The 62572-nt window shown below is 41.0% G+C and overlaps 2 protein-coding genes across 2 annotated transcripts; both read right to left on the bottom strand.

Moving 5' to 3' along the window:
* Positions 1 to 35279: 35279 nt before the first annotated feature.
* LOC137951160 (putative pentatricopeptide repeat-containing protein At3g23330) lies at positions 35280 to 35798 on the bottom strand. Its single transcript, XM_068797752.1, has one exon. The coding sequence runs from the start codon at positions 35796 to 35798 to the stop codon at positions 35280 to 35282; it is 519 nt and encodes a 172-aa protein (XP_068653853.1).
* A 3910-nt stretch (positions 35799 to 39708) lies between these two features.
* On the bottom strand, positions 39709 to 40930 carry LOC137952348 (uncharacterized). The gene has a single exon (XM_068799488.1). It carries the CDS (start codon positions 40888 to 40890, stop codon positions 39868 to 39870), a length of 1023 nt encoding a protein of 340 aa, XP_068655589.1. The 5' UTR covers positions 40891 to 40930; the 3' UTR covers positions 39709 to 39867.
* Between the last annotated feature and the right edge of the window lie 21642 nt (positions 40931 to 62572).

The raw sequence follows: 62572 nt of genomic DNA, 5'->3' as shown, positions 1-62572 counted from the left end.
TCCAGGGCATGAGCCTGGTTATCTGTCCTTTGCCTATTATCTTCCACTAACTGTCTCAAATCGTCAAGGGAAGAGGAATCCCCAAGGGTGGACCTGTCTGATACCAAGATGTTAGGTTCTTCCCTTTCCATGGATCGAGTCACCCTTCTTTCCTCTCTTCCCTCCATGGATGATCTTGACGTTGGAAGAGGACCCTTGTTTCTTGAGCGAGTAATGGTGGAACTCAATTTAGAATGAAGGAGCTTTGGAGGAAGTTCAACCTTGGACCTCAAAGGGAGAATCCGACCTTGACCTCTGAGGGAGAATCAAACCTGTAAAATATAATTTTCTCAATACTTGCCTCTCTTTTCCTTCACATCCCCCTAAATAGGGTTGAGGACGAAAATACAAAGATGACCCATTAGGTCAAGTGGTTCACGCCACATTACACTAAACCAACCCAAAGTAAACCAAACCAATTAAAGTAGACCAAACCGAATTGATATTTCATGAAAAGTAAATTGACATAATTTAATTCATATGCCTATGGATAACTCGTGATGCTATGGAGTCCATAACAATCATAGAGCAATGTCATATGACTTGAAGTGATTTTACTCTCACTTTTCTTATGCCAGTTGGGCCTCATGAACGAGAGTACCAACATGATGGGGAGTGTTGGAAGATGTGCCACATTATACAAAAAAATATTTTATACATCATTTGCAGCAAGCTGGGAGTTCATGCTGTTCTCTCACCCCCCAACTTGAGGGAAAGTATTGTAAAACCCTAAACCCTAAACCCTAAGTTCAGGGGTATTATTGTAATATAGTAGTTTCATTAATCTATAAATAGAGCTTCAGGGGGAGGGTTAGGAGATCAAGTCCATAACCTTTTCTTCCTCTAGTTTTCTCTCAATGAGTCCCTTTCCCTTTTTCTCCATGAGCTAAATCCATGGAGTCCTAAAAATCAATAGGCAACAAAAATAGGATGGAAGTATGAGTGTTGCATAGTCGCCTCCTTCGAGTTAAAGGTTGTTTTCTTTTAGTATTTCTTTAGTTTATCATCTTGTGTTTTTATCTTTTGAGCAATGCCGAGACCCACTACCTAAAAGTATAGGAGTGTGTCCAATATCTAGTTTGAGTTAAGTTTTTTGGTCTTCACCCAAGAGGTGATTTGTGTTTGATCTACCCTTAAAAAATGTGTAGTCTCTTTGTTAAGCCCTAAAGTTGGGCCAATTTTCCACTTTTAAAATTGAGCAAAGTGTGTTTTAGACTGTGACTATTTTGATTGGTGTATGGAACTATAGTACTACTAGATGTAATTTTCTTCTCCCAAGCTGGGTCTTTGTGTCCCTTTTATCCCCAACCTAAGGGGGAGAAGTAGAACAAGAAGTAAAAGAAAGACGTATTTTGTTCCACACATTGTGGTAATTTTTATGTGACAAAAATATTTAAGAAAATGGAGCACAAAAGATGAAGTTTTTGCATCTATGAAGAAATTTTTCAGGCTATAGAAAATTGAAAACCAAAATTCCTTTTCATTGCAAGTTGAAGTTTAAAACTCCAGTTTGAGGGGGAGTGTTGAAAAGTAGATCTGGAAGAGTCTTACTTGACTCTCACAATAAGAAATCTCACAAAGTCATAATTAATATGGTTGAATCTTACAGGAGTCTCACAGGAGGAGGTCTCACAGAAGAGTCTCAGTTAAAGATGTTTTAGTTATGTTAGTCTTCTATTTATGTTTAATCGTTAAATTATTCTAGGACTTATCTTTTAGTGTTTAAATTTAGATGTAATTGGGACAAAGGTAATTTAATTGTAATTGGATTCTGCTTGTTTCCACTATTATTAATAGAGGCTCATGTACTCAAATTACAACAAGTCATTGATTTTTTTTCTTTTCCAAAAATTCAACAAAGTCCTAAAAAATTATAAGTTGTGCCAGTCACTTAAATTTCATGATACGCTACTTATGCTTATTAACAAAAAGGCATGTTCCATTCAACCTCCTTTGCATCTGTTTGGATAACGGCCTAAAATGGCTAGTTTCACCAAGAAACTTATAAATAGGCATGCCAACTCCCTTAAAATTAATGACCCTTTATTGGTAATCCTATGCACTCAAAGAGAATTTTCAAGTGAAAACTTTCGAGTTTTAAGAAAAATATGTTTTCACTTAATTTCTTCAACTCAGTTGCATTCTATTGGTTTTGTTAGTTCATTCAAGCTCCAAAATCATTTCTAGTTTGTACCTAACATGCTGGAAGCTTGGGGACACTCTCGAAGTGGCTATCTCTCTATCCATTCACTTCTAGAAAGGGAAATAGCCTACTAGAGCTAGAATCTAGTTGCATTGAATCTCTTTGGGAGAGATATAGGACTGTGTAATGGGGTATTACACTTAACTTAAAGAGAATTAGAATATATTTATTTTAATTTGTGATAATAGAGCCTATAATGAAATTTAGCTGAGCAAGAGTTCTTAGGGTGTGACCACCACTAGGGGAATAATGAAAATAAAATATTTTGGCATCCTTGTGGTGTGTGAATAGTAGTTAAACTTTTTATTCATACTTTCACAATTATTAGTTAAATTTATAATTAATATACTCAATTCATATCCCACCTCCTTCAGAAGTCACCTAGGCCAACATTAGTTAGCTAAAGAATCTTTTTGTTACTTTAATTTGACCAAACTTTGAATCAGTGATAATTTAGGTTAAACAAATATATTTTTGATTATTCAAACCAAAATCCAAATCATTTGTTCACAAAAATGTTTTGTCACTAACTTGGCCTATCTATTTTTTGGGTCACTCTCAACCCAAATTATCCTTTGGGCAACATCTAGATATCTTTTTCTTTGAAAGTTTATTGAGATTGATCTGATTATATAATATAATTTTAGGACCCTTAACATCAAATTGATGTTAAAATAAATGGTTTCTTTAACTAAATAATATAATATCACTACTTTGGTAAACTATGTTTCAAGATAGATTTTAGGGCCAGCTATTAATTCACTTTCTTTTGCAAACTAAATTTCATCAAAATTAATTTTTGTCTGAACCAACTTTTTGTGTGGTTATTTGACCCAAAAAATTGGTCCAAAAATTTCTTTAGATTTATTGGAACAATATTCTTTTAGGTCAATTTGGTCTTATTAACTCAAAATAAAAAACATTAATCAAAACTTTGGTTCTTTCATTGAACCAAAAAAAAAAAATTGGGTCAATAAAAATCATTTTAGGTTTGAACTAACTTTTTAAGTTGGACCAAAATATTTTTGGTTAATTTGTTTCAAATGTCTCCCACTAAGCCCCCAAAATAAACTAAAGGGTTCACAGTTTAGTTAAGGCACAAGTATTTTGGATTACAAGCAACTGCTAGAACTGCTTTATCAGTTTGAATTGGATTTAATCTATCTGCACTAATATTTTTGGGTTGGACTAGCCTCAGTCTAATTAAAATAGTCGATTTGACTGGTTGGACGTTATCTAAAACTTTTAAAAAAGGGATCAATTATAAAATTAACCAACTAATAAATAATTTTATTAAAAAAATACCTATAAGATATCATGAAATTGATTCAAAGTATGTTTAATTAAATAAGCCTTCTAAACTTTTATTGACCGATTTGAACCAATATTGTTTTTGGGTTAGTTTCTCTTAATTTTATGATTAATTTATCTAGAACAAATTAATTAATAGTCTGGTATTTTCCTTAATGCAAACCCCCGAAAGTTTTTCTCAGAAATAGACCTATTTACGACCGAACGAGGTTTCTATGCTTCACCAAACTGAATCTATCTGAACCAATGGTTTGTGTCAGACCGACCTGGTTTTGAATGAAATCACATACCTAACTGGCTAGGGGTTTTATCTTCAACCTCCATCCAATAGAGAGAGAAATAAACCCTAGTTAGGGTTTGTCTTCATCACTGTGGCTAATAACGGTGCGCCCATCCTCTTGGGTTTCTGAAGGAAGGTATTCAGGCTTCAACAATAGAAACAATAACTAAGGAACTTACCCTTAGTGTTGAGTTCTTAGGGGTTTGGTAGTGGTGGAGGGTTGATTTTCAACACGTCATGGATTAGATCATAGAGTAAGAGAAGAATACATTTTTGCGAGAAAAGGAGACGAATAATGAGGTTATAGAGTTGTGTCCAAACCCTCCCCCTTAACTCTATTTATAACTGATATAAGTATAATATTATAATTATGCCCTTCATCCTAGTAAGAGTGAAGAAGAGACATGAAACATAAACTAATTACATCAATGACACGCTAATTACATCATATCTTCCAACTCCCCCCTCAATCTGGGTGGCAATGATTCTACCTTGAAACAAATAACGTAGATGTAGTAATAAGCTCCTCCATCATGGTGTCCCAAGGATCAATACAACACAGAGCACATAATGGTAAAGGATAGAAATGGGTGATAAGTCAAAACCAACCTCAAATGATTTCGAACAAATATAGTGAAAATAATCACTAAAGGGGGTAATGTCTATCATTAACAAGACGACAATAAAAAACCCAAGTGTACCAATAAAAAAATCTGAAAGGACATAAAAATACCCATATAAATAAAAGGACCAACCAAAGCAACCCTCCAAAAGGGTTGGCCAAAGGGTAAGTGAGAATCAAATAAAGGACGGTTGGAGAAAGGATGCCCAATAAAAGGGTAATGGGTAATGATGAAGATAAGATAAAGAAGTCAAGGTCAACATGTGTTTTATTTTCCTAAGTAACTCAAATCGGCCAATGCTGACAACAGTAAGCAAATAATGAACCCAAGGTAAGAAATCAAGGAGTTATTCTTCAATAATAATGTATCAATCCAAGAGACACAATAGCAACATCGGTAGGTACCAAATATGCAATAATATAGTAGTGGATAATTGGTAAATAATGAATGTTATTAAGAGTATTAAGGACACATGAAATAATCTGCAACAAGTCTATCCTTGAATGAGGATGTTGTGCACCAAGTTATAAATTGGAACCGAGTAATAAACTACCGATAATATAAGATAATAATGAAGCCGAAGTCAAGGATCCGAGTCAAGAGTGAGTGAGCCCGAGTTAAAAAACTGAGTTTCACCGAGTCGGTGTCAGAATGTTAGAAGGTGGGACCAGACCCACCATTCCCACATGAGGTGTCAGATTTGGTGATCTTCCTTGATTTATGTAATTGATTGATGTAATGTATCTTCCTTGATTAATGCAATTAGGGATCCTAATTGATCGAGGAGTTTCCCTAAATATATAATGAAAAAAAGTATAAATAAGGGTCTTGGTTGAAGGGTTTCAATCAAGTCTCTCTCCCCTTCTCCAAATTTGTCCAAGCTCTCTTAGCCTAAAGGCTCTCTCCCTTTTGTCTCTTTCTCCCTTCTTTACCCGAGTTCTCTCTCTTCTTCTCTTCTTTTCTTCTCCTCTTCATCTCTTCTTCTCTCCCTCTCTTAATTTGATCAAGGTTCTAATCATGGGGTCATAAATTCAACATGGTATGTGAACAATGAATTTAGGATTCCCACGTCAAGATGATGCTCTGAAATTTCTATAATCAAAGCTACTCATCCAAGGCTCCTTGTGAAGCAAAATTGGAGCTTGTTGAGATAAGTTTCTTGTTCATGTTATTATTATCTATTGATGGATTCTTGATCTTGTTTTGTTTATCTTTTGACGATGGTTTAGAGGTTATCCTCATCATCCTATGAGAATATTGAGATTCATATCTATCATTTTGAAAGTAGCTTGTAAATCCTTGACTTTTTTTTCAGTCCGTTTGCAAGTTTTTGGTTGAAATCAGTTATATTGAGATTTTTTTGCATGGGAAGCCATTTTCCATGCATGCAAGCTTTGTCTATCAAAAATTAATTCTCTCATACTTTTCATGATCCAATTTTGATATTTTTTGGTTTTAAGAAGTTTTGAGGAAAAAAGCATGATACTTCTTTCTCCCTCGATGCTCCTTTGTAGAGCTATTTTTTGAAGAACCAAGATTATTCTATTTTTTTATTCAAAACTACTGTTAAAGCCTCGAGTTTTCTTCCTCATTTCTCTCCCTACCATGTTGGAGATCATAGGAGAATTACATGCCCAAGGAATTCAAGGAAAAAAAAGGCAAGAAAGGCTATTTTTTTACTATTATGTTTGGCACCATTCGAGGAAGGAAACTTCCTCTTTTAGAATATCTTTTGGCTAACCACGAATTTTGTGAGCTTTTATGGTGTTTGGAAAGATTACAAGAATCTAATTTGATATCCTTGATTATTAAAATCAAGTAAATATTGATTGTTTTTTAAATGATGTCATACTACAAGGGAAAGTTTCCATATTTATATTTGGAAGTGGCTGATTTGTGAAAGATATTCAAAAGATCATGATTTGGTGGATAATTTGATTATCACATTTTTAAGAAAGATATGATTTTTTTACCGGACAAGAGTTTCCTTAATTCAGTGCATGATTAGTTACTAATTTCAATTATTGAGTTTCAATTGAAATTGGAAGATTGGACTCGGATTCTTCCTTGCGCCAAGTTGACACTTACCTGGGCTCTTTTTTTTATTTGGTTTGGTTAGACTTGTAAATTACTTTCTTCCTTCATCCTTTGCAAGTTTTACTTTCCTCCCATGACTGAAGAACATATTGGACATAAGAACGATGTTCTTAGGTGTTACAATGTGGGACCCACCATGAGGATGTAGGTCATCAAGAAGAGTTCTAGAGGATGTGGGACACCAAGAAGAGTCCTCTCCCAAAGCAAGCACGAGTTAAGGAAGCAAGAAGCACAAGCTGAATTGATTTAGAAGACGAAGATCAAGTGGGGCCCAAAAAGATCTCACGAGCTGGCACTCTTATCAAGGTGCATTGGGAGATCATGAGGGGCCCACAAGGATAAGGCTACGAGCTGGCTTATCCATTCCCCTCACTTGAATAATAAAGAACGCCTAGTTCTACTCAAGTTGGTCTTCTAGTTGTTTAGTTTAAATAGGCTTACTTATATTGAAGAGTTTGAGATGGAATGTAATTAGGATTGAATGAGAAGTTGTATAAGGACTCTACCTCCTCCTCTACTATAAAGAGAGGTCTTGTAAGTCAAAATTAATCAAGTCACACATTCAATCCCGAGTTGGTTCTCTCTCTCCCTCTCCTTACTTGGCGCAACCCATTCTTCTCATTTTATTTTTTTCTCTTCTCTACCGAGAGCTTTCCTCCCATTTTCTCATTTTTATTTATTCTTTCTCTTGTTCATGCTCATGGAAAAGGGATCATAAATTCAACATGGTATCAGAGCAACATATTTAGGATCCCTCGACAAAGGAATGCTCTAGAGAAGTGATCAACATCACTCAAAGAAGGCTCTTGTATAAAGGAAGAACACTAGCCAAGAGATAAGTGTTCAAAAATATTTTTTTATGCTACTGGTTCTTGTTTTTAGATGATGATTCAAGGATGAATATGTGAATGCTTTCATCTTATTATGTTATGAATATGCATGCCACTCTATCTAGAAGGAGTTATCAAAACAGTTTTATCAATTTGGAAATTCTGTTTACCAAGACCATTCCATACTCAGATTATTGATTTTTTTTTTCATGGGAAAAGATTTCCCTGATAATAGAAGATTTCTATTGAGCCTCTTATGAGTGGTTTCTGGAAAAAAATTATTTAGCATTAATGCTATATTTACATATACCGAGTTGATTGAAGAAGTGCTACTTGGTGATATTCTTTGAAGTTTTTTTTGAAGAAGAGCCTGTCATGGTTGATGAGAATATGAATATCAAATGTGATATACTGAAAATCACCACCATGCCCTTCACGGGGTATCAAATTTTATGAGTTGGTCCACCTCGGTTAGGAGGTTTCTCATAACCAAAGATCTACTTGGTCACCTCACTACCCGAGGACCACCTATTGATGAAGATGATATTTTTTATATGAAATGGCTGAAGAATGATACTTTGGTAATTGGTTGGCTGATAAATAGCATGGAAGAACATGTCTCTAGTAAGGTTATTCATCTTGACACTGCTAAACATATTTGGGAGACATGTACTAAACTATATTCATGTCCTGATACACTGCATAGACCCTATAGTGCTGGCAGATCAGATGATATTAAATTCACAGCCCACACTATAGACGAATGCTGTTATAGGGCATGCACTTACTGTGGTAGATATGGCCACTATATAGAAATGTGCTATAAGGCTAATGACAAGTCAAAATCAACAAGGATGCTCAAGCAGACCATCCCCCAACACCAGCTGCACAAAAAATTATTATTGATGAAGTGTATGAATTATTTCAAAAAATGAAGACCATGTTAGGGTCTTCTCCTAGCCCCTCTGCCACTACTGCTACCACTACTGCTTCAAGTATGCTATCTACCTCCTCTTCATCCTGGATAATTGATTCAGGAGCCCCCAAGCATCTTACAGGTAACAAAACTTTATTACATTCTTTATCTCTGAATCTTTCACAGAAGTTTGTTACCATAGCTGACGGTTCTCAAACCAAAGTCCAAGGAAAAGGTTCCATTTCTGTCACCCCATCACTTCCACTCAATGATATTCTTTTTGCTCCTTCCTTTCCTTTAAACTTGCTCTCTGTGAGTCAGCTTACAAAATATTTTAATTGCTCGGTTACCTTCTCACCTACTTCATGTGTTTTTCAGGATCTTATAACGAAGTAGGTGATTGTGGAGGCCATGAACAAGGGGGCTCTACTACTTGGACATGCCAAAGGTCAATATGGTGTCTACTACTGAGAATGAGACATGATTATGGCACAATCGGTTGGGACATCCTTCCATACAATCTCTTCATCATATGTTTCCATCTCTTAAGATAAGGTCAGAATTCAGTTGTGATGTGTGTCAGTTAAGTAAAACTCAGAGTACATACTCTCCTTGTCCAGAAGTAACATTCCTTTTTCATTGATTCATACTGATGTTTGGGGGCCTTTGTGTGTCTCTAATATTTCTCAAGCCAAATATTTTATCACTTTTATTGATGATTTCACTCGTACAACTTGGTTGTTTATTTTTAAGGAGAGTTCTGAGATACCATCTATTTTTAAATCTTTTTATGCGATGGTACTCACACAATTTGGTCAGAAGATAAAAATCCTCTGGTCTGATAATGCCAAAGAGTATATTTCAAAAGACCTTGACTCGTTTTGTCAAGAGAATGGCATTATCCATCAGACATCATGTGCCTACACTCCTTAAAAAAATGGTGTAGCCGAATGAAAAAAATCATCATATTCTTGAGGTAGCTCAAGGTCTATTATATGTCATGAAAGTTCCATATTTTTATTGGCCCCATGCTGTCCTACAACGTGTCTTCTTAAAAATCTACCGTCTACTGTTCTTGGGAATAAATCCCCCTACTCTAAACTATTACCTCATGATGATCAGTTTGCATTACCATTGAAAGTCTTCTGTTGTCAATGTTTTGTTCATAATACTTTACCTAGACACAACAAACTTGACCCTAAATCTATAAAGTATATCTTTTTTTTATACTCTCGCACACAAAAGGGTTATGTTTGTTATAGTCCCTTTTTGCAACGTTTATTTGTGTCCAGAGATGTAACATTCTTTGAAGACTCCTCATATTATTCTGATAGCGCTCCAACTGGTATGTCATCAGTACCAAGTTCTCCTCGACTGGTTGTGCCTCGTGATACAGAGATTGTTCAGACCCCAGAGACAATGGCCGATACCATACCTGCCGAGTTGTCAAATCCACCAGAGGTAAGTCCTTCATCACCAGTCATTTTTGGTCCTAAATTTGATACTCATCCTATTGCTATAAGAAAAGAACCTCATTCATGCACTCAACCTTCTACTTCTCATCCTATCTCCAATTTTGTGTCTCATCATTTCTTCTCACATTTATGTTTTCAGTTTCTTTCTTCTATTTCCTCCATATCTGTTCCACAGTCATATCAAGAGGCTCTCCAACATCCAGGTGGAAGGCAGCAATGGATGAAGAAATGAAGGCACTCAATCATAATCATACATGGTCACTCGTTCCTCTACCTATAGATAAAAAAACCGTTGGTTGCCAGTGGGTTTATACAGTAAAACATAATCCAGATGAGACTATTAAACAACTGAAGGCTCGATTGGTTGCAAAATAATACACTCAATGCTATGGCATTGATTATGATGAGACATTCTTTCCAGTGGAAAAAATTACCTCAGTACGTATATTATTATTCTTGGCAGCTAATTCATCATGGCCAACACATCGACTGGATGTAAAAAATGCATTTCTCAATGGTGATATCAAAGAAGAGATTTATATGCAACAACCACCTGGATATGTGGTTGAGGGGGAGTCCGTATGTCGTCTTAAAAAATCTCTATATGGACTGAAGCAATCCCCACGGGCATGGTTTGAGAAATTTAGTCAAGCGATAATAGGTTCCCTCGCCATAGATCGAGTCACCCGACGATCACTCCTACCTTCCAAGTTGACGTGCGACATTGAAGAAGATTTAGAGTTCCTTGATTGACCAATAGTTGGAGCACGGAGCTTACTAAGGAAAGAATATCTGAGCTTACAAAGGGCGCTCACCCTGAACCTCGTTAGGGAAAGGGAGAATCCGACCTTGCTACAACTAATTGGATTAATGCTTAATTCCATACAGACTACTGTTTTTCTTATAACAAGAAAGGGCCATAACGCTTACATTTTTCAAGACATACTCTTCCCAATCCATGATGTCTTGTCTCATCCCTAGCCATGACGTTTACACTTTCCAAACCACACACTTCCCAGCCATGACGTTTACACTTTCCAAACCCTGACGCTAACACTCCCTAGCCATGACGAGCCCCACACCTATCACTCAAAATGACATTAGACCCAACCCTTAACTTAATTTGAAAGTGACACCACTTAAGTCCTACATCTAGCAATGACTCTAGATGCTATGGAGTCTAGAACATCACTCTCCTCCTGGAGAAAGAACTTGTCCTCAAGCTCAAAGTTGAGGTAGAGAGCCTGAAATTCTGCCAATGGTTCCCATGAGGCTTCCACCGGATCCTTCTCCTCCCACTGGACTAAGATTTCAGTGAACTCCACCCGAAAATCAAACCCCATTAATTTATTGAGCCAGTGTTGTTGTGGTGAAGTGGTAAGGCATTGCTCCAACAAGTACTTCAGGCTGTAGTGGTCGGTTCGGATGAGGAAGTGGCGGCCCCACAGATATGGCCTCCAATGCTGAATGGCTTTGGCTAAGCCAATCAGTTCTCACTCATAGGCAGCTAATTTGTGATGATGGGTGGCTAGTTGTTTGCTGAAATAGGCAATGGGATGCCCCTGCTGCTGCAACACCGCGCCGATGCCGCCCCCGGACGCATCACATGCAATAATAAATAGATCTTCAAAATTAGAAAGATGGAGCACTGGGGCGGAGGCTAAGGCTTGCTTGAGTTGTTCAAAGGAGGAAGACACTGCCTCAGACCAAATGAAAGCATTCTTTTTCAGAAAACTTGTCAGTGGAGCTACTATTTGGCCATAATCTTGTATAAATTTTTGGTAGTATCTGGATAAGCCCAAGAAGCCTTTCAATGCAGTTGCTGAGTGGGGAGGGAGCCAGTCAATAATGGACTGAATTTTTGTACTGTCAACTGTTAGGGTCCTGGGTTAAGTACCTATGTCTTTCGCTCCTAACAGGCCGGTCTTTTGGGTAGTATTGGCCAGGTGCTTAACATTTGGTATCAGAGCGGTCCACCCTTGGGGATTCCTCTTCTCCTGATGATTTGAGATAGTTAGTGGAAGAGACTAGGCAGAGGACAGATAACCAGGCTCATGCCCTGGAAGAGGTGCGTCAAACAACCTCTGATTTGCGTGAGGCAATAAAATCTATGGATGCTGCCATCCAAGCTCTCCTCCGGCGACAAGAGGACCATGATACACGAGCCCAACCACCAGCTGCCTACTCTCCACTGGCCGACCACCATCCATTTCACCCACCACCTCCCCCACAACCACCAATGTGTCAACACCATCCCCATCTAGGGACTGCCGTTCAAGGACCAAACATTGTGCCCAGGTATTTAAAACTTGACCTTCCTACGTATGATGGGTCTAAGGACCCTTTGATTTGGTTAGCCAAGTGTGATAAGTTCTTTTATCATCAAAAAAATCTGCGGATGAGAAAGTGTATTTGGCCGCCTACCACATGCTCGATGAAGCGCTTCTATGGTACCACCAATTCCGAAATGACCATGTAATTCAGGATTGGGCAATTTTTAGACAGTCTTGCATGATGAGATTTGGTCCTCCAACTAGTAGCAATCCATTGGGAGAATTAATCAATTACAAACAAACTGGAACACTAGAGGTGTACCAAAAGACCTTCCAGGAAAGGTTAGCCCGAGCAAACCAGTTTGTTAGCCACACATAGTAAGTTCATATTTTTACTGCTGGTTTGACAGAAGCTCTACGTTTAGAAGTTGAATTACATGCTCCTACAGATTTAGACCACGCTATGAATTTAGTCAGGGCAATTGAGCACAAGCAGCGTGTTCTTAAGGAGTCACTGGTCAAAAACCAGCTTGGCCAGGGAGGCACAATGCCTCTGTGCCAAACCCTTCCTATAGACCTCCAAGATTTAGAGACAGTGCAGCCCCACTCCCAGACATCTCTAATTCGACTCCACTTGCTCCTTACTTCAAAAAAACTTACTAGACAGGAAATGGACCAGAGAAAGGCCAAGGGCCTCTGTTTTAAGTGTGATGAACAGTATGTCATTGGACACCAGTACCCGGATATTATCTCCTTATGCCAGGATATCCAGAAGGGGACAGCGACACCACATTGCAGGGTTCAAGACAATCTCATCCTCTAAAAAAACAGAATTTTTCTACCCCACACATCCCCTCTGATTTACAGCATTTTAGCCTCCTTCCATGACAGTACACATGAGGGCCGACAGAAAACATATTTTCGGATCAGTAGGGAATTTTATTGGAGGGGCATGAAGCGCAATATTGCTGATTATGTGGCGGCTTGTCTTACTTGTCAACGGAATAAAGCTGAAACATTAAGTCCAGTGGGGTTGTTCCAACCACTTCAGCTTCCGTCACAGGTCTGGTCTGATATTACTATGGACTTCATAGATGGACTTCCCTCTTCGTCGGGTAAATATGTTATCTTTGTAGTGGTGGATCGTTTCTCTAAATATGGGCATTTCATTTCTCTAGCGCATCCTTACACTGTAACTCAGGTCGCTCAACTTTTTATGGATAACATTGTTCGCTTACATGGGATGCCTAATTCAATTACCAGTGATAGGGATGCAATCTTTACAAGTACCTTATGGAAAGAACTCTTCAAGTTACAGGGCACAACGTTAACCTTTTCTTTAGCATACCATCTACAGACTGATGGTCAGACAGAGGTCGTCAACAGAACCATTGAAATGTATCTCCGCTATTTCGTCGGGGACTCACCTAAGAGGTGGGTTAAGTGGCTCACCTGGGCTTAGTTCTGTTACAACACCTCCTACCACAGCGCACTCGGCACAACCCCATTCAAGGTGGTATATGGTAGAGAACCTCCCCGTATTTTAGCCTATGAACTAGGGGCCTCTAAAGTCGCCACTTTGGACCAAGAATTAGCTGACAGAGACACATTCATCACTGAGGTACGCACTCATCTACAGGAAGCACAACATTCTATGAAAAAATATTATGACAAGAAGCACCGGGAAGTCTTCTTTTCTCCTGGAGATTATGTTTGGTTGCATCTCCAACACTATAGGCAGCTATTGTTGATAGCCTCCAACAAGCTCTCTCCAAAATATTATGGTCCCTTTCAGGTGATGGACCGCATTGGGACAGTGGCCTACCGATTGCAGCTTCCACCAGAGGCCAGAATTCACAACGTCTTTCATGTCTCACAATTAAAGGCCTTCCAAGGTGATTCGCCTTTGCTTCACACCCCGCTGCCCCCACTCCATGAGGGACGTGTACTTTCTACCCTGGCACAGGTATTAAAAACTCGCCGTATTCAGGGTGATTGGGAGATCTTAGTGCAATGGGGAGATGCTGACCCCAGTGACACAACATGGGAGCCATTAGCGGCGTTTCGCACCCTCTACCCATACTATGAGCTTGAGGACAAGCTCTTTCTCCAGGGGGGGGGGGGGGGGGGGGTGATGTTATGGACTCCATAGCATCACGAGTTATCCATAGGGATAGGGATTAAATTATGTCAATTTACTTTTCATGTAATTTCAATTCGGTTTGGGTTACTTTATTTGGTTTGGTTTACTTTGGGTTGGTTCAGTGTATTGTGGCGTGAACCACTTGACCTATGGGTCATCTTGTATTTTCGTCCTCAACCCTATTTAGGGTGATGTGAAGGAAAAGAGAGGCAAGTATTGAGAAAATTATATTTTACAGGTCTGATTCTCCCTCAGAGGTCAAGGTCGGATTCTCCCTTTGAGGTCCAAAGTTGAGCTTCCTCCAAAGCTCCTTCGTTCTAATTGAGTTCCACCATTACTCGTTCAAGAAACAAGAATTCTCTTCCAACGTCAAGATCATCCATGGAGGGAAGAGAGGAAAGAAGGGTGACTCGATCCATGTCAAAGGAAGAACCTAACATCTTGGTATCAGAGCTAGCACTGTGTCCCAACTTCGAATCCCGGCGCCCCCAAGGCAGATGCGGGCGGTCACGTGCCTGGACTGACCTAGCTCCGATTGCTTTGTTGTGGTAGCCTCCGCGGTCATTGGCTCGGGGAAGGGCGGGGTACTGTTAGGGTCCTGGGTTAAGTACCTATGTCTTTCGCTCCTAACAGGCCGGTCTTTTGGGTAGTATTGGCTAGGTGCTTAACATCAACCTTGACGCTAGAGGCTGAAATAACACGGCCCAAATAAGCAACCTCTGGGCTGCTGAAAAATCTTTTTGTGTGGTTGAGAAATAAGTGATGAGCACGCAATATGTGGAACACAGAATGCAAGTGCTGCAGGTGGCCTTCCCAGGTTGAGTTGTAGATCAAAATATCATCGAAGGAAACAAATACAAATTTTTGTAAAAGGGGCCGAAATTCCTCGTTCATGAGCACCTGAAAAGTGGAGGGGGCGTTGGAAAGCCCAAATGGCATGACCAGAAACTCGAAATGGCCATGAAGGGTATGGAAGGTGTTTTCTCCACATCTGTAGGGTGTATGCAGATCTGATGGTACCCGGAGCACAAATCCAGCTTGGTAAAGAAGTTGGTGCCATGTAGTTCATCCAAGAGCTCGTCCACCACTGGAATGGGGAATTTATCCTTGATGGTGTGGGCATTTAATTATCTTTAATCAACACAAAAATGCCAAGTATGGTCCTTTTTCTTCACTAAGAGTACTGTAGACGCAAAGGGAGACCTTCTGGATTGGATGAGGCCTTGCTTGAGCATTTGTTGGCATTGTCGTTCGATTTCATCTTTTTGTAAATGTGGGTAATTGTATGGCCTCACCACTACCGGCTTCCTTCCCATTTTCAGACGAATCCGATGGTCACAATTGCGGATAGGAGGGAGGGATTGAGGCTCCCTGAATAAATCCCAAAATTCTGCAATGAGAGAGTGTAAGTTACTGCGGTCGAAGTTAGTCACTTGAAGTTGCTGGAGTGTGCACAGTGAGGGTGCATGAGTCCCATGAAGGGTGATGTGGTGCTGATCCGAAGTGAAACTCATAGTTAATGAGATGAAATCCCACAATATTGGCCCCAACTGTTGGAGCCACTTAATTTCCAATACTAGATCAAACCCAGCGAATGGAATAACCAAGAAATCCGCTGCAAAGTGATGGCCCTCAATAACAAACTGCACTGCTGAACAGATGCCAACGCTGGTGAGCTTTTCCCCGTTAGCTACGGAGACCAATAGTCCAAAATTCTGCTGAATTGTCAATCCCAATTGATTTTCTGTTGTGTGACTTAGAAAATTGAGGGTGCTGCCCGAGTCAACTAAGGCAAGTAAAATGAAATGTTGAATGCCCATGCGGACTTGCATAGTGTTGTTGTTGTGTAAGCCAATCATTGCATGGATGGAAATGGCTGGTTCTTCCACCTCAAGGTCTTCCTCATCCTCTGGTTGGGGGGTCTCATCCGGATCTTCCACTTCTAACCAAAAGAGCCGCTTGCATAAGTGACCAGGCAAATATTTTTCATCATAGTTAAAACAAAGCCCTTGTGCCTTGCGCTGGTCCATTTCGGATTTGGAAAGGCGCTTAATGTATTGAGATGGGGGAGTGGACAGGGGAAGCTTTGAGCTCTGATTAGGATCTGGCCCTTGGCGCATAGGGGATTTGTGGCCGTAGGAAGTTCCAGTAGCTGATCAGCCTGGCCATGGTGGGTGACGCCCCATAGTGTCTTTCAGAATTCGTTGTTTGGCATCCAACGTGCGTGCCAAATTCATAGCATGGGCTAAAGAAGGGGGGTCATGCAATTCCACCTTGAGGCGAAGTGCCTCCCCTAGGCCAGTAGTGAACAAATGGACATATTGATTGGGACTGGCACGACCAAGGTGCTCCTAAAATTGTTTCTGGTAGGTCTCTATGAAACCCGTCTATTCAAAATTGACTAAATCACCCAGAGGATTGCTACGGGCAGGGCCCCCGAATCTTAACATACAAAAATTTCGAAAAAGGTCTCAATCATGCATCGGATATTCAGACTTAAATTGATGATACCACAGGTTGGCTTCATCGAGCATGTGGAATGCTGCGAATGGAACCCGGTCCTCTGGCTGGGTTTGTTGGTTCCAAAAAAATTGGTCACACCGGTGCAACCAAATCAAAGGGTCAGTGGACCCGTCATAAGGAGAAAAGTCCAACTTAGTGTACCTGGGCACTGTTGAATGGCCGTTGGCGTTAGGTCCCCCTGGAACATGGCGGGTCGGCGCAGAGGAGCCATTGGTGGTGGCGAGGAACGTGGCTGTTGGTGCTGGAAGCAGGAGGGGCAGAGGTCCTTGTTATAAACTCTTCCATTTGAAGAGTAAATTGCTGGAAGGAGTCCCGTAGCTCCATTAGTTCTGTGCGGACAGTGGCGACAGAGTGTTGTGTCTTCATTCTGAGTCCATCCATCTGATTTCTCACATCCGTAGAGGAAGAGGAAACGTCGACGGTGGTCCTGTGTGATACCATGATGTTAGGTTCCTTGTTATGCATGCAATAACATTATTATTTTAGTTATTTTCTTTAATTTACTTTATTTATTTCCGTTTTAGGCCATAGGGGTATTTTTAGAATATTTTATTTATAGGGGTATTTTTGTAATATTTTATCTTAAACCCTAACAGGGTGAACCCTATTTGAGGGGTATGAGTAATGAGAAAGGGAAACATTGAAGTATTAAGAATTAGGTTAAATCTAGCGTAAAGAGGCTTGAGATCACCTTCTTGATCTCGAGGTTAGAGTTTTCCTCAAAAACCCAAGTATTCTCTCATCCTCCATTGATCTTCGTCTTCCCCATGTCTTCCTATTATCCCTACAGTAATGCCTGGAAGACCCGTAACCCGTGGTAGATCCCAGATCCTCCCAAAGAATCCTTGTGTCAGATCCGGGGCCGTACCAACTGGTATCAGTGCAGGAACACAATGGGCTATTCATTTCCCCCAAAAGGATGGATTATTCTGGACGAGGTATAGGATTTAATGGAAAAGGTATGCAAAGATATGGGAGAAATACGTGCATCGTATGAATCTTCCATTGAAACTGCTGCAATTGAAGTTTCTACAATTAAGAGGGCTGCCACAGTCGACATTGGCTCTGACAGGTAGGAGAAGCAACCAATCAGAGACCTCTCTGTATCTCCGGCGGTGGCGACCTCCGAATTTTGGGATTCAGAAATTCCAAAAATGGAAGGGTATACAACACACCCTTCGTCGGACAATCCAGAATGGGGTTCGACATCAAATCCTTTGCCAAGGACACCGTACGTCTTTCCAAATAGAAGACACAGGGAAATCTAAGGCCGAACAGCAGGGAGGTAATAAAAATCTGAATAGGGGAAATTCCAAAATTTTCGACACTGGACGATTTGGGGGCGACCTCAATTTTGAAGACCCATCGGTGAAATTTCTGCCCTATTTGGGGCCGTGTGGATGGAAGACGACCATCGCCCGCCTTAATCAGTGGCCTGAGGGAAGGGTCAGCTGTCAACAAGGTTCCCACACTTACCGATGGCCTCTATGCTTGGGATCATCAGGAGGATACAACAGGGTTCCGATTTCTGAAGACCCGTCGGCGAAATCCGCCCTGTTCGAAGCCATGTGGACGGAAGATGACTGTCGCCCACCTTTGTCGATGCCCTGAGGGAAGAAGCAATTGTCGACAAGGTTTCCGCACTTACCGTCGGCCGCTATGTTCGGGATCGACAGGATTCCGATTTTCGAAGAACCGTCGGTGAAATTTCTGCCAAAGGAAGAAGATGGCGCCGATTCAAATTTTCCTAAGTTAGGAAAATTTAATCAGTGCATGAAGCTGAATCGCGTGCCGAACCGGGGTTCCTGAACCGAGTCAACCCAGGTTAACTCGGACCGACCCAAAAAAAATAAAAATAATGGGCGTCCAGAGGTGGGGTCATAGTCATCGCGAATGCTACTTCGGCACCGATGGAGACGTCGGCAAACAAACACTGCTTTAGAGCTTGAGGACAAGCTCGTCTTCCAAGGGGGTGTAATGTTATGCACGCAATAACATTATTTTTTTAGTTTTTTTCTTTAATTTACTTTATTTATTTCAATTTTAGGCCACAAGGGTATTTTTGGAATATTTTATTTATAGGGGTATTTTTGTAATATTTTATCTTAAACCTTAACAGGGTGAACCCTATTTAAGGGGTATGAGTAATGAGAAAGGGAAGCATTGAAGTATTAAGAATTAGGTTAAATCTCGCATAAAGAGGCTAGAGATCACCTTCTTGATCTCAAGGTTAGGGTTTTCCTAAAAAACCCACGTATTCTCTCATCCTCCATTGATCTTCGTCTTCCCCATGTCTGCCTATTATCCCTACAGTAATTCCTGGAAGACCCGTAACCCCCAAAGAATCCTTGTGTCAGATCTGGGACCTTAACAAAGTGACAATAGGCATAACCTTTTTAGCAGGAGTAAAGGCAGACACATCATATTCCGCTGCTCATCATAGAGCATAAAGTTGAAAATACCTGATCACTATGATCACACCATCCAAACCAGACCTCTGTGGATCTTCTTTCCTCAACACTACATCCTCTTCTGCTGAAACCAATTTTAGGTGGTGGTCGCTACTGTCAGACGCTAACCTTACAGTAAAATTTTGTTGTAGACAAGGTTCTAGATGCAACTCATCCCAATTACCATCACCCAATTCCTTTGCCTGAGACTGGCACTGAGATACATGATCGGTAGTAGCAAGGACACATGGAGGTTCTTCAGTATCGGATTCTGAGTCCATTTTACCATCTAAGTATATGTAGATCACAACACAATCACCAATCTGCGAAGTTGGGTGAGTCATTTTCCATTGCTGAACAATTACATCAACTAGCACCCTTAGAGCGGAGGAGTGTTACGGTCCCGGGTCATGGATCGCGTAACACGGCGTGAGATTTGTGAATCCAGCACTGGTACTGAGTTGCTGGATTCAGTAAGGAGGGTTAAAGATCCCTTCTTTGACTAATCTTCCACCTGTAATCAGTCTCCCTTGTTATGAACCCACTCTAGTGCTAAAGTTATAACTAGAATGAAAATAAGTCACGTGGAGAGATAATGGAAGAAGTACCTTTTCTTGCTCACGTAAATTAGAGTTTCAATCCTGATTTGGTTGTTGCTCATACTAGGATTGAAGTCCTAGCTTATGTGTAACCCTTGGCTCACCTTGGTAGATGTCGATGCTAGGTTTCAGTGATGCTTCCAAGCTAGGAAGGGATGCACCAGATCTTCACGTGGAAGAACCAAAAATCCTTCCTTTTTCCTCTCATCAAGAGGATTAGAACCCTTGCTGATTGTTGACGTTGAGAAGGAGGGAAGACCCTCTCTTTGGGCTCAGAAAAGGGGTAGGAAGCTCCTCTTCCTATTATGGATGATGAAGGATGAAGATGGGCGAATTTGGATGAAGATGAAGGGTGAAGGATAGGTAGGATTTTTGGAGTAAACCCTAAACTCGAGATCAAGAGGTGATCTCAGCCTGTTTACACTAGGTTATTCTAAAATCTCAAAGCTTACCTATTTCATTCATTCTTTCCTTTAAATAGATCACGTCAAGGAGTTTTTGGGTTAGGGTTACAGTAATTCCCCATAATGCCCCTACTTATAAAAGTAATATAAGAAATAAATCCTATTGAGGGAGTTGTTGTTGCCTCCTTCGTTGTGTGACTCAGTGTGCAATTGAGTCCACAAAATCTGCCTCCCCCTAGAGAAATAGCTTGTCCTCAAGATCAAAAGTTGGGTAGACTTGTTTGAGGGTGTCCACACGTACCCAATGTGCAGCGTCGCGGTCAGTGTCCATCCACTAAACGAGAATCTCCCAATGGTCATTGGTCAGTCGCGTGTGTAACACAGCAGTTGGGTTAAGAATAACCTCGCCATGATCAACCGGTGCTAGGAATTGAGTGGATATAGGCTGCACCCCAGAATGTGGGTTCAAAAGAGAGACATGAAACACATCATGCATTTTGGCCGTTTTCGGTAATTTGAGCTGATAGGCGACTGGTACCACTCGTTGAAGAATGGGAAATGGCCCAAAAAATCTGGGAGAGAGCTTATGACGTGGAGGTCCCACAAGAGATTGCTGATGGTAGGGTTGGAGCCATAGCCACACATACTCCCCAACCTCAAAAGAGACCTCATGGTGGCCTTTGTCGTAGACATCCTTCATTCGAGCTTGGGCGCATCATAGCCATTTTGTGATATTTTGTAGCAGCAGATCCCGGTCCATGAGTGCCTGATCAATTGCGTCCACGCAGGTAGACCCTGGGTTGTACGAGAGAAGGTGAGGTGGATCCCAGCCATATATAACCCGGAAAGGAGTAGATTGCAAGGAAGAGTGGAACAAAGTGTTGTAACAGTATTTGGCCCACGGAAGCCATTGAACCCATTGATGTGGACGATCACCCACCAAGCACCGTAGATACTTCTCGATAGTGGGGTTCACCACCTCTTTCTGCCCGTCTGTCTGTGGATGATGGGTGGAGGAGAACTTCAATTTAGTCCCTCCAAAAGGTGCTCGTGAAAACTGCTTCTCTGTCACTCACAATGGATTCTGGAATGCCATGTAAGCGGACTATCTGCTCCAGGAAAGTTTGAGCAACCCATGTTGCTGTATAAGGATGAGCTGGCGGTATAAAATGTCCGTACTTGGAGAATCTATCAACCACCATGAAAAGTATGGATTTTCCAGAGGATAGGGGTAGAACTTCCAAAAAATCCATCGAAATGTCGGCCCAAACTTGTGTAGGAAGGACTAGAGGCTGGAGAAGACCGACTGGACTCAAGTGATCGGCTTTGTTGAGCTGGCAGACCTGACAGTCACCCACATAAGTCGCAATAGAGGGTTTCATGGCTTGCCAGTAAAAATCAGCACGAATTCTGCGCAAGGTCTTCTGTATCCCCTCGTGTGTACTGTCATGGTAGGCTGAGAGAATAAGTGGAATCAATTTGGGCTCAGGTGGAAGGAAAAGTCATTGCTTTTAATAAATAAGTGAGTCCTGGATGGATCACTTCGAATTCATTGTCCCTCCCGAAATCTTATGATGCAGTTCCTGCAGTGCAGGGTGAGTGGCATGTGCATCTCTCACCAAGTCAAGGATGAGAAATCTCGGCTGGCTGATCGAATAGATCGACTGCTGATCCTCAAAACACCGTGATAAGGCGTCTGCCTCCTTATTTAATCTCCCCGCACGATATTCCACCGAGAAGTCAAACCCCAACAACTTACTGATCTAGTGTTGTTGTGGCGATGTCGTCAAACGTTGTTGTAGTAGGAATTTAAGGTTGTAGTGATCCGTGTGTATGAGAAAAGCCTGGCCCAAAAGATAAGGCCTCCAATGTTGGACCGCCTTGGCCAACCCAATCAATTCGCGCTCATAGGCTGCCAACTTTTGATGGCGGACTACCAACTGTCTATTAAAATATGCAATAGGATGACCCAACCGCTGTAAAATGGCCCCAATGCCCATGCCCGAAGCGTCGCACTCTACCTCGAACAATTCATCACAATTGGGAAGTTGTAATACTGGCACGGATGCGAGGGCAACTTTTAGTTCCGCAAAAGACTTGGTGCCTCCTAATTCCATATAAAGGAATTTTTCTTGACCAGACTGGTCTATGGGGCAACCACCGGCCCATAGTTCTGAATAAATTTGCGGTAGTGGCCCATAAGACCCAAAAAACCCCGTAATATAGAACAAGACTATGGCTTCGGCCACTCGTGAATAACTCGGATCTTCTCCGGATCCACCATAACTCCCTCATGTGAGATAATGTGTCCCAGATTGTTAAGTACCTAGCCAATACTACCCAAAAGACCAGCCTATTAGGAGCGGAAGGCATAGGTACTTAACCCCAGGACCATAACAGTACACCCTGCCCTCCCGAGCCGACGACCACGGCGGCCTTAACACAACAACGGGGACCGTGTCAGGTGCCCATACTCCCTTACGGAACCCTGTCAGGGGTGTACGGTCCACCTACACGCGCGGGGACTCGAAGTCGGGACGTAGCGCCTGCTCTGATACCAAATGTTAAGCACCTAGCCAATACTACCCTAAAGACCAGCCTGTTAGGAGCGGAAGACATAAGTACTTAACCCCACGACCATAACACAGATACCCCTCATGTGAAGCTGCAAAAGAATACTTGGAATGTTTCAAATAGAGCTGATGTGCTCGTAACAAGTCGAAAACAAGCCTCAATTGTGCCAAGTGTTCCTCAACCAACTTGCTATATATAAGAATATCATCGAAAAACACAAGAACAAGTTTTCGAAGATAGGGGCTAAATACCTCATTCATCAAAGCTTGAAAAGTGGAGGGTGCATTGGATAACCTGAACGGCATGACGACGAACTCACAGTGGCCATGGTGCGTGTGGAATGCCGTCTTCTCGATATTGGAGGGGTGCATCCAGACCTGATGGTATCCCAAACGGAGGTCAATTTTAGTGAATAATCGTGACCCATGTAACTCATCAAGGAGCTCATCCACTACTGGAATAGGAAACCTGTCTTTCACTGTCTACACGTTCAACTCCCGATAATCCAGGCAGAACCTCCATGTCCCATCATGTTTCTTAACAAGTAAGAAGGGTGAAGAGAACGGGGAGCGATTGGGACGAATAAGACCCTTTTTGGACATCTCTTGGCACTAACGCTCTATCTCATCCTTCTGAAGGTGTGGGTAACGGTACGATCGCACGACCACTACCTCAGATCCTGGTTTCAGATAGATCCTATGGTCACAGTGCCTCAGGAGAGGCAAACCCGAAGGCTCTTGGAAAAGGTCAGAGAACTTCTCAACCAGACCAACACTAGAACTATCATGTTGTTCCTGTGTCTGCAAAGTGTGCATGCGGTGGGCCTTGTCCACCTGACAGCCCTGTAAGAGCACCCGACTCCCTGCCAAATCAAAGTTCATGGTTAAAGCCGAAAAGTCCCACAGAATGGGCCCCAAAGTTTGTAACCATTTAATGCCTAATACCATATCAAATCCCGCCAGGGGAATAAAAAAAAATCAGTATTAAATGAAGTAGAGCCAATGGAAAACGTTATCGCCTTACTAATCCCATAGCTAGGGACCTTCTCGCCATTGGCCACTGAGACTGTGGTTGTCGGATGAGTGTGTATCTAGAGCTGGAGATGCTGTGCGGTTGTCAAACTCAAAAAATTGTGTGTACTCCTCGAGTAGACTAGTCCCACCAATTCTCGGTCGATGACATGAGCTCGGACTTGCATTGTGTTAGGAAATTTCTGCCCAGTAATAGCATGCAAGGATATCTCCGGTGGTTCCTCCTTGATAATATCCTCTGGTGCCTTTGGATCCTTTGAATCCTTCACCTCGAGCCAAAACAATCATTTACATTGGTGCCCCACCTGATATTGCTCATCGGAGTTATAACATAAAATTTTGGACCGCCTTTCTGCCATCTCAACGCTCATTAATTTTTTGATAAATTTTGGTAGGGGATTACCAGGGCGGGGATCGACTACCCGAGTCGTAGTCGGAGTGTGTCTGGAGGATGGTACTGCTAGAGATGCTCCTTGAGATGAAGTATAGTGGCGCCCTTGCCACGTGGAGGAAGTGTTCCTATCACCCGACCAACCCTGCTTACGTTGCTGCAATTGTTTCGTTGTTTCATTGCTCGAGCCATATTCATTGCATGAGCTAAATCCGTAGGCATAAGGAGTTCTACCACTTGCCGTAAATACTCATTGAGACCCGCTGTGAATAGGGAGACATGTTGATCAACCAATACCCTCTCACCAGCACGAGCCAACTTTTCCTGGGCCAAATCTAACTGTGCTTAGATTTTTAAATTCTCCCCAATTCATCCCTGGTCTCTCTTTTTCTACTTGAGTAACCCATAACATGGCTTCATCTGTCATATGGAAAGAGGCTAGCTGCACCTTATCCCATTCAGTAGTCCCTTGGTTCAAAATTTTTTTTGACATCTATGCAACCAAATTAAGGGATCAACTGAACCATTGAAAGAGAGAAACTCTAACTTGGTGTACCTTGGAACTGTGCCTCCATGCTGGGGTCCTTGGACAACATTGCGCCCAGGCCACTACTCCCCTCTTCTGTGATATGGTTGAGTAACCTCTCTCACCTCTGGACTTTGATGTCTCTCTGCCCTCAACTCAGTTAGCATGCTGATGACTCGGCTCATCTCTTCTTCCAAACCAAAAACCTTCCTCAACATTGGTTGTGCTGTTGCAACTATCTTCTATCTTTTGTATCCTGATTTGGATTTCTTCATTGCTGAGAGTATCCCCCATGTTACCCTGCTTTGATACCACGTTGTTACGGTCTTGGGTCATGGATCGAGTAACACAGTGTGGGATTTGAGAATCCAGCACTGGTACTGAGTTGCCGGATTCAGTAAGGAGGGTTAAAGATCTCTTCTTTGACTAATCTTCCACCCGTGATGATTCTCCCTTGTTATGAACCCACTCTAGTGCTAAAGTTATAGCTAGAATGGAAATAATTCACGTGGAGAGAAAATGGAAGAAGTACCTTTTCTTGCTCACGTAAATCAGGGTTTCAATCCTGATTTGGTTGTTGCTCGTGCTAGGATTGAAGTCCTAGCTTATGTGTAGCCATTGGCTCACCTTGGTAGACGTTGATGCTAGGGTCCAGTGATGTTTCCAAGCTAGGAAGGCATGCACCATATCTTCACGTTGAAGAACCAGAAAATCCTTCCTTTTTCTGCTCGTCAAGAGGGTTAGAACCCTTGCTGATTGTTGACGCTGAGAAGGAGGGAAGACCCTCTCTTTGGGCTCGGAAAAGGGGCGGGAAGCTCCTCTTCCTTTTATTGATGATGAAGAATGAAGATGGACGAATTTAGATGAGGATGGAGGGTGAAGGATAGGTAGGATTTTTGGAGTAAACCCTAAACTCGAGATCAAGAGGTGATCTCAGCCTGTTTACACTTGGTTATTCTAAAATCTCAAAGCTTACCTATTTCATTCATTCTTTCCTTTAAATAGATCACGTCAAGGAGTTTTAGGGTTAGGGTTAAATAATTTCCCATAATGCCCCTACATATAAAAGTAATTAGAAATAACTCCTACTTAAAAAAAATAAGAAATAAATCCTTCTTACAGTAATATAAGAAATAAATCCTATTGAGTGAGTAGTTGTTGCCTCCTTCATTGTGTGACTTGGTGCACTATTGACTCCACAACAAGGAGCGGCGTGGAGCCATTGATACAATCACCACCACCTGTTCATTGCTTAAAACATCTTAGACCCCATTAGATGCGAGCACAATGAACTGAACCATTGTTTTATGTAGTTTCTGAATCATTGCATGTGGGTCCAGCATGCTTCCAAGTGGCTTTTGTCTTAGTGCATGACCCTGAGCTTGCTGCTGAAAAGCCGCTTCCTAGAATGTTCTTGCAAAGTAGTCACCACTGCCTGTGTAGGTTTAAGAGAGCATGCCAAATTTAGTAGTTCAGCCTGATCCTTGGTCAAGATCGTATCCCGCACAATTGGTGCTTCTGCTGTAGAAACACCTAACCTGCTACTGCTGCCAAATTTATGCTCCTCAAAGAAATGATCTGATGCAGCTCTAATTGATGCCAAGAAATATTTCAAGGACTGAACAGCCCAGATTTCGGAGTCATCTGCTGCACCTCTCGCAGTTGCTACTTGAAGCCCTTCCTTGCTAGCATTCAGCCACCGGTGTCCATTAGCATGACCCTCAAGTCCTACCGGTTCTTTAGTTGTTGCTATAGCAAGAAATCCAGCACCCATTTCCACTTCCTAAAGCCAAGCTACCACAAGTCCTACCTCTGATGCAGCAGAACCTAGATAGGATAAAAGGGAGTCAGGAGAGGCCCTCTCTTGCCCCACATTCCAAGTTCCATCCAATATCTGGATATTTTGATAGTTGGAGTATAGTTGCTCCCTGCTGGACAACTCTATGCGCAAAACGTTATCAATAGGTCCTAGTGACAACATGCTCCATCCATGAAGCCCTCCAGATTTAGCCAGGTTGAACACATAACCAGCTCCAAGAGCCATGTTTGTCACGGGGCCCCTGTGTGCAACCCATCCGCCGAAACCCACCTCAACAATAGAAATATCCACCTTTGCTGCTGCCAAGATCTGGAAACCCAGTAATGTATGGAATGTGAAGTAGTGTGAGATGGGCACATATGCCATTGTGGGCTCATGCAGGGGATCCCAGTACCACTAGAAGTCTGCGATGACCTGATTGAGGAGAAATTCATTTTTAGCAATGACAAACGGGTTAAGCTGAGGGTTGAGCACACCTGCCACTAGTGTGCAATCCGAGGCAGCAACAACCTGTTGTATAGCGTCCCCCACGTCATTGGGTGGGCAGTAAGATCTCTCAGCTTCAATGGGAAGATCTCGCAGCTTCAATGTCACAAGTTCCAATGCAACTGCCAAGAGTGCCTCAAAAATTGCTGGAACCGGTGTTGAAAGACCAATGCCTCCAAGATGGCTATCATACAACAACAATCTTTCTGAAACAAAGCGAGTGGTATGGGAATTTGTACACGCTGAACCCCTGACCGAAGAAAGGCATGTAACGTACAAAGGTACCACATTAATAAGAGCATGAGAAGCAACATGCTGGCCAGCACGAAACCACTGAAATTGATGCTCTACTGCTGCTTTTACTGGTTGTGGAATCAAAATCCAAACTACCTAAGATGCTTATGAAAAATTCGGAAGAGCAAGGTCGACTGTGTCAAATATTTGATTACTACCCTACCAGATGCGAGAGAACCCACACCATGTGGTTGTTACGGTATAGGAATTTGAGTGAGCAACAGTCTTGAGCCTTACAATAGGGGTTCCCTTGATGCAGATAAACAACTTCTTCATAAACTTCATTTGCAATGTAATTCCATGAGTTTGTAGCAGCTTGTGAAGGATCTGAAATTAGATAGCCTTTATGATGAAAAGTATTTACTGCCCCATCCAATCCAGAACCAAAGTACCTCTCATCACATTGCAAACACAATGGGTGTTCATAGGCTGTACAACATGAATGCTGCTCAAGAACCCTGCACCTAGCTCTGGTCTTAATTCTTCTTAGCATTTCGACATACATCTTGCAAGCTACATCGATCACACAACTAGTTGCAACCTCCTTGAATTTTAGATCACTCACAAATGTTGACCAACAACAATCACGAGACTGCATATTGTTTTCCTTTGGCTGAACCTTATGGTTCCTACTCCCACACATTAAAATTGCCCCACCAGCAGCTGCTAATTCCATAATTTTGTTGACTATATCAATATGAACCATTTGGCACAATGAACTCATCTCCTGTTTCACAGCTTTGGACGGAGCGAGACAGAGATTCATCGAAGTGGTGTCTACCCCAATATCATTCCAGAATAGAGTAGGCACTTCAAGAATTAGTACACATAGGGCAGAGGAAGGGTGGCAACGCCATACCTTGAGGAATTTCGCTACTAGTTCCCCAGTTTGTGTATCTTGCTGCTTCATCTTGTGCAGCTCCTACGCTTGGGATCCATCAGTGTTTTTTGCTGCCACCAACTCGTCGGCCACAACAGGAACCAACAACTGGGTGAGACTGAATTCCGTTGGTCTCAGTACATAAATTTTATCCACGGAATGAACATTTCCGTTCTTGATCGGCATTTCATGAATCGAAAGCAACCAAACCCAATGCCGCAGTGGCCTTCCTGTCTGAGTTTCGTGGAGAAGAGCATGAGGAGTTTCACTGTTAGGGTCCTAGGCATTAAGTACCTATGTCTTACACTCCTAACAGACCAGTCTTTTGGATAGTATTGGCTAGGTGCTTAACATCCACCCTCAACCATCTTTGCCCCAAAATTAATTTTGTTCTGAAGCTCAGCCTCACTGGACGCAATTTCTTTTCTGAGTTTGTCGGAAAGGAGCCCAGCAGCAAAAGGAGCATCACCCCCACCAATGATTCCAAATCCAAACTTCAGTTTCTCAGGAATCTCATCTTCCACCACAGCCACCATTTCTAATTCAGAATTAAAATCTCTGGATTTTTGTTGTGGACTCAATAGCACACCGAGTCACACAACGAAAAAGACAACAACAACTCACTCAATAGGATTTAATTCTTATATTTCTTTGAGTAGGATTTATTTCTAATATTGTTTTAAGTAGGATTTATTTCTTATATTGTTTTAAGTAGGAGTTATTTCTAATTACTTTTTATATAAGGGCATTATGGGGAATTATTGTAACCCTAACCCTAAAACTCCCTATTTAAGGGATAGGTATGAATGAAATAGGTAAGCTTTGAGATTTTAGAATAACCTAGTCTAAATATGTTGGGATCACCTCTTGATCCCGAGTTTAGGGTTTACTCCAAAAATCCAATCTATCATTCACCCTCCATTGCCATCCATCTTCACCCAAATTCATACACCATCATCCCTATTAAGAAAAGGAGCTTCCTGCCCCTTTTCCGAGCCCAAAGAGGAGATCTATCCTCCTTCTTGGCAGTAGCAACAAGAGAGGCCCAATTCCTCCCTTACCAAGCAGCAAAGTGAGGATTTTTATCCTCAAATCTTGAGCAATTCCTGGTGCAACGTGGGACCTGATCATAGCATCAAAGAAGAGGTATTAATCTATCCCAAACTCGTGTTTCAAGTTATTTAAGAAAGAAGAATTGCATTCTTAGCTAGAGCAGCAACAAAGAGGGCCAAACCCTCTTTGCCGTGACCAAGAAAAAAGAGCACCTTGCTCTAGCAAGGTCAGCATTGTTGTGGGGTCTTCTACCTAGCACAACAACTCGGTAGGACCCTCAAAAGAGGATCTTTCCTCCTGGCCAAGCATTGGTTAAGGAGAAATACTCATACACAGACCCTTGACGTGAAGTGAGTAAATTCTGAGTGCTGGATTCACAAATCCCACGCCGTGTTACTCGATCCATGACTCGGGACCGTAACAATTTTTGGGCTTTCTTGTTCGCAAATATGGACACTCCCTGTCAATTTAACGAAGAGACCTTCCCAACACCATTGTCGCCAATAATGCTGACCTTATGAAGCTTTTGCCGCCGGGGAACCACAACAACATTGTTGACGCAGGAGGCATCTGGTCGAATTAAAATAGGCAAACCCACTTGGGCCCGTTTCGCCGAGATTTGAGGTCGAACACCGTCTACTTCTGAAACTATGACCTTCCTTTCTGAATCCCTATTCTGACGAGTTTCAGTTTCGGCCCCTCTCACAGACTTTTCACTGTAAGCCTGAAGTATCTCCTCTGCTTCGGAGTTTATTTTTGTGCGCATGGCACCATCTCATCCTGGATTGCCGCAGTTAACTTTGTGCAAAGTGCTGCCATTACCGGCATCATTGCTGCAATTTACTCTATGCGAACTGCTGCCATTACCAGCATCATTGTTGTGGCTATTTCATCTCGGAACGAAGAGTAGCTCATTGTGAACCTGGTCTAATACCAAATGTTATGGTCCTAGAATTCCACAATGCGATTCGAAGGGAAACTTGAAGAAGAGAACGAAGAGGAGAAGAATCGTAGGGGAAAACAAGGAGTGGAGATGGATTGACGACGATGGATAACCTGGCTCTAAGGGACTCCGTAACCTAGGGTTCCAGGGGAACGTCGACCTTGGTTTTTTTAGGAGAACACAGATCCTTTGTAATTTTCTGCTTATCCCTTTCATTCCATGTTGTCCCTTAAATAGGGATCATATCCACAAGTGAAAATTACAATTTTGCCCCTCGGTATTTAACTTGAAATTAAACTAAATGACTACATAACTGACTCAGTCAGAGTAATTAACTCAGCCATGGTGTCTCTGCCTGACTCGGCCCACTATTGGGACCATAACATAGTAGAGTCCAATTACAATAAAACTACCATTGTCCCAATTACACTCAAACTCTAACACTTAAAGATAAGTCCTAACATAATTAAATAACTCAAGATTGATAAAAGACAAACATAACTTAAACTAAAACTCTTCTTGGATGTGATAATAAGATAAAGATGCTTTTATGAGTCCTTCTTGATCTTCCAACTTATGTGATAAGGATGCCAGCTCGTGGTAATCATGGTGGGTACTACTTCTTATGGGTCTGGGTCCATCTTGTGGGCCTTCTTTGGTCGTGTGGCCCATCTTATAATACTCTTTGATATGTGGGCCTTCCTTTGGTCGTGTGGGCTTGGGCCCTATCTTCCAACACTCTCCCTCAAGATGGGGGTGAGAGAATATCATGAACTCCCAGCTTGGTGCAAATGACATATAGAATCTTTTTGTATAAAATGGCAATCCTCCCATCTTCTAACACTCCCCCTCACACTGGTGCTCTCTTCCATTAGGCCCTGTTGGCCAATTCAGGGGGGGTATAACATAGATGTAATAATAAGTTCCTCGGTCTTGGTTTCCCAATCGTGATATATTTTTACAGGGCCTATCATGGTTTCCCAACCGTGGTATTTTTTGACAGGGTATCTTCCATCATGGTTTCCCAACCGTGATATTTTTTTTGGTAGGGCCCATCGTGGTTTCCCAACCATTATATATTTTTACAGGGTAAAATAAATGATGATATGAGACCACCTCTTCTTCAATAATAATGTCCCCAGAGAGACATAATAGCAGCAACTGTATATAACATGACCAGCTTCCAATACATATAACACGAACAAAATAATAAACTTTGTAACAGAACCCATGAAATAATCAGATATAAAAAATTCTTCTTAGATGCACAAGCTTCATCTTTTGTGTTCCCCCTTTCTTGAATATTTTGGTCACATAAACTTATTTACAACATATGAAATAAAATACCTCTTTCTTCTACTTCTTCTACTTCTCCCCCTCAAGCTGGGTGGTAATGGCAGTGATCCCAGCTTGAACCAAATATCATAGATGTAGCAATAAACCAAAATAACAGAGACGTATAATAGGCCCTCAAACCAGGGACAAGTGAGATATTTTTCCTGATATGTCAACTCAAAAAGTGACTCAAAAAATAGGCATAAATTCGGATTTTTTAATACAACATAATACAAGCATGACCTTTAATTCTTCCAATGCGAATACATCTTTAAATATAGATCAGATTGACATGAAATTTCTTGGTATGAAACTATACTTAAATACCTTTCATCCAAGTATAACATTTATTCATAAAATATAATTATTAGAAGATAAATAATCTGATAGATTTCGTTCTCTTTCATCTGGCCGAACTAATTACTGTTTCTCCTGTTTTTCTAGAATGACCATTGACTCTTACAAGATAAATATCTCCTTATGAAAATATCATTCCAAGAATTGGTTGAATAGGTAAGAAAAAATATTTGCATATTTTTCTTTTGATATATAATTCTCCATATAAAATCTCTTTCTTGATAGCATAAAATACCTCGGAAGTTGAGGCTTTCTACTGCTGCTCGAACCTCTTTTTCAATCTGACCTTTGCTGCTTCAAATATCGATTTCTCTTTGTAGATAAATCAGATAAAAATGGGTTGAATAAGTAAAAGAATGGACTTACAACTATTTCTTTTGGTATATATTTCTCAATATAAAGTGTTGTTCTTGATAGCAAAAAATACCTCAGAATCTGAAGATTGCATCTACTAATTGAACCTTTTTGCAATCTGACCTTTTTCTCATTCAATTATCAATATCTCTCTGTAGATAACTCCGATTGGAACAAATCATTTTTCTTTAGAGAGTAGACTCAATTATATTTCCGTCAGTATATAAATTTCAATATGAAAAACTCCGTATAGAGGTAAAAAACGCAAAGAAAACTATAAGTGTAGGGATAGAAAAAAATAACTACGAACCTAGACCAAGGGTTTAGGGTTTAGAGAAAAGGATCACATTACCTCTATGGGTTGACCACGTCAACTCACAGAACCTGCTATGATACCATGTTGAATTTATGGAAAAGAGAAATACTTCATTGACATTATTAATTTGTCGTAATCAGAGTACATGAACCCCTATTTATAATAGAGGAAGGTAGTAAAATTCAATTACAATAAAGCTACCCATGTCCCAATTACACCCAAACTCTAACACTTAAAGATATGTCCTAGCATAATTAAATAACTCAATATTGATAAAAGATAAACATAACTTAAACTAAAACTCTTCTTGGACGTGACCATAAGATAAAGATGCTTTTCAGCATCCTTCTTGATCTTCCAACTTATGTGATAAGGATGATAGCTCGTAGTAATCATGGTGGGTCCTACTTCTTATGGGCCTAGGCCCATCTTGGGGCCTTCTTTGATCGTGTGGCCCATCTTATAATACTCTTAGATATCTAGGGCTTCCTTTGGTCATGGGGCTTGGGCCCTATCTTCCAACAAAATTCTTTGATTTGATTGAATTTTTGTGTTGTTTTCCAAGTTGGCAAGCATCACAAAGTTTTTTCCTTTTCAAAATTCTGATTTGGTACTCCCCTCACCAGATTTTTCCTTGCCAACTTGTTCAAGGAGTCTATTCCTATATGCCATAACCAAGAGTCATCTACATTTACACCCAAACAAATTGCACGTGTTATCTTTTTCGTTCAATTTGATCTCTTGCATTTCATCTACTTTGTTTGAATCCTCCTTTTATCCCGAATAAGGGGGGAACTCTTCTTGGGTGGATCCCTCTTGTTCTTGTTTAGTTCCCTTCTCTTTGGAAGTTGGTTCAATTTCTATATCTCTTTCTTCCTTACCTTCTTCCCCTTCCTCCATTTCTAATGGTAAGTGTTCTTTCAGTTTCTTAGTGACAATAAGAGGGGAGGGTGTTACGGTCCCGGATCTGACACAAGGATTCTTTGGGAGGATCAGGGATCTGTCACGGGTTACGGGTCTTCCATGCATTACTGTAGGGATAGTAGGAAGACATGGGGAAGATGAAGATCAATGGAGGATGAGAGACCACGTGGGTTTTCGAGGAAAACCCTAACCTCGAGATCAAGAAGGTGATCTGAAGCCTGTTTAAGCTAGATTTAACATAATTCTCAAAGCTTATCCTTCTCATTACTCTTACCACTTAAATAGGGTTCACCCTGTTAGGGTTTAATAAAATATTACAAAATTATCCCTATGAATAAAATATTCCAAAAATATCCCTATGAATACATAATTCCAAAAATACCCCTATGACCTAAAATTGAAATAAAATAAAGTAAATTAAATAAAATAACTAAAATAATAATGTTATTGCATGCATAACATTACAACCCCCCCTGGAAGAATGAGCTTTTCCTCAAGCTCGGAAGTAGGGTCTGTATGCTGACGTCTCCACATGTGCCCAAGTAGCATCTGCGATCGCTATGTTCGCCCGTTGGATGCCCAAAAATTGGAGCATGCCCTCTAGGTTTTTTTTTTTTTTTTTAGGTTGTAAGCAACTGCTGCCACACCTAAGAAAACCAAAACTGCCTCAAACTGTTAGGTTATCCCAAGCCATGGATCGAGTCACCCTTCTTTCCTCTCTTCCCTCCATGGATGCTCTTGACGCTGGAAGAGAATTCTTGTTTCTAGAACGTGGAATGATGGAAATCAAATAGAACGAAGGAGCTTTGAAGGAAGCTCAACCTGGACCTCAGAGGGAGAATCTGACCTAGACCTCTAAGGGAGAATCTAACATGTTTAATCTAATTTTCTCAATACTTACTTTCTTCATTCATCTCACGTCCCTATATAGGGAGTTAGGGAAAACATGCCAAAGGCCATAAGTTCAAAAAATTAAAAATAAACCCCTAATGTTCAACAAATTACCAATAAACCCTTAATGAGTCCATAACATTACTCTCTCCTCAAGAACGAGCTCAAATGTAGAATGGCATGTTCGTACAAAAGTAGAACAACCTAGCAGAGGAGCAATTTTTTTTTTTTTTTTGGCTTCTTTAACTCATCACCCTCTCAAAGCGCAGACAAATGTCATCGTCACCAGTGACAAAATTTTGAGGATAATTATACTGGGAAAACATGCTCAGTAACTTGTCAACTAAAGCATGTGCCCGTATTGCATGGGGGCTACATATGGATCTCCTAGATGCATCTGATCTTGCCTAGATAAGTAGAAGAGCTTCAGCAACATCTCAGACAGCAGCTATGCGTCGGATGCTGTGTTTCTATCCATACTCCTAAGCTTAACTTGAGGCTGCTGTTTTTGCAAGGCAGTACCAGTTCCCAGTTGTTCTGCAGTATACTTTGTCTGACCAGCAAGTCTTATCCATGATTGTATCCTTTGGCCACGTTGTTGGCATAGGAACAGCAAAGGGAGAAGAAACAACAATAACCTGTCTCACAGGTGCCTCAACTAAGGCCTTACCGGATGTAAAAATTTTTCCATTGAAAATTTATGCAATTGATCATTTATCATCACCCAGCTACTTCCAAGATCCTTTGTTACTCCAATCTTTGCCATTTTCTTCCTGACTTCCAAAGATTCTTTCCATAAACCAGCTTTTGAGTAGAGATTTGACAGAAGAACGTAAGAAGCATGAGCATCGGGCTCTAACTGCATCACTCTTTTTGCTAATTCCTGTCCTATACTTACATTTTTATACTTCCAACAAGCACTTAGTAACGTTCTCCATACTAAAACACCCACATTGTAAAGGCAGCCAACTCGCCCAAGAACATCAACCAAGCAGCAGTAAGTTTCAGAATCTGGCTCCATCTTATAGTTGTCGCACAGCAGATGAAGGTTGTTTTGTTAGAATCTGTCTTCGTTTTCGCCAACTCGTTGAATATTTGAATTGCGTTGTCTGCTCTTCCATGCTGCGCCAGTCCTTTAGCATACATGTCAACAACCGAGCTTCCAACATAGATATCTCCAAAAAAACCAGCTTTAATTATCAAAGAATGAAACTGCCTTCCAACATCTAAAGCTGCTAAGCCAAAACAAGCAGAAATACAAGAGGCAAAAAAGAATTGAGTTGGACCAAATCCAGCCACTGCCATTTCCCTACATCTTCTTAAAGTTTCAAATCCAAGCCCATTCTGCTCATAAGCTCCAATTATAGTACTCCAAGAGACTTCATTGCTCCTATACATGGTTGCAAAAGCTCTATCAGATGCATATAGTGCTCGACATTTAGAGTACATATTGGTCATTGCATTTTCCACATTAGTTTCCGAACCATGAACTGATGTGACGGCATGGCCATAGTTAGGGGTGGCTTCGAACTGAGTCGGTTCGCGAGCTGCTCGAGTTCGGCTCGGTTCCGGCTCGGTTCGATTAGTTTTATATCGAGCTCGAGCTCAGAAATAGGTTCGTTTATATTAACGAGCCGAACCCGAGCAGAGCCAGGTTCGGCTCGTCGGCTCGCGAACCGGCTCGTTTTAACGAGCGGCAATTCGGGAATCGGGGGAGTTCAAAATTTTTTTTTGGGACAGAGAGTCCCTTCCCTTCCGTCCTACCCCTCTGGAACCATACGTCTCTGCCATTTCCTCCCATTTCCATACCGTTTCAGCATGATTTTCTCGCAAAAATCACTGTCCGTCGGCGGGTATTCATGGGAAACGGGGGATTTTGGTCTTCAAATCCCTCGTTCTCCCTCTCCCTCTTCGATTCCTCAATCTCTGTCAAAGACTACGATTTTTTCATCTTCCTCTGCGATTTCTTCCTGTTCGATCTTCTTCCTCTTCGAGTTATTCATCCGAAGTTCTTCCTCGCCGACGAACGAAAGCCACTGTCCGACGGGAGGTAAGATTTTTATTTAATTTTTTTTTTTTTTGCGTCGCCGACCTAACCCTACAAAATCTCTAAATCTCGTTTCGTTTAAGCAGTAATTCTTCATTCTTTGAAAGTTTTTGGAGATATCCCCGAACGGCGAACACTCTCTATTTCTGTAAGTGTTGATTTTTTTTTTTTTCATTTTTATCTTCTGTATGTTTTCTTCCTCAGCAATTTCGAAGTTGATTTTTGTTTTCATTTTTATCTTCTGTACGTTTTCATATGAAATACCAGCCCCGATAAAAGAAATATCATATGAGCCAACCACAAAAAAAAATTATCCTATAAGCCAGAACTAATATGTTTACCATCCACTTCTAGTGTAACTAGTTGCATTTACTATGTCTAGGAAACAATTTCTCATCAGAAATCCAGTTGACCAGTTGTATATAATTCTTTGAATTACCACTAAATCACTCACACTGAATACTTTGGACAGGTTAAAAGTTGTGGCAGCAAGTAAATAAAAGTAAAATTCAATATGAAAACAAAAATCAGTTAACTCATAAAACTATCGCAATATACTTAAGTCTGTCCACTTCTGGCAGGGTAACAAGCAAGACTCACTTGTGCACTATTCATAAAACAAATGAGTAATCATGTTCTTGTAGAAAATAGTTATGGGGATCACAAATGAAACCTCATGAAAGATCATAACTACACTGCCTTCAACCACCTGAAAGTTAGATGAATAGATCTAAAAATGAAAGTTGCTTACACTCAAAACTTGATACTGATACTTAATTAGCAAATTCACAGTCACATCAGTCTTTGATGAAGAACAAAGAAACTGCATTTGGATGCTTACATCCATGCACACTAAGAATATTACAGGAAGATGATAAAGCTAAACACAACATTTCTTCCATCAATAAAGTATATTTTCTTAATATTGACCATATAACAAGCAACCCTTCGCTTTTCCAATAGAAGTTCGCTCCAGAGTAAGCATTGAAGTTTCAGCAATGTTAATAACCACTATCTTTGAAGGTTCAGAAGAAAAAACAAGACAGATAGTAATTGAAAGGGAGCCTCCCAAAGGAAAGACCTAACCTCTGTGCGACAAATAGGTTGCTGGAGATCCATTTGGAAAGGAAGTACCATTAGATAAAACTCCTTTTTTTTTCAGTACGTTTTTTTCCTCTGTGATTTCAGTGTTGATTTTTTTTTTTCATTTTTATCTTCTGTAAGTCTAGTTAGCTTTTGGTTGACAGGACTCTGGGGTTCGTTGTATATGTTCCAGATAAAGTTAAATACATCATTTTAATCATTTTTTTACCTTTTTTCCTCAATCAATAAGTTTATCTCGTATCGTTTTCTATCATGTGGTTTTTTTTAAGCACGAAGAGAATTTAGCAGACCATGTAGTTGATTATTATCTTATTACTCACAGGCCTAAACTTTGACCTTCCAATTTCCATCTATATTGCTATCAGCGGTATTGGTTTTAAATGCATAAAATTTTTGTTCTCTCTTAAGAATCTGTTTAAGCTGAAAAGGATCATTCATCCTTTGCTCGGCATTGCATTCTGTACAGTCGTCATTCATATGTTGTCCTACATTTGGTATCCTATACGATTTTCCTGTGGACAAAGTCTCAAAACCCTTCTTCTAGTCACAATATGTGGATTATCAACATTTTCAATGTACAATGCACATCTACTTTTGCTAGTTCACTACTTATATTGATCTCTGTTCATATAGATTGTGTCCATATTAATTATATTTTATCTGGTAGTGGACTTTTTTTATCCAAAATGCAATGATTAGTCTTTACCTTTTTTCTGCAGCTTCTATTGTGCCTTGGTTCTGGTTTTTTTTTTTTTTCAATAACTTGAGAGAATTAAAATTACGATAACATGCTCTTTGAATCAATTGTGTAGACAAAAATCATGTCCTAACTGAAAAATTGTAAAAAAAAAACCCTATCTGGTGTGATCAGAGCTTGTTCTGTCTTCATGTGTCTTTTTCTTATTCCTATGGAACTCTTCCTCTTCCTAAATATAATATTGTGGTCCATAAAACGACCACAACAATTAAATTGTTGTTCACCAAAACAAAACTTTTTTTATGCATATGGAACTCAACCCAATTATGTTATGTTAGACTAATAACAAGTCTAGTAAGTATGTATTCATCATACATATTAGATCAGAATATTTCAGAATACAGTACATAATTTTTATTTTTAGACCCAATATTTCGTTGAATTGATACGTTAGATACAGACCGATGTAAATTATCTCTCTTTTTTGCTATCGATTTTTATCCTTCCTCTTCAATTTCTTCATCCAAAGTTCTTCCTCGCTGACGAGACGAAAGTGACGGTCCGACGGGAGGTAAGATTTTTATTTAATGTTCTATTTAAGTTTTTCATCATGGTAATTTTAATATTTTTAACGACATTAACTAACTAGTAGTGGAAGAGTATTTTTTTTTATCTAACAATAACTAATTTTTTTTTTTTTTGTCATAGGGGGGAGATTTTGCTCATGCAAGGACGCATATTATTTTCTAGCATTAAGAGAAACAACTATAGTTTGTAATTTTATAATGGATTTATAGTTTTTATTTAGGTGATTGTAAATTGATAGTGATATTTCATTTAATTTTGTTGTGTTTGATTATTTTATAGAGTTTATTTATAATGTTATGCAATGTATGAAGTGTTTAAACTAGTTTATGGTGTGTATAAATAATTTCATGGAGTGTTTATGGAATGTATAGATAATTTGATAGAGTGTTTATGGAATGTATAGATAATTTGATGGAGTGTTTATGCATATATTATGCAGGTTGTATGTATATTGATTATGCCCAATTTTAAGTAGAGGTTATGCCGAATTTTATACTGGTATTATATACATAGATTATGGTTAATTTTAAGAAAAAGTTATGCCCAATCTTATATATGTATTATATATATAGGTTATGCTTAATTTTATGTAGAGGTCATGTCCAATTTTATGTAAAATGTATATAATTTATTTGATATATATTTTTTGAAAATTTTTAAATGTATATTGAGGCCCGAGTTCGGCTCGAAGCTCGGTTCGAGCTCGGTTAAAATTTTTGGGCTCGAGCTCGATAACAATTTTAAGCTCGAGACGAGGCTCGGCTCGAAGCTCGGCTCGAAATATTTAAATCGAACTCGACTCAAACATAGGCAAGTTCGGCCTCGGCTCGGCTCGATGCCACCCCTAGCCATAGTTCTTCTTAATTATAGCCTTCAAATGGTGATACACCGACTCCCATTTGTATGACTTCCTTGAATGAGGAGGCCCCGACAGGAAGGATCATAAACTTCTGCAGTGCAAGTTTGTTGCCAGCAGGAGATCCTCCATTGAGCACATTGAAAGCAGGTACGGGCAGCACTAAGGTCTTGTGCCCAGGCACATTGGCAATGTGCTGGTATAGAGGGAGATTCTTCACACTAGCTCCTATTTTTCAAATGGCAAGAGAAACTACGAGAATGGCAGTAGCACCAAGCTTTGGTTTGCAGCAATCCCATTCATTAACTGTTCTATCAAGTACTTGGACCATGAAGTTATCAATCTTAGTCTGCTCAGTTGGATCCTTTCCAATTAAGGCAGGCCCAATTATTGCATTGACATTCTCAACAATGTTAAGAACACCTTTGCCAAGATAGTCAGATCCCCCATCGTTTAGTTTTAGAGGTTCAGATATACCTGTAGAAGCACCATTTAGTACGACAGCCCTAGCAAAAGTCCCATTGCTGCAAATGATATCTACCTCAACTGTAGGATTTCCACAGCTATCGAAGACCTGTCTAGCCTTAACAGTTTTGATGGTCACCATGTCTCGTACAACCCAAGTTTCCCCGGAGTTCCGGTTGTGGCTGAATGCGAGAATCATGGCTTGCCCAACATTCTCATTTTGACCGGCCATTTCAGCAAATATGTGGAAGGCACCAGGATTATCCCCAAATTGGAAATCCAGGTGAACCAAATAAGGGCCCCCGAAGACCGAACGTTCGAAACGCAATGGGAAGAGCCTGTAATACACTCTTTGGACCTTGGGAAAAACATTCGAGATGAAATCCGCAACAATGTCTTTATCAGTTGCCTGTGGAAGCAGTTTCAATTTCAAATCCGCTGGGCGAAACCTTACTGCTGCCGCCAGGGCCACGATTTCAACTTCGAAATCGAAATCGCAGGGTTTGGGTTGTTGTCGGTTTGTAGAAGGAAAGCAATCACAGTGCGCCAACGGTGGTTGTTTGGAATTTTTATACCCCGAGCCAGCGTCTAGCCCGTCAAGCTGGAGACGTTGTGGACGGCGAATAGCATGGAGGAGTGGCCAAAATCGATAGTATTTCTGCATCTCGACGAACATGTGTCGTTGCCTTGCGATGGCAAAGTAGGGCTTCGGTTTGGAGGTCGCCTCGCCATCGGATTTCGGAAGTTCAGGGAGGTTTTCCGAGACAGGGAGCTCTCGGATATCCGGCGGCATCGGAGGGGGAAGACTTAGAGCGTCCAGAGAGGGAGGGGTGGCCTGCAAACCCTCTTCCATTTGTGTCGACAAGGGGTTTGCGGGGTATCCTTCCGATTTTGGACATGGTAGGTCCCCAATTTCGGATTTCGCCATCGCGGGAGAGACAGAGGGCTCTCTGAGGTCGTGCGCTGCGGATTTCTCTGATTTCTTTGCTGCGACACTAGAGACCTTAGCACAAATCGGAGCCATTTGTGCATCAAGTCGAAGAGCAGATTGACGAAGAAGCTCCTCGTGAGAAGATGAATCATCGCCGGTGGTCTGCGCTGGTGGATTGTAGCTTCCTGGCGGCGGCGCTCAAAGTCCACTGTCCTCCGGTCGCCGGAGGAGGAGCTGGATTGATGCATCCATGGCTGCCATGGTCGAACACAGGTCAGCAGTGGTCTGACGAACCTCTTCAATGGATTGATTTTGAGCCTCTATCATCTGACAATTTTCCTCAATCAGTTTACGCAAATCCTCTGGGGAAGAGGAATCCCCAAGTGTGGACCTGTCTGATACCAAGATGTTAGGTTCTTTTCGAGCCATGGATCGAGTCACCTTTCTTTCCTTTCTTCCCTCCATGGATGCTCTTGATGCTAGAAGAGAATTCTTGTTTGTGGAATTTGAGGGAGAATTTGACCTGTTTAATCTAATTTTTTCATACTTACTTTCTTCATTGATCTCATGTCCCTCCTATACAGGGAGTTGGGGAAAACATGTCAAAGGTTATAAGTTCAACAAATTACAAATAAACCCTTAATATTCAACAAATTATAAATAAACCCCTAATGAATAGAAATTATAAATAAACCCCTAATGAATAGAAATTATAAATAAACCCCTAATGAGTCCATAACACAAACATTTCAGATTCATTTTCCAATACGTTCTCTCTCTCCACCAACTATAGTCTAGGTTGTTGCAACGATTGAGCTTCAGATGTGGTACTCGGATGATTCAAGCTGTCTATATGCAAATGTTCGAGTTCTCAAGCGATATTTAGCAGAATTTGATAGGTGGACCACTGTTTGTGTCTGATATAACTTGCCATATCCCGCAAGCCTATCAAGGAGAATGTGGTCAACACCTTTGCATGGGAAAAAGATTTGTATCAGCATCAACGTGTCCAAGTTAATCTCTTGCAGCTGTGTTGTTTCAGCCCACTCACATTGCTGTGTGAAAGCATTGGCTCGATCAACCATTGTAACCTTTATAGAGTGCAGTATTCGGGCATAATCCTTCAAAGATTCTTCGGGCATAATCCTTCAAAGATTCTTCAAAATTCATTAGCAGATTATGAACCTCCTTTAGGAGTTTCAATGATAACACGTCTGATTTTAACCCAGGCTCAGAAAATGCTTTCCCAAGAGAATCTCCTTCACAAGCACCCAAGAGCATGACTGTCTTCCCAAAGTCAATTAGAGATTGTCCAATCTCTTTGTGTCTCTTTACCAGTCGAAAGGCTTGTTGTTGGGCCTCAGTGAAATGATCCTCAAGCTCAAATATATAGTGTGTCAGTTTGTCATATTGAGGATTGGACTCTTCAACAGGGGTTGCTTGTCCAAGAACTACAACACTAACCTTAGATTGAACATCCTTGAAAACCTATATTAAAACAGAGGGCTTCTGCTTAAAAATACCCAACACTATAGATCTAGCTCTTGCCAAGCCTTCACAAAGCCCATTGCGAAGAGCATTAGCATCATGTGGGTTGGTTCCAACCAAAGTCATATGTGAATGCCTCATTGTCATCAGTGGTAGTGCCACGTGCTCCATCCAAATGCCATACAAAGTGAGAGAGACATCAACCTGTTCTTCAGTTGGTAGAAGTAAGAAAAACTCATCTATAACTTGTTCAATGAAATCGTCCCCCTGCAGAAAGTGGACATATAAATAGCCCAGTGACCAAACAGCTAAGCCAAAACCAATGGAATGGCCAGAATGGTGGACTACTTGTGCATCTGGACTACCAAAACTGCAATACCAACCGTTTTCATGACACATAAGGCTTGCATGACAATGGAGAATGGATAAACAGTTGCAGGAATACCTGGAGGGAGCAATGGAGCAAGAACCGGTGGAGTAAGTGTGTGGCATGTTTTGAAAACTAATACATCAAGAACAACATTATGGGATCTGAATGGTGGTTGGCAGTTAGAGAGATCCTTCATTTCCCTCAGAAACTCAGTAACTGTTACGGTCCCGGGTCATGGATCGAGTAACACGGCGTGGGATTTGTGAATCCAGCACTGGTACTGAGTTGCTGGATTCGGTAAGGAGGGTTAAATATCCCTTCTTTGATTAATCTTCCACCCATGATCAATCTCCCTTGTTATGAACACACTCTAGTGCTAAAGTTATAGCTAGAATGGAAATAATTCACGTGGAGAGATAATGGAAGAAGTACCTTTTCTTTCTCACGTAAATCAGGGTTTCAATCCTGATTTGGTTGCTGCTCGTGCTAGGATTGAAGTCCCAGCTTATGTGTAGCCCTTGGCTCACCTTGGTAGATGTTGATGCTTCCAAGCTAGGAAGGGATGCACCAGATCTTCACGTGGAAGAACCATAAATCCTTCATTTTCCTGCTCGTCAAGAGGGTTAGAACCCTTCCTGATTATTGACGCTCAGAAGGAGGGAAGACCCTCTCTTTGGGCTCGGAAAAGGGGCAGGAAGCTCCTCTTCCTTTTATGTTTGATGAAGGATGAAGATGGATGAATTTGGATGAGGATAGAGGGTGAAGGATAGGTTGGATTTTTGGAGTAAACCCTAAACTCGAGATCAAGAGGTGATCTCAGCCTGTTTACACTAGGTTATTCTAAACTCTCAAAGCTTACCTATTTCATTCATTATTTCCTTTAAATAGATCACGTCATGGAATTTTAAAGTTAGGGTTACAATAATTCCCCACAAAACCCCTACATATAAAAGTAATTAGAAATAAATCCTACTTTAAACAATATAAGAAATAAATCATACTCAAAGTAATATAAGAAATAAATCCTATTGAGTGAGTTGTTGTTGCCTCCTTCATTGTATGACTTGGTGTGCTATTGAGTCCACAACATTTGCCTCCCCCTGGAGAAAGAGCTTGTCCTCAAGCTCAAAAGCTGGGTAGACTTGTTTGAAGATGTCTACACGTTTCCATATTGCAGCGTCGGGGTCAGTATCCATCCACTGAACGAGAATATCCCAATGGTCATTGGTCAACCAAGCACGTAACACCGCAGCTAGGTTAGGAATAACCACACCATTATCAACCGGTGGTAGGAATGGAGTGGATGTAGGCTGTGCCCCGGAATGTGGCTTCAAAAGAAAGACATGAAACACATCATGAAGTTTGGCCATGTCCAGTAATTTGAGCTGATAGGCGACTAGTCCCACATGTAGAAGAATGGGAAACAGCCCAAAAAATCTGGGAGAGAGCTTATGTCATGGAGGTCCCGCAAGAGACTGCTGACGGTAGGCCTGGAGCCGTAGTCACACATACTCTCCAACCTCAAAAGAGACCTCACGGTGGCCTTTGTCATAGACATCCTTCATCCGAGCTTGAGCGCGTCGTAGCCGTTCTGTGATATTCTGTAGCAGCAGATCCCAGTCCATGAGTGGCTGGTCAATCGCATCCACACGGGTGGACCCTGGGTGGTATGAGAGAAGGTGAGGTGGATCCCGGCCATATATAACCCGGAAAGGAGAGGATTGCAAGGCAAAGAGGAATGAAGTATTGTAACAGTATTCGGCCCACGGAAGCCATTGAACCGATTACCGCGAACGATCACCCACCAAGCACCACAGATACATCTCGATGGTGCGGTTCTCCACCTCTGTCTGCCTGTCTGTCTACGAATGATAGGCAGAGGAGAACTTCAATTTAGTCCCACTCAAGCGAAAAAGTTCCCGCCAAAAGGAGCTCGTGAAAACTGCATCTCTGTCACTCACAATGGATTCTGGAATGCCATGTAAGCGGACTATCTGCTCCAGGAAAGTCTGAGCAACCTGTGTTGCTGTAAAAGGATGAGCCAGCGGTATAAAATGTCCGTACTTGGAGAATATATCAACCACCACAAAAGGTACGGATTTTTCAGAGGACAGGGGTAGACCTTCCACAAAATTCATCGAAATGTCGGCCCAAACCTGTGTAGGAAGGGCCAGAGACTGGAGAAGACAGCTGGACTCAAGTGATCAGCTTTGTTGCCCTGGCAGACCTGACAGTAGCCCACATAAGTCGCAATAGAGGGTTTCATGGCTTGCCAGTAAAAATCAGCTCGAATTCTGTGCAAGGTCTTCTGTATCTCCTCGTGTGTACTGTCATGGTAGGCCGAGAGAATAGCTGGAATAAACTCGAACTCAAGTAGAAGGAAAAGACGCTGCTTTTAACAAATAAGTGAATCCTAGATGGACCACCTCAAATCCATTGTCCCTTCCGAAATCTTATGATGCAGTTCCGGCAGTGCAAGGTCAGTGGCATGTGCATATCTCACAAGGTCCAGGATGAGAAATCTTGGCTAGCTGATCGAATAGACCGACTGTTGATCCTCAAAACACTGTGACAAGGCATCTGTCGCCTTATTTAATCTTCCCACATGATATTCCACCGAGAAGTCAAACCCCAACAACTTACTGATCCAGTGCTGCTGTGGTGACGTCGTCAAACACTGTTCTACTAGGAATTTAAGGCTGTAGTGATCCGTGGGTATGAGAAAAGCCCGGCCCTTGAGATAAGGCCTCCAATGTTGGACCGCCTTGGCCAACCCAATCAATTCTTGCTCATAGGCTGCCACCTTGTGATGGCGGACTACCAACTGTCTGCTAAAATACGCAATAGGATGGCCTAGTTGTTGTAAAACGGCCCCAATGCCCATGCCCAAAACGTCACACTCTACCATGAACAATTCGTCAAAGTTGGGAAGTTGTAATACTGGCACGGATGCGAGGGCAGCTTTGAGTGCCGCCAATGACTTGGTGGCCTTAACATTCCAAATAAAGGATTTTTTTCTTGAGCAGACTGGTCAATGGTGCTGCCACCGGCCCATAGTTCTGAATAAATTTGTGATAGTAGTCCACAAGACCCAAAAAACCCCGTAACGCCGAACAAGACTGTGGCTTCGGCCACTCGTGAATAACTTGGATCTTCTCAGGATCTACCGTAACCCCCTCATGTGAGATAATGTGTCCCAGATACCCCACATGTGAAGCCGCAAAAGAACACTTGGAATGTTTCAAATAGAGGTGATGTGCTTGTAACAAGTCAAAAACAATCCTCAAGTGTGCCAAAAACTCCTCAACCGACTTGCTATAGATAAGAATATCATCGAAAATACAAGAACAAATTTTCAAAGATAGGGGCTAAATACCTCATTCATCAAAGCTTGAAAAGTGAAGAGTGCATTGGATAACCTGAATGTCATGATGACGAACTCAAAGTGGCCATGGTGCGGCGGAATGCCGTCTTCTTGATATCTGAGGGGTGCATCCAGACCTGATGGTATCCCGAACGGAGGTCGAGTTTAGTGAATAACCATGACCCATGTAACTCATCCAAGAGCTTATCCACTACCGAAATTGAAAACTTGTCTTTCACTGTCTACACGTTCAACTCCCGATAATCCACGCAGAACCTCCATGTCCCATCATGGTTCTTCACAAGTAAGACGGGTGGAGAGAACGGGGAGCGACTGGGATGAATAAGACCCTGTTTCAATATCTCCTGGCACTAACGCTCTATCTCGTGTGGGTTATGGTACGGTCGCACGACCACTACCTCAGATCCTGGTTTCAGACAGATCCTGTGGTCACAATGCCTCAGGGGAGGCAAACCCGAAGGCTCCTGGAAGAGGTCAGAGAACTCCTCAACCAGACCATCACTAGTAATGTCAAGTTGATCCTGTGTCTGCAAAGTGCGCATGCGGAGGGCCCTGTAAGAGCACCCGACTCCCGGCCAACTCAAAGCTCATGGTTAAAGTCGAAAAGTCCCACACAATGGGCCCCGACGTTTGTAACCATTTAATTCCTAATACCATATCAAATCCCGCCAGGGGAATAAAAAAAATTCAGCATTAAACGAAGTAGAGCCAATGGAAAACGTTATCGCCTTACTAATCCCATAGCTAGGGACCTTCTCGCCATTGGCCACTGAGATGGTGGTTGTCAGATGAGTGTGTATCTGGAGCTGGAGATGCAGTACGGCTGTCAAACTCAAAAAATTGTGTGTACTCCTCGAGTAGACTAGTCCCACCAATTCTCAGTCGATGACACGAGCTCGGACTTGCATTGTGTTAGGCGATTTCAGCCCAATAATAGCATGCAAGGATATGTCTGGTGGTTCCTCCTCGATAATATCTTCCGGCTCCTCTAGATCGTCTGAATCCTCCACCTTGAGCCAAAAATATCGCTTACATAGGTGCCCCACCCAATACTGCTCATCGCAGTTATAACATAAATTTTTGGACCGTCTTTCTGCCATCTCAGCACTCATTAATTTTTTGATAAAGTTCGGTAGGGGATTACTAGAGAGGGGATCGGCTTCCTGAGTAGTAGTCGGAGTGTGTTTAAAGGAAGGGGCTGCTGGAGATGCTCCCTGAGATGAAGAATAGAGGCACCCTTACCATGTGGAGGAAGTGTTCCTCTCACCCAACCAACCCGGCTTACGTTGCTGCAATTGTTGTCGTTGTTCCATTGCTCGGGCCATATTCATTGCATGAGTTAAATCCGTAGGCATAAGGACTTCTACCTCTAGCCTTAAATACTCATTGAGACACGTTGTGAATAGGGAGACATGTTGGTCAACCAATACCCTCTCACCGGGATGAGCCAACTTTTCCTGGAACAATTTTTTAGATTGTTCCACCAAACCAGTTTGTCGCAATAGGACTAACTCCCCCAGGGGGTTGCTGTTGGCGGGAGGGCCAAATCTAACTGTTCATAGATTTTTAAATTCTCCCCAAGTCATCCCTGGTCTCTCTTTTTCTACTTGACTAACCCATAACATGGTTTCATCTGTCATATGGAAAGAGGCTAGTTGCACCTTATCCCATTCAGTAGTCCATTGGTTCAAAAAAAAAAATTCACATCTATGTAACCAAATTAAGGGATCAACTGAACCATTGAAAGAGGAAAGCTCTAACTTGGTGTACCTTGGAACTTGTTAAGCACCTAGCCAATACTACCCAAAAGACCAGTTTGTTAGGAGTGGAAGACATAGGTACTTAACCCCAAGACTATAATAGTACCCCGCCCTTCCTCGAGCCGACGACCGTGGAGGCTACCACAACAGAGCAACCAGAGCCGGGTCGAACCCGGGTCAGTCCAGGCACGTGACCACCCGCATCCATTTTGGGGGCACCGGGATTCGAAGTCGGGATGCAGCGCTAGCTCTGTTATGGTCCTGGGGTTAAGTACCTATGTCTTCCGCTCCTAACAGGCCAGTCTTTTGGGTAGTATTGGGTAGGTTCTTAACATTTGGTATCAGAGCTAGCGCTGCGTCCCGACTTCGAATCCCGACGCCCCAAAAAATGGATGCAGGTGGTCACGCGCCTGGACTGACCTGGGTTCGACCCGGCTCCGGTTGCTCTGTTGTGGTAGCCTCTGCGGTCGTCGGCTCGGGGAAGGGCGGGGTACTGTTATGGTCCTGGGGTTAAGTACCTATGTCTTTCGCTCCTAACAGGCCGGTCTTTTGGGTAGTATTGGCTAGGTGCTTAAGAGAACTGTGCCTCCATGTTGGGGTCCTTGGACAACAGTGTGCCCAGGCCACTGGTCCCCTCTCCTGTGATATGGTTGAGCAATCTCTCTCACTGGACTCTGATGTCTCTCTGCCCTAAACTCAGTTAGCATACTAATGACTCGGCTCATCTCTTCTTCCAAACCACAAACCTTCCCCAACACCGGTTGTGCTGTTTCAAGGCTATCTTCTATCTTTTGTATCCTGATTTGGATTTTTTTATTACTAAGAGTATCCCCCATGTTACCTTGCTCTGATACCACGTTGTTACGGGGTCATGGATCGAGTAACACGTCGTGGGATTTGTGAATCCAGCACTGGTACTGAGTTGATGGATTCGGTAAGGAGGGTTAAAGATCCCTTCTTCGACTAATCCCTTGTTATGAACCCACTCTAGTGCTAAAGTTATAGCTAGAATGGAAATAATTCACATGGAGAGATAATGGAAGAAGTACCTTTTCTAGCTCACATAAATCAGAGTTTCAATCCTGATTTGGTTGCTGCTCATGCTAGGATTGAAGTCCTAGCTTATATGTAGCCCTTGGCTCACCTTGGTAGACGTTGATGCTAGGTTTCAGTGATGCGTCCAAGCAAGGAAGGGATGCACCAGATCTTCACGTGGAAGAACCAGAAATCCTTCCTTTTTCTACTCGTCAAGAGGGTTTGAACCCTTGCTGATTGTTGACGCTGAGAAGGAGGGAAGACCCTCTCTTTGGGCTCGAAAAGGGGCAGGAAGCTCCTCTTCCTATTATGGATGATGAAGGATGAAGATGGACGAATTTGGATGAGGATGGAGGGTGAAGGATAGATTGGATTTTTGGAGTAAACCCTAAACTCGAGATCAAGAGGTGATCTCAGCCTATTTACACTAGGTCATTCTAAAATCTCAAAGCTTACCTATTTCATTCATTCTTTCCTTTAAATAGATCACGTCATGGAGTTTTAGGGTTAGGGTTACAATAATTCCCCATAATGCCCCTACATATAAAAGTAATTAGAAATAACTCCTACTTAAAACAATATAAGAAATAAATCCTATTGAGTGACTTGTTGTTGCCTCCTTCGTTGTGTGACTCGTTGTGCTATTGAGTCCAAAACAGTAACCTGCCCAGGCAAACTAGCCTTTCCGTACCATTTCATGATCAAAATAAGTATAGACTCTTTGAATGGGGTCTCTTCCTTTTTCATTTGACCTAGCAGTGCAGGTATTGCTATGAACTCTGCAAATGCCAGAGGGAAGATATAATTCCCGTTCGTAAGCCTGAGGCCATAGTACATATCAATAGTCACATCTCCCTCCCATTCTAGAGCAAACCGCTTGGCAATGCCCCCTAGTGGAAACCCAAGTGCTAGAACCTGACTGCTTCTTCCAACAAAATTTTCTGCAGGTAACTGAGTCATGGATAACAATGGAAAAGGAGAGGTAAAAGATGATTCCAATTTCTATTTTCTCACTTGCAATGCATAATGACAACCTTTTGTGCAAACAAAACTAATAGCATCATTATACAACCAACCAAACATCTTCACTACACCTAAAAAATTTTTATCTCCATTTCGAACCATGATGGCTCCCTTCCCATATGCTGCACTCCCACGGAAATGAAACTTATCCCCTAACAGTGCCCGAGCAACAAATATGGAACCCAAAAAAATAAGCCCAACATCGCCAAATTGATAAGGAAGAGTCTCACTGCTGCTGTTCTCAGTAGTAGAAAAATAAAACAGCACCCATACAATTTTTTCTATCAATCCCGAAATCCCCAAACTCCTTAGTGTAGAATTGTAGTACTCTCCCTTTCTGCCAGGCATTCCATCATACAATTGTCCATCTTCATCCCTTTTTCCTATATACCCAAAATTTTGCCAGAATTTTATCGTTCGTTGGCTACATCTAGTGCCGAATGAATCAACTTTGCCAAAATAATTTGCAAAATAAAATGCAACAAGAAGAAAGACAATCCCTTCCCGTTTAGGCGAGTGACCCCTCCATTTGTCAGCCCCAAAATTTTCACAGAACAATTTCAATGCCATTGGAGAGGAATTATCTAAAACATAGAGGAAGTTGATAAAAGAGAAGACGAAATTTGGAGAAATTCGTCGCAATAGTTTACCCCAATTTTTTTGGAATTTCGTCTTCTGCTGTGCTGGAGAGACCATTTGGAATTTCGTTTTCCACTACGCTGCCGATACCGAGAGTGAGGTTGAGAGGTAGTGGCTGGAAGTCACATCCCACCGGACTCTTTTCCGACCGCGCTTTGTCTTTTTCTAATGGACTGTTGTTTATGCCGGTGCTTGTAGATGTTCAGAGACAGAGGAGGGATGCCCTAACTGATTCGTCGTGATCGAGACAGATCAGAAGCCTTTCGTCTGCTATGCGGAAAAAAATTCTGCTGGACGTGAAAAGGGGATTTGGGAGGTTGAACCCAAATCCGCCTGTACCGAGGAGATCTTGGCAGAAACCCACTCTGATTTCCCTGATTCGGAAAAATATTTTGGCGTGCCCGTCGCTATAGTTCCCTACTCAACATACCCCTCTGATTTCCCCAAATTGTCGTGGTCGTTCAGCTTTGGATTTTCGTGCGCATAAATCTTGATTTTTTGTGACGCAAAGCCTCTCTGTTCGTTCGGATTTGAGGTTGCTCCCAAATCTTCCGTAGAGACTTCGGCTGGTAAATTGGACGAACTTTGTGATTTTTTCGGCCCGCCTGAGACAGCTTCGACTCCATCTTCTGTGCCGCTATCATGCTTGGAGAATTCAGGTCATATGACTTGTTTTGTGGCAACAACGAGTTCCTCCCTTCCATAACGTTCAATGGAAGCATCTAACCGTGCTCGTATTTCTTCCAATTCCTTACCCATAGCAATCCATCTTTCTTGGGATATAGAATAACCCATTGTGTTCCCGCTCTGATACCAGTTCTTACGGTCCCGAATCTGACACAAGGATTCTTTGGGAGGATCTGGGATCTGCCGTGGGTTACGGGTCTTCCATGCATTACTATAGGGATAGGAGGAAGACATGGGGAAGACGAAGATCAATGGAGGATGAGAGAATACATGGGTTTTTGAGGAAAACCCTAACCTCGAGATCGAGAAGGTGATCTCAAGCTTGTTTACGCTAGATTTAACCTAATTCTCAAAGCTTATCCTTCTCATTACTCTTACCCCTTAAATAGGGTTCACCCTGTTAGGGTTTAATAAAATATTCCAAAAATATCCCTATGAATAAAATAATTCCAAAAATATCCCTATGACCTAAAACTGAAATAAAATAAAGTAAATTAAAGAAAACAACTAAAATAATAATGTTATTGCGTGCATAACAGAGGGTAAGTCAACAATGTTTAGCAGATAGAAATTTTTGCTTCTATATCCCTTTAACAAGGTTTCAAATTTTTCATTCTTCATTAAGTTGTTGATTAATGCTAAGTAAATCATGCATCAACTCTTCAACATAATGAACATCTGATATGGAAGAATTGGAGGTATCTATTTTTCCAATGTAACATGATCTTCGTCTTTTGCTGTGAGTTCTACATAATTCTTCTTATCACCGGTCATGTGCCTCCAACACCCACTATCCCAAATCCATTCATTCCTTGGTGCTTTTGCTTAGAGACTATTAAATTTAGGATCCCATGGTGCTCAGAATAATGGAACCAAGTTGAGAGAGAAGATGGAAACGAGCGAGAGAAGGAATGAGAGAAGAGAACAAGAGGGAGAAAGGAAGAGAGAGTGATTGGCTAAGAGGGATTGAGAGAGGTGGGGAGGATAATTAGGTTAAGTGACATCCTAATCCTCCCCCTCAATGTGTTTATATTAATGAGAGAAACAATAATTATACAATTACCCTTTAACCTAAGAAGGGTGAGAAAGGGACAAAAAACAAAGATAAATTACATCATCCCCCACCCCCCTCCACCCATGCTGAGGAAGAGAAAATATCATAGATACCTAGCTTGTCGCATATAGTGGTCTGAATCTTGGATGTGACTGGTTTCGTAAGTATGTCCACCACCTGTCCTTGAGATGAAACATGTCTAAGAGATAAAATACTAGTTTGAAATTTCTTCCATATAAAGTGGCAATCTACCTCAATATATTTTGTTCTCTCATAAAAAACCGGTTTTGAAGCATTATCAATGGTTGTCTAGTTGTTACAATATAATTCTATAGGGGCTTCTTTATAGAACCTCAATTCAGTTAGAAGGGATCTGATCTATAGAAGCTCACTGATTGCATGGGCCATAGCTTTGTATTCTGCTACTGCATTGGATCTTTGGTTTAGCATCGATAGCAGTATTTGCTGGTCGACATGCCATCATCCATGTGTCCTCAAGTAGATCAAGAACATACTTCCTCTAAGATAATATGATCCCATGCTTTGACTGGATGACGTCAATACCCAACAAATTGTTAAGATGTGGAGCCTAATTAATGCCTTACGCTGAGTTGGTCATGGATCGACCTTTGCTGTAAGGTCACTTTGGGGGTTGGAAGGGGGCAGGGAGCCCCTCTCCAGAGGGTTCGGGGGCAGACCCCTGTTAAACACCTAGCCAATACTACCCAAAAGACCGGCCTGTTAGGAGCGGAAGGCATAGGTATTTAACCCCAGGACCATAACAGTACACTCCGCCCTCCCAAGCTGATGACCACAACGGCCTTAACACAGCAACGGGGACCGGGTCAGGAGCCCATACTCCCTTACTGCGCCCCGCCAGGGGCATGCCTTCCACTTGCGCACGCGGGGACTCAAAGTCTGGACATAGCTCCTACTCTGATTCCAAATATTAAACACCTAGCCAATACTACCCAAAAGACTGGCCTGTTAGGAGCAGAAGGCATAAGTACTTAACCCCATGACCATAACAAGCCCCCAGTGAGTCCATGATATATGGAATGTTGTGTCATTAAGGGTAGTGTGGGGATTTCACACTTATAATCCATTTGACCTAATTTTATCTTTATATATGGGGGCGTCGTTGTTAGGGTTTGATCACCTTGACAAGTATCATCATCACTTACAAGGAGTTGGAGTTGTTGCCTGAGAGAGGTTAGAGAAAACATCTACAAGTGTGCTATTTTTCTTGTAAACTATTTTATCTTCATAGTTGTTGAATTTATGGAAAAGAGAAATACTTCGTTGACTTCATTAACTTATTATAATCAGAGTACATGAACCTCTATTTATAATAGAGGAAGGTAGTAGAGTCCAATTACAATAAAATTACCTTTTGTCCCAATTACACTCAAACTCTAACACTTAAAGATAAGTCCTAGCATAAGTAAATAACTCAATATAGATAAAAGACAAACATAACTCTAACTAGAACTCCTCTAGGACGTGACCATAAGATAAAGATGGCTTTGTAAGTCCTTCTTGATCTTCCAACTTATGTGATAAAGATGCCAGCTTGTGGTAATCATGGTGGGTCCTACTTCTTATTGCTTTGGGCCCATCATGTGGGCCTTCCTTGGTTGTGATGGCTTGGGCCCTATCTTCCAACAATAGTGGATTACTGTAATAGCGGATGACATGGCCCTATTTTCTATAAATCTTGTTGTGATTTTTCGTGCTTAATTTTCCCTTCTTCCATGTTTATTATTATGGTCTCGTTAGTTTGGAATTTGGGCATTTAATTCCTAATAGAAATATTTTAGAAGTCCAAGATCTTTCATTTTGAATTTTTTCCATATCACCTCTTTGAATTCTTTTTTACTATCTACATCACTGTGGTTAAGACAATATCTTTGATTGCACATGTTTTTTTCGTGTCACATCCCTGCAAAAGAGTAAGTTGGATCCGAAGGTTATTAAGTGTATTTTTTGGGTTACTCTTGTACCCAAAAATGATATATTTTCTATAATCCTTCTCTTCAAAAATTCATTGTCTCCAGGGATATCACATTTTTTTAGGATACATCCTTTTATTCTTCCAAGGATGCTCCTCTGGGTCTTTCATCTGTTCAAGTGACTCCAAAGCCTGTTGTGCCAATTGTAAGATCTTTCTATTCAGCCCCCTGAAGCGTCAACTAATACCACACCTGTGAAGTTTATCGATCCCTCTGAGGTAAGCCCAGATTCCCCTCTGGTATCTGGTCCACAATTTGAAACTTGGCCCATAGCTCTTAGAAATGAACCTAGGACTTGTACTAGGCCCTCTACTTTTCATCCTATATCCAAATTTTTTCATCATTGTTCGTCTTCTTCTTCTTGTCAATTGCTTGCATCTATCTCTTCTATCTCTGTCCCACTGTCATATCAGGAGGCTCTAAGGCATCTAGGATGGAAGAAGAAATGAATGCATTATATGAGAATCATACTTGGCCCTTGGTTCTACTTCCTCCCAGCAAGAAGCCCATGGGCTGTAGATAGTTCTAAAGCTCGTCTCAAGGCCCGTCTAGTTGCAATAGGGTATACTCAGTGCTATGGAGTATTATGAGGAAATTTTTTCCCTTGTGGCAAAATTAAATTCGATAAGAATCTTATTACCACTCGCTGCTAATTCTTCTAGGCAGGTTTATTAGTTGGATGTGTAGAATGCATTTTTGAATGGTGATCATAAGGAAAAAATAAATATGCATCAACCACCTGGCTTTGTGGGTGAGTGGGAGTCAATATGCAAATTGAGGAAGTCTTTATATGGCCTAAAATAGTCTCCTCGGGCTTGGTTTGACAATTTTAGTCAAACAATGTTGCGGTTTGGATTCTATTGGTGCTCAGTAGATCATTTCGTCTTTGTCAAGAATACCTTAAAATGGAAGGGAGAATGGGTCCTCATCTGGAAATAGCAAGGAAAATGAGACTTATGACCAAGTACCAAAGATGGTGGCCTATTTATAAATAAACATGCAGTAAGAATCACATGAGGCCAATAAAAATAGGACACATTCATGGAGTAGAGTAGGCCACGGGCTACCTTAAGGAGATGTCAATTTTTTCTTTTTGCTACACCATTTTTTTGAGGGGTGTAGCACAAGATATTTGGTGGATAATGCCATTATCCTTACAGAATTATTAAAATTTCATTGTAGGTATTCTCTGGCATTATCAAAATGAAGGACTATCTTTTTACCAATTGAGTGGAAACCATGGCATGAAATTATCTAAAAATAGAAAGGATTTCATACCTATCTTTGAATAAAAACTGCCATGTAAATTGAGCAAAATCATCAACAAATGTTACAAAATACTTAACTTGATAAATATTTGAGACACTCAAAGGTCCCCCATACATCCAAATGTATTGATGAAAAGGAAGCAACACCTTTTCAGCTTGAGGAGAATATGTTGTTAGGAATTAGATGCCAAAATTTCAAACTAGTTAGAGCAATAATAATAATCACATAAGAAAAGAAAAAACAAGCACGAGAATCCAAACAAGATTTATACATGTTCGCCTCTAGGTGAGGCTGTTAGAAATTAAACACCCTAATTTCAAACTAATGAGAGCAATAATAATAAACGTGGAAGAAAAGAAAAGTAAGCATGAAATCAAACACAAGATTTAAACAGGTTCGCCTCAACGTGAGACTATGTCCTATCATCCGCCATTGTAGGAATCCACTCTAAAGATGAAATAGTTTACAAGAGAAATCGCACACACTTACATGTGTTTTCTCTAACTTGTCTCGGGCTACAAATCCAACTCTTCTCGGTGATGATGATACTCGTCAAGGTGATAAAACCCTAACAACGGTGCCCCCATATATAAAGAGAAAATTAAGGCAACTGGATTACAAGTTTGAAATCCCCACACTACCCTTAATAATACAGCAATCCATATATAGTGGACCCGTTGGGGGCTCTGACCCCAAACCCCCAAACCCTCAATGTGACCTTACCGTGAAGGTTGATCTGTGCCAGAGGGAAAAGTGTTAATTAGGTTCCACAACTTAATAGAGACTACGTCCTGTCTTCTGCCACTAAAGTAATCCACTATAAAGATGAAATAGTTTACAATAGAAATTGTACATGCTTATAGGTGTTTTCTCTATCCTCGCTCAGGCTACAACTCCAACTCCTTCTCGGTGATGAAAAAACCCTAATAGTCGTGCCCCTCAATTATAAAGAGAAAATTAGGAAAATCGCAATACAAGAGTAAAATTCCCAAACTACCCTTAATGAAACAACAATTAATATATCATGGACCGGGCAGGGGCTCCGCACCCACACCTCTGGGAGGGGGGCTTCCCGCCCCCTTTCCAACCCCTACAGTGACCTTACCATGAAGGTTGATCCACGTACAGACTCAACGTAGGGCGTTGATTAGGCTCCATAACTTAACATATGTAGTCCTCTAGTGTTTTATCGACTAACATACATCACAATTTAGACCATATAAAGTTTTCAAAAAAGGAAATAAGTTCTGAAGTGATTTGTTCTGATAGATGTCCGAATCACTTGTGCCATAATTTTGCCTTTGTCTAAGAAGTCTAAACTACAATCACTGGAGGCAAGTCCCAGTAATAGAGGCCCCCCTATTCATGGCCTCCACCCATCACTTTCTTCTTTGCTAGATCTTGGAAAACACAAGAAGAAGGTGAGAAGGTGATAGAACAATTAAACCTTTTCGTTAACTGACTAACAAAAAATAAATTTAATGGAAACTGAGGAACAAATAAGACATCAGTAAGAGGAAGTGTGGGTCTAGCAGAGGAGAATCCCTTCCCAAGAACTTTGGTTTGAGATCCATCTACTTTGGTAACAAACTTGTCTAGTAAGCATGGAGACATGGAATGTAATTGACTCTTATTACCTATAAAATGCTCAGAGGCCCCTAAGTTAATGATCAAGGCTGAAGAGGAGGCAGTGGCAGAAATCATATCTGATGCAGTGGTGGTAGCAGTAGTAGTAGAAGGCCTCTGTAAGAATTCTTGTTATGAGAGTCATGTGAGACTCTTCGATACTGGCTCTTCAACACTCCCCCTCAACTTGGAGTTTATAGCTTCAACTTGCAATGAAAACGATTCTTGGTCTTCAATCTTGATCTTCAATCTTCACTACTAAAAAATTCTTTATAGATAAAAAATTCTTCATCTTTTGTTCTCACCCTTTCTTGAATATTTTGGTCATTCAAAAATTACCACAACATGTAGAATTTTTCTTTGTAGATTATACTACTTCTTCTTCTCAAACATGGAATTCGAAAGGAAGCGCAACCACTGCAACACTCAACTTCCAATCTCATCCCCATACTTCTCCTTCTATTCTCTCCTTCAAGCTGGGAAGCAATGACAATGATCCTAACATGAAACAAAAAAAAATAGTTGTAGTAATGATCTCCTCCATCAAGGTGTCTGAAGGATAAGTAAGAAACTGGACACAAACTATCAAAAAGTAAAAAAAATGGGTGATGTTGATTTTCAGGACTCTAAGGATTTCGCCTCTTCCCCTGAAGCTCAATTTTTAGATTAACAAAACTATAATATTACAATTATACCCCCTAGAACTTAAAGTAATTACATTAATGTCATCTCTATGAGATGACTCTTTATTTACCATCTAGCCATGACTATGTGGGCCTATGGGCCTTGAGCCCATCTTCCACATTTGTTGATTTTTCAGGACTCCACAAATTTAGCTCATGGAGAAAAAGAGAAAGATATCCATTGGGAGAAAACAGGAGGAAGAAGAGGTTATGGACTTATGCTGAACCCTCTCCTTGAAGCTCAATTTATAGATTGATAAAACTATAATATGACAATAATACCGTTGGAACTTAAACTAATTACATCAACGTCATCTCTATGGGATAACTCTATATTTACCATCATGTCATCACTCCTAGTCGTAGGACAATGTTCCATACTCCAATCAAATAACTCATGCTGGATGATGGGCACTCTCCTATCTTCTATAGGTAGTGGGTCTATAGGCATTGGTCAGAAGTGTAATAAAACTCCATCACCGTGTCCTTCCATAGGACATCGACTCTCAAATGGTCGGGGTAATAAATGCCAATTCGGGGGGGGGGGGGGGGGGGGGGGGGGTGTGTGTGGGTGGTGACAAATAATCAATTAGAATAAAATTTTTTGGGGCCACCATATGCTTTCTACTTCATCAAAATAACCAATGCTGACAACAATTAGCAACTGATGTTAGGAATTAGATGCCCTAATTCCAAACTAACAAGAGCAATAATAATAAACGCGGAAGAAGGGAAAAATGACCACATATAGCAAAACAAGATTTATATAGGTTCGCCTCAAGGTGAGACTACGTCCTGTCTTCGTCGCTATAGTAATCCACTATGAAGATGAAATAATTTACAAGAGAAATCGCGTACTTATAGGTTTTTCTCTCTAACCTCTCGGGCTTCAACTCTAGATGTTCTATAGATTAAGATGATTAAACCCTAATAGCAATGCCCCGCAATTATAAAGAAAAAAATAGGGCAACCGCAATACAAGAGTAAAATTCTCAAACTGTCCTTAATGAAATAACAATTAATATATGCCCCTGGGACGGGGGCTTCCCTCCCCCCTTCTAACCCCCACGGCGACCTGACCGCACAAGTTGATCCGCGACCAACTCAGCATAGGGTGTTAATTAGGCTTCACAACTTAACAATCTCCCACTTGGACACTAATCGATCATCAATATCTCCTCTACAGCAGCAACAACTTCTAAATCCTCAGAGAGAAATCCAACTGAAGCTTAACACAACTTAAGTTTCTCGATCATAACAATCTTTGTCAACATATCTATCGGATTTTGTCTTCCTTGAATCTTCTCAAAAGCTAAGACTTCATCCTCTAGAGCCGATATAATGAAGTAATAATGTACCTATATGTGTTTTTTTCTGGCATGAAAAACAAGATTCTTTGCTAAATGAATAGAACTTTGACTGTCACAATACAACACATTTTTCCCATGTTTGAGACCTAACTCTTCCCAGAAAAACTGCAACCATACCATCTCTTTGCTGGCTTCGGTTACGGCAAAATATTCTGCCTCATTAGTGGAAAGAGAAACTATCTTCCAACTGACAATTGTACCACCCTATGTGTATACATATCTAGTGGTACTCTTCCTACCATCAATGTCTCCAGCCATGTCAACATCTACATAACCCTGTAATCCCAAGTCTGACTTTCTGAAACATAAGGCTCAGTTTACAGTGCCTCTCAAATACCTGAGAATCTACTTCATTGCTTCCCAATGTTGTTTACCCTGATTACTCATATATCTGCTCATAACTCCCACTGCATGAGCTATGTCTGGTCTAGTACACACCATGGCATACATGAGACTACCAATAGCAGAAGCATAAGGCACATTGGCCATGTTGGCTCTCTCCTGCTCTATAGAAAGTGACTGTTTCTTAGATAGCCTAAAGTGACTAGCTAAAGGAGTACTCACTGGCTTTGCATCATTCATGTTGAACCTGCTCAACACCTTCTTCACATATTCTTCTTAGAATAATTTCATGACATCAATGTCCCTATTAATCCTCATCCCAAGGATTTGTTTTGAAGCACCCAAATCCTTCATTGCAAACTTCTTGGATAACTCCCTTTTCAACTTATCTATATCCTGTTTGTTAGCACCTGCTATCAGCATGTCATCAACATATAGTAGTAAAATAATGTAGGAGGCATCAAGTTTCTTCACATAACAACAATTAACCGCCTGGCACCTCAAGAAACCATTACTACTCATAAAAGTGTCAAACTTCTTATACCACTGTCTTGGAGATTGTTTAAGACCATGCACGCTCTTTCGAAGTTTGCACATCATATTCTCCTTTTCTTGTGCTTTGAAACCCTATGGTTGCATCATGTAAATTTCTTCCTCCAAATCACCATGAAGAAAGACTATCTTTACATCCAACTACTCTAAGTGAAAGCCTTCACTTGCCACTAGTCCAAGCATTATTCTAATTGTAGTCAATTTCACTACTAGAGAGAAAATCTCAATGAAGTCAATGCCTTCTTTTTGTTGAAAGTCTTTTACCACCTGTCTTGACTTGTACCTCTTTCTACCATCATATTCATCTTTTATTCGGGACACCCATTTATTCTGCAAGGCCTTCTTTCCTTTTGGTAGCTCGGTCAACTGCCATGTCTGATTGGATAACAATGAATCCATCTCATCCTGCATGGCCAACTCCCACTTGGTTGATTCATCAACTTACACGACTTCCTCATAACTCCTTGGTTCACCTTTATCAATCAACAAAATATAATTAAGTGCAAGGGAGTAACTTTGTGGTGGTCTGTTAGTTCTGGTAGATTTCCTGAGTTCAATCACATGAATGTTCTGCTTTACTTTTGGGGGTATGTTCTCCTAGTCTTTTTGAGCAATATTCTCCATCTACAAGTGACAAAATAATCTCTTATACATTTAATGAATAAAATCTAATATGATAACAAAAATTCATTTTTATATATTTTATGCATGATGTAAGATACAAAATAAAAAATTACACTTGTATAACTATGCATAAATATAATATAAAAAAAATACTCTTTATAGACCTTATGCATAAAATATAGTAGAAAAATTCCCTTTTGGGCCATTATAAAAATATGTATAAAATCAATAAAATAGTTTTCTAATAAAATATACTTAGAATCGAGTAAAAATAATGAATAAATAATTTATATAATTAATTCAATTTTAATTTAATTTTATGGTTTTTAAAATTTAATTTTTCTTATAGTAAGTAAATTGCACCTACTCTATCATTTTATACATTCAACTTGAATAAACAGACAAAAAATAAAAATCCTTCTCCATGTAAAATATTTGATTTAACATGTACAAAGAAGATGAAACGAACTTTATCATCTTCATTCTTTGTCGTATTATCTCTGTGTTCCAATCTATAGATAGATGTGCACTTCTATGTGTGTGTGATCGTTTCATGTTCTAGACATGAGAAATGGGTTTCCTAAGTATGATTTTATTAACCATATAATACTATCGATTGTTTAATTTAGGGGATTTGTAAGGTTGGATTTTGAAAGTCAAGCAAACTTAATTATGAGTTTTATATAGATTTTAAAAGTTGGTGGTGATGAGATTCTGCCAACTCCTAAGCTTTCAGTAGTTAGGAGTTAGTGAGAAGGATGAAATGGGTTTTTTTTTTAAGAATTTTGAAAATTTTAAGCACATGCTTTCAAGTTTAAAATTGTTTAAAATTTAAAAATAAATAAAAAAATTAATTATTAATTTAATTTATAAAAGTGTATAGCTACTTTAAAATAAGTTCATGACAATGAGTTTAATTAGAATAATAACTTTTGAATTAAAAACATATATATGGTTTCTAACTTAATTGTCCATATTTTTGTATTATGTTATGTAAATTAAATAATTATGGGGGGGTTAGTCAACTTGAAGTCTGAGATGATCTTCAATCGCATGACTTCTTTCAACAGATGAAGTCGCTAATGGAGCACAGTTGACATTTCATCTGGATGCAGGGGATGAAGCGGTCCTTCATGTCCACGGTTTAAAATCCTTCATCTCATTGAAGACCAAAAATGGTCTTCAACGAGATGAAGGACGTGCGTGGGCTTCCTTTTTTTTTCCTCCTCTCTCTCCTCGCACTCCCCTCTCTCACACGTCCTCATTTCTCTTTTTTCCTCCCTCTCTCCTGCACTCCCTCTCTCGTCTCCCTGCGCCCCCGACGTCGCTGCTGCCTCTCTTCTCTCAGATTCTCATCTCCGGATTCCGTCTCTGCTCCCTCTCGTCTTTGGCCTCCGTCTCTCTATCTTCTCTCAGACTCACCCTCTCTCTCGCACCCTTTCTCTCGTCTCCGTGCCTCCCTCCCTTCTCTTGGACTCTCTCTTCGTTGTTCTCTCTCGCTTCTCTCTCTCTCTTATCCCTCTCGACCTCCCTTTCTTCTCTCTCTTCTCCCTTTCAGCCTCCCACTCTCTTCTCTCTCTGGCTATTCTCCTTTCCCCCAAAATACCTTCCGATTTCGTTCGATT

Source organism: Aristolochia californica, unplaced genomic scaffold (assembly GCF_029961685.1).
Source record: "Aristolochia californica isolate CCGP_79_NKW_82.1479 unplaced genomic scaffold, dmAriCali1.0.hap1 SCAF_15, whole genome shotgun sequence".
In the NCBI taxonomy this organism is placed as follows: Eukaryota; Viridiplantae; Streptophyta; class Magnoliopsida; order Piperales; family Aristolochiaceae; genus Aristolochia; species Aristolochia californica.
The sequence above is the reverse complement of the archived record's forward strand: the minus strand, read 5'-3'. Positions and strand labels throughout refer to the sequence as shown.

Bases quoted from the DNA above. Each gene is read 5' to 3' on its own strand.
- LOC137951160 (XM_068797752.1), bottom strand. From the start codon at position 35,798: ATGACCAATATGTACTCTAAATGTCGAGCACTATATGCATCTGATAGA.
- LOC137952348 (XM_068799488.1), bottom strand. From the start codon at position 40,890: ATGCCGCCGGATATCCGAGAGCTCCCTGTCTCGGAAAACCTCCCTGAA.